The sequence below is a fragment of the Anolis sagrei genome, chromosome 7, assembly GCF_037176765.1.
Source record: "Anolis sagrei isolate rAnoSag1 chromosome 7, rAnoSag1.mat, whole genome shotgun sequence".
In the NCBI taxonomy this organism is placed as follows: domain Eukaryota; kingdom Metazoa; phylum Chordata; class Lepidosauria; order Squamata; family Dactyloidae; genus Anolis; species Anolis sagrei.
In genome coordinates this window covers 10,902,943-10,975,031 of record NC_090027.1, presented here as the reverse complement: position 1 = coordinate 10,975,031, position 72,089 = coordinate 10,902,943, and the positions used below count along the sequence as shown (strand labels likewise).

Below are 72,089 nucleotides of genomic sequence, written 5' to 3'. Positions count from 1 at the left end.
CATCCTTTGAAGAAGACACTATTGTCGCATTCACAGATCTTAGAACTCAGGCCAATTTTTAAATGGTCATTAATTCAGTCCTTTTCTGATCTTATGCTACAATACACCCTCCATTTCGATGCTTGTCCCATGTTCCTTCGTGCTGCCTCAGTCTATAGCTTCTATCTCGAAATTGCTCCATTTCTGTTCATTTTAAAGCGCATTATCAGCTGTGCAAATACCTGTGAAACAGATGAAGAAGGAGAGAGGAGAAGGAGATGAAGACAGACAGAAAATCTGGTAAACAGCTTTCCCCTAAAGACAGTCAAGATGAGAAAATACGTGAAAGATTTGACAAGTCCGGAGGGTATTGCGGAGAGAGATTGGGGATTTTGTTGTGATGTGATGGGGATGTAGTTGGAAACATCTCACAGGCATCAAAAATTGATTTGTGTGTGCACGTCTGTATATAAAATATCTTGTCAAGTGCAGTGGTTGGAACATCAAAAGCTGGCTTATGCTGCCAATACGGTTCCCATATCTCATGACCTGGGTTTGAACCTCAAGCCCTAGTACAGCGTTTCTCAACCTGGGGTTCGGTTATAAGGAGGTGTCAGAGTGGTTGCCAAAATCATCAGAAAACACAGCATTTTCTGTTGGTCATGGAGGTTCTGTATGGGAAGTTTGGCCCAATTCTTTCATTTGTGGGGTTCAGAATCCTCTTTGATTGTAGGTAAACTATAAGTCCCAGCAACTACAACTCCCAAATGTCAAGGTCTGTTTCCCCCCAAACTCCACCAGTGTTCACATTTGGGCATATTGAGTATTCGTGCCAAGTTTGGTCCAGATCTATCGTTGTTTGAGTCCACAGTCCTTCCTGGATATAGGTGAACTGCAACTCCAAAACATAAGGTCAATGCTCACCAAACCCTTCCAGTATTTTCTGTTGATCATGGGAGTTCTGTGTAACAAGACAAGTTCAATTCCTTCATTGGTGGAGTTCAGAATCCTCTTTGATTGTAGGTAAACTATAAGTCCCAGCAACGACAACTCCCAAATGTCAAGATCTGTTTTCCCCCAAACTCCACCAGTGTTCACATTTGGGCATATTGAGTATTCATGCCAAGTTTTGTCCAGATCTATCATTGTTCGAGTCCACAGTGCTCTCTGGATGTAGGTGAACTACAACTCCAAAACTCAAGGTCAATGCCTACCAAACCCTTCCAGTATTTTCTTTTGGTCATGGGAGTTCTGTGTGCAAAGTTTGGTTCAATTCCATCATCTGTGGAATTTAGAATGCCCTTTGATTGTAGGTGAACTATAAACCCCAGCAACTACAACTCTTAAATGACAAACCAATCCCTCCCCCCTAACCCCACCAGCATTCAAATGTGGGTGTATTCAGTATTTGTGCCAAATTTGTTCCAGTAAATGAAAATACATCCTGCATATCAGATATTTTCATTACAATTCATAACAATAGCAAATTTTCAGTTATGAAGTAGCAATGAAAATAATTTTATGGTTGGGGGTCACCACAACACGAGGAACTGTATTAAGGGGTCGTGGCATTAGGAAGGTTAAGAACCACTGGTCTCGAGTATGCTGAGAAATCTCTCTGATACCCCCTTCCCCCACCAACCGTATACAGGTTGGGCATCTCTTTCCCCCCCAAACTCCACCAGTGTTCACATTTGGGTATATGGAATATTCATGCCAAGTTTGGTCCAGATCCATCATTGTTTGAGTCCAAAGTGCTCTCTGGATGTAGGTGAACTACAACTCCCAAACACAAGGTCAATGCCCACCAACCCTTCAAGTATTTTCTGTTGGTCATGGGAGTTCTGGGTGCCAAATTTGGTTCAATTCCATCACTGGTGGAGTTCAAAATGCTATTTGATTGCGAGATGAACTATAAATCCCAGCAACTACAACTCCCAAATGACAAAATCAACAACCAGTATGCAAATTTGGGCGAAAATAAAGAATTCATATCAGATATTTACATTATGATTCATAATAATAGCAAATTACAGTTGTGAAGTAGCAGAAAAATAATGTTATGGTTGGGGGTGACCACAACATGCAGAACTGTATTAAGGGGTCTCAGCATTATAAGGTTGAGAACCACAATCAAGGAGCATTCTGAACTCCACCAACGATGGAATTGAACCAGTCTTGGCAGTCAGAACTCCCATGACAATTGTGTTAAGGGGTCGCAGCATTTTCTGTTGGTCATGGGAGTCCTGGATGCCAAGACTGGTTCAATTCCATCATTGGTGGAGTTCAGAATGCTCTTTGATTGTAGGTGAACTATAAATCCCAGCAACTACAACTCCCAAATGACAAAATACACACACACACACACACACTCTCTTTAGGGACTTTATAATAATAAATAAAACATTTATGTTGCAAAACTGCACTAAAAATTACAGATAATAATTTTGGTATCACCCCTATGTCACCCAGTGCGGTTGGCATCCTCTGCACCTCATAGAGATGCCACTAAGCCATCATTATTCAGTGCCCTATATAACCCAGCCCTATATAACCCAGAATATCCCACAATATTTGTTTTGAACTGGGTTATCTGAGTCCACACTGCCACTTATTCCAGTTGAATGCAGATAATGTGGGATTTTATCCAGCTGTGTGGAAGAAGCCTCCGTTGTCAAACAAATTATCTCCAAAGGTGACAGATAATCCTTCATTTGAAATTATGCACACATAGATTTCAATGATATAAATTCTAGGCTAGATGTATAAAATGGAACATAGAATGTACTTTCCCAGGACATTGATGAAGGCGCATACAAAAATCCTCCATCACTCATGTGAGTTATTGCTATATGACATTTCTTCTGATGGAAATGTAATATATTAAAGGGGAAATATAAACAGACATTTTCCAAACAGAATTACATTTTGGGAGGTTTAGGTTGAAACACGAGAACTCAGAAATATAGTCCACTGACTCGAATGGGATGTTGTTCCTCATAACTATCCTTACAATGCAATCCTAGACATATTTACTCCAAGGTAAGTAGTTCTGTTTCAGTAGAATTCCCTCCCAAGTAAATATGCATAGGGTAATAGTCATAGGTTCACTACGTTTTCCTGAATACAATAAATTCTATGTATTGTCGAAGGCTTTCATGGCTGGAATCACTGGGTTGTTGAAGGTTTTTTCGGGCTATATGGCCATGTTCTAGAGCAGTGGTTCCCAACCTTCCTAATGCCATGACCCCTTAATACAGTTCCTCATGTGGTGGTGACCCCCAACCATAACATTGTTTTTGTTGCTACTTCATAACAGTCATTTTCCTACTGTTATAAATCATAATGTAAATATCAGATATGCAAGATGTATTTTCATTCACTGGACCAACCTGGGGACAAATACCCAATGCACCCACATGTAAATGCTAGTGGGGTTGGGAAAGGATTGATTTTGTAATTTGGGAGTTGTAGTCACTGGGATGTATAGTTCACCTATAATCAAAGAGCATTCTGAACTCCACCAATGATGGATTTGAACCTAATTTGCCACACAGAACTCCCATGACCAACGGAAAACACTGGAAGGGTTTGGTGGGTATTGACCTTGAGTTTGGGAGTTGTAGTTCACCTATATCCAGAGAGCACTGTGGACTCACGCAATGGTGTATCTGGACCAAACTTGGCATGAATACTCAATATGTGCAAATGTGAACACTGGTGGAGCCTGCAGAAAATAGACCTTGACTTTTGGGAGTTGTGGTTGCTGGGATTTATAGTTCATTACTATCAAAGAACATTCTGAACTCCACCAACGATAGAATTGGCTCAAACTTCCCACATGGAATCCCCATGACCATCAGAAAATATTGTGTTTTTTTTATGGTCTTTGGCGACCCCTCTCACACCCCCTCGCGACCCCCTCAGGGGTCCTGATCCCCAGGTTGAGAAACACTGTTCTGGAGGCATTCTCTCCTGATGTTTCGCCTGCATCTATGGCAAGCATCCTCAGAGGATGCTTGCCAAAGATGCAGGCGAAACATCAGGAGACAATTCCTATAGAACATGGACATATAGCCTGAAAAAACCTACAACAACTCACAATATATTCTGTTATTAAATATATTCTGCATATATCTTTTCAAACTGTGCCCTGAGCAAAATGGGAGGAATAGAAGCAAACTCGTGCTGTCAGTTTCCCTTATTTTGAAAGAAGTGGCAACACCTGCAATTTGCAGATCACGCATTATATTTACTCAACTTTGGAAAGACTTTTTTTTTAACTAGCAAGTTTCTAAAAAACCTACAACACCTAAATATAATCCTTCACCTTCACTCCCCATGTAGATTCCTTATCAGTTAGATGACTGACTGCCAAATAGATGCTGGCTAAGACAGTGAGGACAGAGGGATACAACCAAAGACAGACAAACACTGTCCATGCATACAAATAGACATCATGCATTCTCTTCGTCACTAACCTGGAACAAGCAGAGCAAAGTCAGGATGAAAAAGCAGTCAAAGAACTCCTGGTGCATGAAAGTAGAGAAAGCGCAAGTGTGAGACAGGAAGAGAGACCGAAAGAGTGGGCATTCAGCTGAAATCCAGAGACATTATGTTCCAGATGTGTACGTTTCGAAAAATCGGTTAGGATAGCTGAGCTGTGTCTACTCAATAGCATCCTCTGCTGGTTGAGTTTACTTTCTCTGTTGTCCTAAGAGCAGAGCAGCCTTAACCAGAGTTAGGATGAATCATAGAATCATAGAATCAAAGAGTTGGAAGAGACCTCCTGGGCCATCCAGTCCAACCCCCTGCCAAGAAGCAGGAATACTGCATTCATATCACCCCTGACAAATGGCCATCCAGCCTCTGCTTAAAAGCTTCCAAAGAAGGAGCCTCCACCACACTCCGGGGCAGAGAGTTCCACTGCTGAACGGCTCTCACAGTCAGGAAGTTCTTCCTCATGTTCAGATGGAATCTCCTCTCTTGTAGTTTGAAGCCATTGTTCCGCGTCCTAGTCTCCAGGGAAGCAGAAAACAAGCTTGCTCCCTCCTCCCTGTGGCCTCCTCTCACTTATTTATACAAGGCTATCATATCCCCTCTCAGCCTTCTCTTCTTCAGGCTAAACATGCCCAGCTCCTTAAGCCACTCCTCATAGGGCTTGTTCTCCAGACCTTTTATCATTTTAGTCGCTCTCCTCTGGACACATTCCAGCTTGTCAATATCTTTCTTGAATTGTGGTGCCCAGAATTGGACACAATATTCCAGGTGTGGTCTAGCCAAGGCAGAATAGAGAGGTAGCATTACTTCCCTAGATCTAGACACTATGCTCCTATTGATGCAGGCCAAAATCCCATTGGGATTTAGACCAGTGGTTCTTAACCTTTCTGATGTTGCGACCCCTTAATACAGTTCTATATGTTGTGCTGACCCCCATTCAATTACTTTCGTTGCTACTTCATAACTGCAATTTTGCTACTGTTGGGAATCATAATGTAAATAACTGATATGTAAGATGTATTTTAATTCATTAGACTAAATTTGGCACAAATACCCGATACACCCACATTTGAATACTGGTGGGATGCGGTGGGGGGACTGATTTTGTCATTTGGGAGTTGTAGTTGCTGGGATTTATAGTTCAACTACAATCAAAGAGCATTCTGAACTCCACCATAAATGGAATTGAACCAAATTTGGCACACAAAACTCCCATGACCTACAGAAAATATTGGAAGGGTTTGGTGGACATTGACCTTGAGTTTAAGAGTTGTAGTTCACCTACATCCAGAGAGCACTGTGGACTCAAACAATGATAGACCTGGACCAAACTTGGCACGAACACTCAATATGCCCAAATGTGATCACTGGTGGAGTTTGGGGAAAATAGAGCTTTGCGTTTGTGATTTGTAGTTGCTGGGTTTTATTGCTGGTTTTATTACAGAAAACCCCCACACACAGAGATAGATATCTACATAAAAACTCCAACCATCACCCAAGTAAAAAAAGAAGCATCATTAAAGCCTTAGCAGACCGTGCAAAAAGAATCTGCGAACCCCACCTCCTTCAAGATGAACTGAACCACCAAAACTGGCCAATGGATACTCCACCTCAGACATCAGAAGAGCTGCAAGACCAAGAACAAGCCACGAGAGTCATGTCAAAGACCCATCCAGAGGAAACGTGTTCTTGCCATACATCAAGGGAACCACTGACCACATAGGGAAGCTGATGAGGAAACACAACATACAAACCACCTACAGACCCACCAAGAAAATCCAACAAATGCTACGTTCAGCAAAGGACAAGAGGGATCCTCTCACCTCCGTGGGAGTCTACCATATTCCATGCAGCTGTGGACAAGTCTACATAGAGACCACCAAACGCAGCATTGCCCAAACACGAATCAAGGAACATGAAAGGCAGCGCAGAGTACTTCAACCAGAGAAGTCAGCCATAGCAAAGCACCTGAGGAACCAACCTGGACACAGTATATTATTCGAGAGCACAGAAATGCTGGACCACTCTCACAACCACTATGTCAGACTACACAGAGAAGCCACTGAAATCCATAAGAAGCAGGTGGACAATTTCAACAGAAAGGAGGAAACCATGAAAATGAACAAAATCTGGCTACCAGAATTAAAAAAAAACTCAGAAATTACAACAGCAAAACAACAGAGAGTAAACAATCATGCACGTCAAATCACTCTCAACAAAAGATTCCCCTCAGGCACTTCCAAGCCATTAAATGCTAATCAAGGTGGTCAGTTGAAACATTCACACCTAGCTCCAGCAGACAAAAGTCCTTTGTCCCACCTTGGTCATTCCACAGATATATAAACCCATTTTCCTCCTTCCAACAGACCTCACTACCTCTGAGGATGCTTGCCATAGATGCAGGCGAAACGTCAGGAGAAAATGCCTCTAGAACATGGCCATATAGCCTGGAAAAACCTACAACAACCCTGTCAACCTTTTGTTTGTGAAACTCAGTGGTTGCTGTAACAGGACGTCTAACTCTTTGTTTGTCATGCAAGTCAGATGTTCCCACTTCAACATCTTTAAACTTACTCACCCAACTCGCACAGTACTCACATCAACACAATCCCCATAAACAGCTTGCATTCTCTGATGAATCTCTTTTGGGGTGACACCTTCTGCTGTCAAGAATTCAATGACTGAACATTGCTTAAGTCGCATTGACTGACCGTCTGTGCAGGGTTTCATACTTTGCACTTTAACAACACAACCGTTTGATGCTAAGGCTTCCAGACAAAGTGGAACTGTAGAGGAGAGTCTACTGGACAAACCAGTAACTGCCGCATACCAATACTGCCATCTGTTGAGGAGTTATGAAGGTGGAGGCATTACTTTTCATTCAACCCTTGTATTAGTGGGGGGAGGAAGGAGAGACAGAATAAGCCTCGAAGCAATGTTTGCATCTGCATATATATTCTGGTGTTCTCATGAACACTGATTCTATGTACTTTCTTTGTACCTAACAGCGATATGTTCGCATTTTCTTCTGCATGAAAATACCATTAACCAGTTAATTTATATGCTTTCCCTACTCTGCCATCTCATGTTTCTAAGTCCTTGAGGAATATGCCTAACTTTGAGTAAACGAATATAATCACAGATTTTCATAATTATTCCATTTTTTCTTTCCAGTCTCTTAAGTTCTTCAGGATAGTGTATCAGCAATTAAAACTATAATTTTGTAATGTTGTTCGTTACAGGGAATCATATGGCTGCTTAAAATGAGGACATGAATATTTATGTCCCCAAACCTATGTGCAATGTAATGTGAGAATGACGTAATCACCTGTTTTGTTGCTGTCGGGTGCACACAAACAAATGCAATTTACATAGTGTAAATCTAGAAATAGTATTCTAAGATCTACAGAGACACTCGCTGGAACACCTCAGCAAGCAAGAGTCCAAAAGTGGCAGGCTCAAACCCAGAACCTCAACCAATGGCTGATACCAAATGAGAGACTCCCCCCTGGGCACACAGAGGACTGGGCGACTTGGAAGGCGCTGAACAGACTGCGCTCGGGCACCACGAGATGCAGAGCCAACCTCAAGAAATGGGGCCACAAAGTGGCCCAAATGGAGATTGAGTAGGTTTGTGCAAAGTTGTCATCTGGTATTAAGAGGAATGAAAATTCCCTTGCTGTCATTCAGTGCCCTGTTCACAAGCAATAATCAGAGGTGGGGAACAACACATTAGAAGACTCTGGCCAAGTCGTGTCATTTGTCGTGTCAGGGCAACCAGTCAATTATATTACATTTCTAACTGAACAAAGCAAACAAACAGGCAAAATACAAAATTTGTGAGTTTGGAAGTTGATTAAATGTCCTTTGACCAGTATCTGGCCACTTGGAGTGCTTCAGGTGATGCCGCAAGAAGGTCCTCCATTGTGCATGTGGCAGGGCTCAGGCTGCATTGCAGCAGGTGGTCAGTGGTTTGCTCTTCGCCACACTCACATGTCGTGGACTCCACTTTGTGGCCCCATTTCTTGAGGTTGGTTCTCCATCCCGTGGTGCCAGAGCGCAGTCTGTTTAGCGTCTTCCAAGTCTCTCAGTCTTCTTTGTGCCCAGGGGGGAGTCTCTCATTTGGTATCAGCCATTGGTTGAGGTGCTGGGTTTGAGCCTGCCACTTTTGGACTCTCACTTGCTGAGGTGTTCCAGTGAGTGTCTCTGTAGATCTTAGAAAACTATTTCTAGATTTAAGTCGTTGACGTGCTGGCTGATACCCAAACAGGGGATAAGCTGGAGATGTCTCTGCCTTGGTCCTTTCACTATTGGCTGTTACTTCCCGGCGGATGTCAGGTGGTGCAATACTGGCTAAGCGGAGTAATTTCTTCAGTGGTGTAGGGCGCAGACACCCTGTGATAATGCAGCATGTCTAATTAAGAGCCACAACCACTGATTTAGTGTGGTGAGATGTGTTCCACACTGGGCATGCGTACTCAGCAGCAGAGTAGCATAGCGCAAGGGCAGATGTCTTCACTGTATCTGGTTGTGATCCCCAGGTTGTGCCAGTCAGCTTTCGTATGATATTGTTTCTAGCGCCCACTTTTTCCTTGATGTTCAGGCAGTGCTTCTTGTAGGTAAGAGCACGGTCCAGAGTGGCTCCCAGGTCTTTGGGTGCGCTGCAATGCTCCAGTGGGATTCCTTCCCAGGTGATCCTCGGAGCTCGGGATGCTTCTCTGTTCTTGAGATGAAAGTCACATGTCTGTGTTTTGGATGGGTTGGGGGTCAGCTGGTTTTCCCTGTAATAGGCAGTAAGCGCACCTAGAGCTTCGGAGAGCTTCTGTTCTACCATCTCAAAGCTCCCTGCTTGAGCACGATCATCAGCATAAATGAAACTCTCTGTCCCTTCTGGCAGTGACTGGTCATTTGTGTAGATGTTGAACATGGATGGCCAAGTGACCTTTGTTCTTAGAATCATAGAATCATAAAATCATAGAGTTGGAAGAGACCTCATGGGCCATCCAGTCCAACCCCATTCTGCCAAGAAGCAGGATACTGCATTTAAAGCACCCCCGACAGATGGCCATCCAGCCTCTGTTTAAAAGCTTCCAATGAAGGAGCCTCCACCACACTTCGGGGCAGAGAGTTCCACTGCTGAACAGCTCTAACAGTCAGGAAGTTCTTCCTAATGTTCAGATGGAATCTCCTTTCTTGTAGTTTGAAGCCATTGCTTCATTGCGTCCTATTCTCCAGGGCACCAGGAAAGAAGCTTGCTCCCTCCTCCTTGTGAATTCCTCCCACATATTTATACAAATCTATCATATCTCCTCTCAGCCTTCTCTTCTTCAGGCTAAAGATGCCCAACTCTTTAAGCCGCTCCTCATAGGGCTTGTTTTCCAGACCCTTGATCATTTGAGTTGTCCTCCTCTGGACACATTCTACCTTGTCAATTGTGGTGCCCAGAATTGGACACAATATTCCAGGTGTGGTCTAACCAAGGCAGAATACTTGTGACAAAAGCAATAATGAGAGCAGGGCCTCTCCAGATGATCTTAAGGACCTAGATCAGCATTTCTCAACCTGGGGGTCGGAACCCCTGGGGAAATCATGAGGGGATGTCAGAGGGATCACCAAAGACCATCAGAAAGCACAGTGGGTTGTTGTAGGTTGTAAGTGGGTTGTAAGCACAGTATTTTCTGTTGGGTATGGGGGTTCTGTGTGGGAAGTTTGGCCCACTTCTATTGTTGGTGGGGTTCCGAATTTATTTATTTATTTCATACATTTCTACCCCACCCGTCTCCCCATAAGGGAACTTGGGGTGGCCAGAATTCTCTTTGATTGTAGGTGAACTACAAATCCCAGCAACTACAACTCCCAAATGTCAAGGTCTATTTTCCTCCACCAGTGTTCACATTTGGGCATATTGAGTATTCCTGCCATGTTTGGTCCAGATCCGCCAGTGCTTTTTGGATGTAGGTGAACTACAACTCCCGAACTCTAGGTCAATGCCCACCAAACCCTTCCAGTATATTCTGTTCGTCATTGGAGTTCTGTTTTCCAAGTTTGGTTCGATTTTATTGTTGGTGGAATTCAGAATGCTTTCTGATTGTAGTCGAACAATCAGTCTCAGCAACTATAACTCCCAGATGACAAAATCAATCCCCCCCAACCCCCTCCAGTATTCAAATGTAGGAGTATTGTGTATTGGTGCCAAATTTGATCCAGTAAATGAAAACACACCCTGCATATCAGATATTTACATGACGATTCATAACAGTAGCAAAATTAGTTATGAAGTAGCAACGAAAATTATTTATGGTTGGGGGTCACCACAACATGAGGAACTGTATTAAGGGGTCAAGGCATTAGAAAGGTTGAGAATCACTGTCCTAGATGGTTCATTAGGGGAGATACGTTCAGACATGTAAGTTGGGCCAGAACCATTTAGGGCTTTATAGGCTTTTAATTGTTCCCGGTAGCAAACTGGCAACCAGTGGAGTTGGCGCAACAGAGGAGTTGTACAATCCCTGAGCGCCGCTCCTGTTAGCAATCTGGCTGCCCTCCATTGGACCATTTGAAGCGTCCGAGAGCCATTCAGCAGTGGAACTCTCTGCCCCAGAGAGTGTTGGAGGCTCCTTCTATGGAAGCTTTTAAACAGAGGCTGGATGGCCATCTGTCGGAGGTGCTTTGAATGCAATTTTCCTGCTTCTTGGCAGGGGATTGGACTGGATGGCCCAGGAGGTCTCTTCCAACTCTAGGACAATGGCATTTGGTAAAGTACGAGGTATTTTTTAAGTAAGGTCCGTTTTGTTGTAGACACTAGTCTACAGTCTTCAAAGGCAGCCCCACATAGAGTGCATTGCAGTAGTCTATACGGGATGTAACCAGAGCATGGACTACCGAGGCCAAGTCAGACTTCCTAAGGTACGGGCACAGCTGATGCACAAATTGGTCAAATCCCACCTCCCAAAGCAGACTTCTCTGGAGATGCAAAGCATTGTAAAGCTGGCAACATTTGTCATCATCTGTCAAATTGAATCCCAAATGGACTAATTTGTCTGGATACTCGAGTACAAGATAGATTTGATTTGACCATGGTGACGTTGGGTTCCAGTCTAAGTAAACAATACTGAGCTAGAGAAATCAATAGTTGACAACAAATTGGGAAAATTACTTTTACCAAGAACCTACATTACCACAGGTGCAGCAACCTCCATGGAGAGTAGTCTCTTTCATCTGATGGGCTTCCAGAGGAGAAGAGAAGGCAATGGGTCCTGGGACTGGTCCTATTCAACATCTTTACTAATGACTTAGATGAAGGGTCAGAAGGCATGATCATCAAGTTTGCAGATGACACCAAATTGGGAGAGCCAATACTCCAGAGGACAGGAGAAGGATACAAAACAATCTTAAGAGATTAGAGAGATGATTGGCCAAAACTAACAAAATGAAGTTCAACAGGGACAAAGGCAAGATACTCCACTTAGGCAGAAAAAAATGAAATGCAAAGATTCAGAATGGGGGACAATGCCTGGCTCAACAGCGGCACGTGTGGAAAAGAGCTTGGAGTCCTCGTGGACAAGTTAAACATGAGCCAACAATGTGATGTGGCAGCAAAAAAAGCCAATGGGATTTTGGCCTGCATCAATAGGAGCCTAGTGTCTAGATCTAGGGAAGTCATGCTACCCCTCTATTCTGCTCTGGTTAGACCACACCTGGAATATTGTGTCCAATTCTGGGCACCACAATTGAAGGGAGATGTTGACAAGCTGGAATGTGTCCAGAGGAAGGTGATCAAAATGATCAAGGGTCTGGAGAACAAGGCCTATGAGGAGCGGCTTAAAGAGCTAGGCATGTTTAGCTTGCAGAAAAGAAGGCTGAGGGGAGACATGATAGCTATGTATAAATATATGAGTGGAAGTCATAGGGAGAAGGGAGCAAACTTGTTTTCTGCTGCTTTGGAGACTAGGATGCAATGGAGCAATGGCTTCAAACTGCAGGAAAGGAGATTCCACCTGAACATTAGGAATAACTTCCTGACTGTGAGAGCTGTTCAGCAGTGGAACTCTCTGCCCTGGAGTGTGGTAGAGGCTCCTTCTTTTGAAGCTTTTAAACAGAGGCTTGATGGCCATCTGTCGGGGGTGCTTTAATAATAATAATAATAATAATAATAATAATAATAATAATAATAATAACTTTATTTATAACCCGCTATCATCTCCCCAAAGGACTTGGTGCGGCTTACATGAGGCTGAGTCCATAGAACAACAATAATAAAAGCAATAAAAGCAATAACAAACATCAACATTTATAATATAAGTAGCTGTCCCCTGCCACGCGTTGCTGTGGCCCAGTTGATCTGGAAAATAAAGTAATGAGGAAGTGTTGGTTTCTAATATATGTAATGTCTTTCTGCTTGTGAGTAAACAGTATTTCTTGCTGTTTCTTTGCCAGTGTTGATGTGGAGAGTGTCTGGTTTGCCCACCCATGAACATGCAACATATCACTGTCCTTCTTTAAGGGTCCCCTCTCTGTGTGTGAATCATATCTGTCTATCTCTCTATCTCTATGGCTGGATGGCTCTTTGTCAGGAGGACTTTGATTACGTTTTCTTGCCCTGGTGAAGGGAGTTGAATTGGATGGCCTTAAGTATTTTCTGTTGGTCATGGGGGTTCAGTGTGGGAAGTTTGCCCCGATTCTGTCGTTCGTGGGGTTCAGAATGCTCTTTGATTGTAGGTGAACTGTGAATCCCAGTGACTACAAATCCCTAATGTCAAGGTCTATTTCCCCCAAACTCCACATGTGTTCATATTTGGGCATATTGAGTGCTTGTGCCAACTTTGGTCCAAATCCATCATTGTTTGAGTCCACAGTGCTCTCTGAATGTAGGTGAACTACAACTCCCAAACTCAAGGTCAATGCCCATCAAACCCTTCCAGTATTTTCTGTTGGTCATGGGAGTTCTGTGTACCAAGTTTGGTTCAATTCCATCATTGGTGGAGTTCAGAATGCTCTTTGACTGTAGGTGAACTATAAATCCCCAGCAACTACAACTCCCAAATGTCAAGGCCTATTTTCCCCAAACTCCAGCAGTATACCTGTTGGCACGAATGCTCAATATGCCCAAATGTGAATAATAATAATAATGCTCTTTGAATGTGAATATGAACATATGAATACATAACAATATAAAAATTACAGTAAACATAATCACAGTGACAATTTATCTTATTTCCACGGCATACAAATTTATATCCGGAGTTTTGGAGTTGGGTGCCACCTCTATGCAGATGACACACAACTCTACTACTCTTTTCCAACCAATTCCAAGGAGGCCTCTCGGGTGCTGGACGAGTGCCTGGCTGCTGTGTCTATCTGGATGAGGAGGAACAAGCTGAAGATCAATCCCGACAAGACAGAGGTCCTTCTGGTCGATCGTAAACCTGACCGGGGTATAGGGTGGCAACCTGTGTTGAACGGGGTTATACTCCCCCTGAAGCCACAGGTCCGTAGTTTGGGAGTCCTCCTGGATTCATCACTCACGCTTGAGGCTCACGCGTCGGCGGTGTCGGGGAGGGTTTTCGCACAATTAAGACTCGTGCGCCAACTGCGACTGTACCTCGTGAAGGCTGATCTGGCCGGAGTGGTCCATGCCTTGGTCACCTCTAGGGTGGATTACTGTAATGCACTCTACGTGGGGCTGCCCTTGAAAACGGCTCGGAAATTCCAACTGGTTCAACGAGCAGCAGCCAGGATGTGTCTGGCGCTCCCTACAGAGAGAGGTCAACCCTCCTGTTCAAGGAGCTCCACTGGCTGCCGTTTATCTACTGAGCCCAATTTAAGGTGCAGGTGCTTACCTACAAAGCCCTGAACGGTTTGGGACCAGCCTACCTGCGTGATCGCATCTCCGTCTACGAACCCACATGCTCTCTTTGGTCATCTGGAGAGGCCCTGCTCGTGATCCCGCCTGCGTCGCAAGCGCGTCTGGTGGGGACACGAGACAGGGCCTTTTCCGTGGTGGCCCCCCGACTCTGGAACACCCTCCCCAAGGATCTTAGACAGGCCCCTACATTGGCAGTCTTCAGAAAGAACTTGAAGACCTGTCTGTTCCGATGCGCCTTCCCAGAATAGGAAATCTCCAATACCAAGTCCCACAAGCACTTTATTAAAGCCAAGATCGCCGCACACTGCACACTGCACTTGTCCACAAGCCTCATTTCCACCTGTCACATCAGCACTTTTAACCCTTGTACCCTTACTCTGGCCCGGCCCAGTTTTATTGTATCTTAGTGGATTGTTTATTGCTTGTTGTTTATATTGCTTTAATCGTTTTTAATTTGCCTAGGTTTGTATCGTTATGTTGTGTGTTGAGGCCTTGGCCTTTGTAAGCCACATCGAGTCCTGCGGGAGATGCTAGCGGGGTATAAATAACGTTTAATAATAAAATAATAATAATAATAATAATAATAATAATAATTTTTTGGTGAACATTACTGAAATAGCCGTCCTGGTCTTGCCCATCAATAACATAGTTTTGATGTGACCACTTCTTCTTTTTTTCTTTCTCTCTTTTTAAATAAATCATGTTTGAAAACCGAACTTTGGAAAGATTCTACACACACAATCTGATATGAAGGATTGAACCATTACATAAAAAGAGAGTGGAAAATGTCCTCACTCTCTAATTTACTGGGCTTACTGGTTTGGTGGTTTCCATGGTGCTGCGCATCTGATGTTAATTAGATGTGGTTGCTATGGCTATGAGATAGCCGTCTGTGCCAAAGTGGTCTTTCTGCTTGGACTCAACACACATCAAAAGCCAGAGTGAAAATGACCAGGGATGAAGGGCATTATCAAAATCTGGGAGAATATAATTGCGTGATTGTTTGGGAGCTCTGCTGAAGGAACTATAGGCAGTTCCCAAGTTATAAACAAGATAGGTTCTATAGGTTTGTTCTTAAGTTGAATTTATATGTAAGTCAGGATAGGTACATTTGAAGTGTAATTCCAGCCTATCTACCTACCTACCTACCTACCTACCTTTGTTCATTCGTTCCGTCGTCTCCGACTCTTCGTGACCTCAAGACCAGCCCACGCCAGAGCTCCCTGTCAGCCGTCACCACCCTCAGCTCCTTCAAGGTCAGTCCAGTCACTGACCTTGGATGCCATCCATCCATCTTGCCCTTGGTCGGCCCCTCTTCCTTTTACCTTCCGCTTTCCCCAGCATCATTCCCTTCTCTAGGCTTTGCTGTCTCCTCATGATGTGGCCAAAGGACTTCAGCTTTCCCTCTAGTCTCCTTCCCTCCAATGAGCAGTCGGGCTTTATTTCCTGGAGGATGGACTGGTTGGATCTCCTCGCAGTCCAAGGCACTCTCAGCACTTTCCTCCAACACCACAGCTCAAAAGCATCTCTCTTCCTCCGCTCAGCCTTCCCTAAGGTCCAGCTCTCACATCCGTAGGTGACTACAGGGAATACCATGGCTTTGACTAGGCAATGGATCTTGGTTGCCAGTCTGATGTCTCTACTCTTTACTATTTTATCGAGACTGGACATTGCTCTCCTCCCAAGAAGGAAGCGTCTTCTGATTTCCTGGCCACAGTCTGCATCTGCAGTCATCTTTGCACCTAGAAATACAAAGTCTGTCACGGCCTCCACGTTTTCTCCCTCTATTTCCCAGTTGTCAATCATTCTTGTTGTCATAATCTTGGGTTTTTTGACGTTTAGCTGCAACCCGGCTTTTGCGCTTTCTTCTTTCACCTTGATTAGAAGGCTCCTCAGCTCCTCCTCGCTTTCGGCCATCAGAGTGGCCTACCTACCTATCTATTATTTACTAGCCATCCCCTGCCACACGTTGCTTTGGCCCAGTCGGTATATAATAATAATAATAATAATAATAATAATAATAATAATAATAATAATAAATATGTGTTTTGTGTGTGTATATATGTGTGTATTTATATATTTGTGTATATGTGTATTTATGTGGTTATGTGCATGCGTTGTATTTTTTATTTTATTTTTTGCTTTTTAAGTCTTTTCCACTATAGGTTCTTGTGGGTTTTTTTGGGCTATATGGCCATGTTCTAGAGGCATTTTCTCCTGACGTTTCGCCTGCATCTATGGCAAGCATCCTCAGAGGTAGTGAGGTCTGTTGGAACTCGGAAAACAGGTTTATATATCTGTGGAATGAGGGAGGGAAGGTTTGGCCACAGTCACTCATAAAAACACTGAAAAACATAGTGGAAAAGTATTGTCGAAAGTTTTCATGGCTGGAATCACTGAAACCATGAACACAAGATCTGCAAGATAATCCAGACAAGCAAAGGCAAGCTTCTTGGTTAAACGAAAAGTTGCTCTGACAAAGGTTTGGTCCCAAACACAGTGCTTAATACCCTTTGCAAAACATGAAGGTGTTTCTTTGGCCCTTGACCTCCTTCTTGTTATTTATTCTCACACTCCTTCGAACTCTGAATTCCAAATGGTCAGCCCGATCTAAGGTTCCTGTTTCGTCAAGGTCAGTCTGTTCGTTAGTGTCAGTCTGTTTCCCTTCCTGCTCATTATCAGGCTGAGAACTGTCCTCCTTCTCTGAATCAATCTGCACCTGCGCCTGGCTATTTTCAGTATCAACAATCTCATTACTTGCTGTGGGAAACTGTATTTCCACACCCTGTTCTTCACAGGTCTGCAGTTTTGGTGTCCTCCTTGACTCATCACTGACGCTTGAAGCTCAGGCGTCGGCGGTGGCCGGGAGGGCCTTTGCACAATTAAGACTCATGTGCCAACTGCGACCGTACCTCGTGAAGGCAGATCTGGCCAGGGTGGTCCATGCTTTAGTCACCTCCAGATTAGACTACTGTAATGCACTCTACGTGGGGCTGCCCTTGAAAACGGCCCGGAAATTCCAATTGGTCCAACGGGCGGTGGCCAGATTGTTAACTAGTGCTCCTTACAGGGAGAGGTCAACCCTCCTGTTTAAGTAGCTTCATTGGCTGCCGTTCATTTTCCGGTCCCAATACAAGGTGCAGGTGCTTACCTACAAAGCCCTAAATGGTTTGGGACCCACCTATCTGCGCGACTGCATTTTGGTAGATGAACCCACACGATCTCTTCGATCTTCTGGAGAGGCCCTGCTCGCAATCCCACCTGCATCGCAGGCGCGATTTGTGGGGACAAGGGACAGGGCTTTCTCTGTGGTGGCCCCTCAACTCTGGAACTCACTCCCCAAAGATATCAGGCATGCCCCAACGTTGTCAGTCTTTAGGAGGAGCTTGAAAACATGGTTGTTTTAGTGTGCCTTCCCAGAATAGGAAACTCCAAGCACCTTGTCCCAAATGCACTTTACCAGAGATCTAGGACTGTCTGCACGCCCTACCTATCTCCAAAACATCCATCCATTTCACCTGGTCATGCCCTGTTTTTTTAAATTTTAACCATCACATCTGGCCCTGACATTGGTTTTAATTGTGTTGTGTTGTTATTGTTATGTTTATTTTTTGAGTTATATTTACTGCTGTATTGTTGTTGTCTTGTTTATTGTTGTATTGGGCCTCGGCCTGTTGTAAGCCGCACCGAGTCCTTCGGGATATGGTAGCGGGTTATAAATAAAGGTTTATTATTATTATTTATTATAACAGGGACATTTTGAACCAGATTGTGAACCTGAGTCCCATCATCCTCATCAGAGACATTCTGTGGTTCCAGCTGAGTCACAACACAGTTATCAATCCAGGAGAACTCCCAAGCTATGAACCTGTGATTTCAGGGGGTGTATAACCCTGTCTAGCACAGGCTGTAACCCAATTGTTCAGCCTTTTGACTGACCAGGAGTACCTTTGTCTTGCCTGGATTCAATTTCAATGTGTTTGCCCTCGTCTGGATCATCACAGTTGCTAAGCACTGGTTCAGGACCTGGACAGCGTCCTTAGAAGATGAGGAAAAGTGTAATTTTGGTCCCTAAGTAGCCAAATTCATCAGCAAAGAGCAATGTTTCCAAAATCTGGAAAACGATAGTGGCATAGAAAAGTAACTCTTACTGTAATATGAGATAGTTCAACTTCCAGAAGTCCTGAAGGCTGACCTCTCTTCTGTTTTGGTGGAATGCTGCAGCTGGGTACGAACCAGCCTCATGCTTTAATGATTTCAGGCCAGACTGCTGCTGGGGATGATAATAACTGTCAATTTGCACTTTATTACTAATTTCCTTGTTGCTTTCATCCATCAGCATGAGGTAACAGAACCAATTTATACCCTTTAATGGATTTTATCTAAGCAAGAGGCTGGAGTGGGAAACGAGGTGACAGGAGGACTGTATGGTTGGGAAAATGTTTCTGTGTCCCATACTTTAGTAACTAGTCCATTTTTCAGGACATTCTGACAACTTGGGTAACCTTGGCAATATTCCTCTCCACACTCCATTGCCATGGGTGGAAAATGTGTGGTTGAATACTAGGTCAGTGAATGGCAATCCTGGGTTGGCTTGCTTGTTCACCTGCCGTGTTTCATAGAGGATGCCTGCCACAGATGCAGGCAAAATGTCAGGAGAGAATGCTTCTAGAACATGGTCATACATTGGTTTTATAGATTTATATAGCTTGTATTGATTCTATGTTTTTATATATATTTATGATGTAATTTAATTGCTTTTAACTGAGATATGTAGTGCCTTCGGGCTAAAATGGGTGGGATAAAAATGACATAAATAAATAATAAATAAATACAGCCCAAAAAACTACAACAACCCAGTTTCATAGAGATTTGTCTGAACGAGGCAGAGGAGAATAATCTCTACTAGCTATACCCACCAGAGTTCTCAATATAGCAACAGGCAAATTTGGTGTGGGAAGATGGATTTGAAAAGCCTCCAAACTAGATGTCTGTTGCAACTCAGAGTAAGCTTCACCTTGTTTCCAAACACCACCACACAAGAGCTGTAGTCTTATAGTTTATTAAGGAAAAAGTCCAAGTCAAAATAAAGAATAAGCATTGCAAAGTTCCAAAGAGTTTGGTTAAAAGAAGAATATAGTTCCAAAGATCTTCAGGTAAAAACAAGAGGCACAATCCTTTAAGTTCAAAACAGAGTCCATGGTATAAACAGTGAAAGAATTGCCCCAAGAATCACAATGCAAGAAATCCCAAGCGTGCTGCTTTCCAGCTAAGATTATCCCATGGAGCTTCCAGGCTAACAAGCTACGTTGAACTGACACTTTCACTCTGTTTGCAAGAAGCCTAAATACCTTTCTAACATGAAAAAATTATGCTCTCACCAACATGAAAGCATTGCGATGACCTTTCCCCGAGCTGGCTTCTCGTCTGCCAGCCAGGCAAGAACTCTGCCTGATCTGCAAATCAAGACAGGCTTGCCAGGTCAGATCACTATCAAGGCTGTCTGCACTTTCAGTATCAGCGTGGGAAGGCTTCTCCACCTGTTCGCTATCTACTTCGTTATTGACATTCTCCTTTCTGTGTTGACTCTGCACTGTCTGTGGGAGCCTCAGAAAAAGACCTAGAAAAAGGCCCAGAGATCTGAGGCACAGAAAAAGAGCCAGGAATCTGAATCCCATCATCCTCATCATCAGAGAACACCTCAGCCACAACAATGTCTTCCTCCAAAGTTTGTAGTGTTTGACTCTGTGTACCTACAGGGTATTTCCTGGACAGAAAGGAAATTCTGTTGATGTGTGACCCATCCTGTTGCTCAGCCCTTACACTTTGTGTGATAAAGACTCACAGTCTCCAAACATAAGCCCAACGGGCTGGAATTTAGCAAAGCAACTTCAGTAAATCTTGTAAATCTTGCCAATCAAAAGTTTGACAGTTTGAAGTCTGGGTTAGGGTAAGCACCTGACTGTTTAGCCCAGCTTCTGCCCACCTAGTAGATCGAAAACAGAAATGTGAGTAGATGAATAGACATCGCTTTAGCGGGGAGGTATTTAAAAGGCACCCATAACGATATGCCAGAAATGCTGGCGATTCAATCAAAGAAGGAAGTCTGCAAAGAGGGTTCTTTGGCATAGAGGATGGAGCAACAGCCCCCCCAACCCACCCCACTCACTCACCCATGACCGGAATCGAGCATAACCTCCAAGATGCTGAAGATGGGAAAGCCGCTATACCTCTATCTACGTAATGTGTCTGTCCTGTCAATGTATAACGGCATTGAATGTTTGCATATATGTGTTCTGTCATCCTGAGTCCCCTTCGGTGAGAGAAGGGTGGAATATAAATACTGTAAATAATTTTTTCACGTCAGGAGCGACTTGAGAAACTGCAAGTTGCTTCTGGTGTAGAGAATTGTCTGTCTGCAAGGATGGCAAACTCAGGGGATGCCCGGATGGTTTGATGTTTTTACCATGCTTGTAGAAGGCTTCTCTCATGTCGCCGCATGGGGAGCTGGGGCTGACAGAGGGAGCTCAATCCACCCTTCCCAGTTTCGAACCACTGACCTGCCGGTCAGCAGTCCTGCCAGTACAAGGGTTTAATCCATTGCACTACCAGGGGCTCCTTGTAAATAAATTGAAATAATATAGAAAGTCAAGGATAGCTTTTGTGACACACATAGCTCTAATCTCCATGAGAATGCCACATGGTCTACAATAGGAGCTAGATTCAAAGCATGCTTCTGAAAAAAACACAGCTTCAGTTCGGCTTATTCATACATCCCACTGTGAACATAATGGATATTATATAATTAATTTGCAGTGTATTAAATGGCATCCAAAGAGGCCTTTTCTTCTTATAATTACTCCATCTGTTAATGGACTATGATGGATCCTCATAAATGTACTATGAACATGCCATACAAAGGTTCTTTGCCCTTGCATTATTTTCCCAAGCATTTCCCCCCTGTCACTATTGTATTAATGTAATAATTACCCTAGAGCTTACACAGCAGCTGAGGGTCCTCTGGTCCTTCAGGTATTTTAAGTCCCATTAATATAATCTCTTCCGCTATACTGGGTATAGAAGGAAAGAAGGGAGGAAGGGAGGAAGGAAGGAAGGAAGGAAGGAAGGAAGGAAGGAAGGAAGGAGGGAAGGGGAAAGGTGTATTAGGGAAAGCAATGGAAGAATAAAAGAAAGAAGGAAGGAAGGAGGGGAGGGAAGAGAGGAAGAAGGTATATGGGGGAAAGGGAGGAACAAAAAAAAAAGAAAGAGCCACAAAGAAAACGTATACCCAGTCAATGCTGGGTATAGGAAGGAAGGAAGGAAGGAAGGAAGGAAGGAAGGAAGGAAGGAAGGAAGGAAGGAAGGAAGGAAGGAAGGGGAAAGGGGTATTAGGGAAGGCAATGGAAGGAAGGAAGGAAGGAAGGAAGGAAGGAAGGAAGGAAGGAAGGAAGGGGAAAGGGGTATTAGGGAAGGCAATGGAAGGAAGGAAGGAAGGAAGGAAGGAAGGAAGGAAGGAAGGAAGGAAGGGGAAAGGGGTATTAGGGAAGGCAATGGAAGGAAGGAAGGAAGGAAGGAAGGAAGGAAGGAAGGAAGGAAGGAAGGAAGGGGAAAGGGGTATTAGGGAAGGCAATGGAAGGAAGGAAGGAAGGAAGGAAGGAAGGAAGGAAGGAAGCCACAAAGAAAATGAGTCCCCTTTGGTGTGAGAATATACCCAGCATACCCGGACAATGCTGGGTATATATGCAGGCAGGCAGGCAGGAAGGCAGGCAGGCAGGCAGGCAGGCAGGCAGGCAGGCAGGCAGGCAGGCAGGCAGGCAGGCAGGCAGGAAGGAAGGAAGGAAGGAAGGAAGGAAGGAAGGGAGAAAGGTTTATTAGGGAAAGCAATGGAAGGAAGGAAGGAAGGAAGGAAGGAAGGAAGGAAGGAAGAGGGAGAAGGTATATGAGGGAAACGGAGGGATTAAAGAAAGAGCCACAAAAAAATGTATACCCAGACAATGCTGGGTATATATGCTAGTAAGGAAAGAAGGAAGGGAGGGAGGGAGAGAAGGGAAAGGTATATTAGGGAAAGCAATGGAAGAAAGAAAGAAAGAAAGAAAGAAAGAAAGAAAGAAAGGGAAGGGAAGGGAAGGTATATGGGGGAAAGGGAGGAACGAAATTAAAAAAAAGGAAGAAAGAGCCACAAACAAAATGCATGCCCGGACAATGTTGGGTATATATGCTAGGATGGATGGATAGAAGGAAGGAAGGGCCACAAAGAAAATGCATACCTGGATAATGTTGGGTATATATGCTAGAAAGGAAGGAAGGAAGGAAGGAAGGAAGGAAGGAAGGAAGGAAGGGGAAAGGTGTATTAGGGAAACCAATGGAAGAAAGAAAGAAAGAAAGAAAAAAAGAAAGAAAGAAAGAAAGAAAGACAGAAAGAAAAGAAAGAAAGAAAGAGGGAGAAGGTATATGAGGGAAAGGGAGGAATGAACGAAAGAAAGGAAGAAAGGGCCACAAAGAAAATGCATACCTGGACAATGTTGGGTATATATCCTAGAATGGATGGATGGATGGAAGGAAGGAAGGAAGGAAGGGGAAAGGTGTATTAGGGAAACCAATGGAAGAAAGAAAGAAAGAAAGAAAGAAAGAAAGAGGGAGAAGGTATATGAGGGAAAGGGAGGAATGAACGAAAGAAAGGAAGGAAGGGCCACAAAGAAAATGCATACCTGGACAATGTTGTGTATATATGCTAGGAAGGATGGATGGATGGATGGATGGATGGAAGGAAGGAAGGAAGGAAGGAAGGAAGGAAGGGGAAAGGTGTATTAGGGAAACCAATGAAAGAAAGAAAGAAAGAAAGAAAGGAAGGAAGGAAGGAAGGAAGGAAGGAAGAGCCACAAAGAAAATGCATACCTGGACAATGTTGGGTATATATTCTAGGAAGGAAGGAAGGAAGGAAGGAAGGAAGGAAGGAAGGGAAAATGTGTATTAGGGAAAGCAATGGAAGAAAGAAAGAAAGAAAGAAAGAAAGAAAGAAAGAAAGAAAGAAAGAAAGGGGAAGGAAAGGGAAGGGAGAAGGTATATGAGGGAAAGGGAGGAATGAATGAAAGAAAGAAAGAAGGAAAGGGAGGGAGGGAGGGAGGGAGGGAGGAAGGAAGGAAGGAAGGAAGGAAGGAGGGAGGGAGGGAGGGAGGGAAGAGCCACAAAGAAAAGGCATACCCAGACAATGTTGGGTATATATTCTAGGAAGGAAGGGAGGAAGAGAGGGAGGGAGGGAGGGAGGGAAAGGAAAGGGAAAGGTGTATTAGGAAAAGCAATGCAAGAAAGAAAGAAAGAGGGGGGGGGGGGAGGGAAAAGAAAGGAAAAGGTGTATTAGGAAAAGCAATGCAAGAAAGAAAGAAAGAGAGGGGGGGAGGGGAGGGAAGGGAAGAGAGGGAGAAGGTATATGGGGAAAGGGAGGAACAAAAGAAAGAAAGAGCCACAAAAAATGTATACTCAGACAATGCTGGGTATAGAAGGAAGGAAGGAAGGAAGGAAGGAAGGAAGGAAGGAAGGAAGGAAGGAAGGAAGGAAGGAAGGAAGGGGAAAGGTGTATTAGTGAAAGCAATGGAAGAAAGAAAGAAAGAAAGAAAGAGGAAGGGAAGAGAGGGAGAAGGTATGTGAGGGAAAAGGAGAAACGAAAGAAAGAAAGAGCCACAAAAATGTATACTCAGACAATGCTGGGTATATATGGAAGTAAGGAAGTAAGGAAGGGGAAGGGAAGGAAAGGGAAAGGGAAAGGAGAGGGAAAAGGTATATGAGGGAAAGGGAGGAACAAAAGAAAGAAAGAAAGAAAGAAAAAAGAGCGAAAGAGTGAGCCACAAAGATAGTGCATACCCGGACAATGCTGGGCATATATGCAAGTAAATAAATAAAATAGAAAAAATAGGCATCATATCTAATTTACTGACATTGCCTCTCTTGGGAATGACATCAAATCTGTGAATTAGACCCCAAGTTTGTTATTTTCCTAGTGTATGTATATAGAGGAAAATGATATATGCAAATAAGTCATTGTATCTAATTTCCTGTTGTTTTGATAGCATCTGGTTTTGGAGGCTACAGGGAAGAAGAAAAGTGTGTGGCATGATAAAAATATTAAGCAGGAGAAACAAATAGAGAAGCAATGGAATGGCATAGGTTAAGGGTTTGCTTCAACAACAACAACAGATTCTGCTTGACAATATTACCATATTTGTTGCATTGCTTCCATCCTTGAGGCATTGTCAGCTGATTGCTTCTCTGAAATTAGTTGGAACTGGGGCTGAAATGATGGTTATGCAGAGGGAACAATATAATATTATCTGTCTGGCATCTTTTTTCATGATATTCAGGTGATATATCTGAGAGTTAGATGTGTATATGTACTTTTAAAAGTTTTTTGAAAGGAGGTACCTATTTAGTGCCTCCTTCTTCAGGACCTTAATCCCATGTGTTCAGCTTCTTTTAAAATGACCCATTTATTTCTCCTCCTCCTTCTGTTTGTCCTCAGTTTGGTTCAATTGCTGCAAGCTGAGTTCAAATTGCAAAACTAGTTTGCATGCAATTAAGAGAAGCGGAGAGGTGGAAACTTACCCTTCGCAGTAGGGTCAGGCAAAAGCAAACTACTGCAGTCCCTCCTAGCTTGGATGTTCTTCCTCATTAGAATGTTTTGCCATCTTGGACACACTCTGATGTCGCCTAATGTATTGCAATTTTCCCAGTGACACAGCGGGTTAAAGTATTGAACTGCTGAACTTGCTGACCGAAAGGTTGGCAGTTCAAATCCAGGGAGTGGGGTGAGCTCCCACTGTTTGTCCCAGCTTCTGCCAACCTAATAGAATCATAGAATCATAGAATCAAAGAGTTGGAAGAGACCTCATGGGCCATCCAGTCCAACTGCCTGCCAAGAAGCAGGAATATTGCATTCAAATCACCCCTGACAGATGGTCATCCAGCCTCTGTTTAAAAGCCTCCAAAGAAGGAGCCTCCACCACACATAGAATCATAGAATCATAGAATCAAAGAGTTGGAAGAAACCTCATGGGCCATCCAGTCCAACTCCATTCTGCCAAGAAGCAGGAATATTGCATTCAAATCACCCCTGACAGATGGCCATCCAGCCTCTGTTTAAAAGCCTCCAAAGAAGGAGCCTCCACCACACTCCGGGGCAGAGAGTTCCACTGCTGAATGGCTCTCACAGTCAGGAAGTTCTTCCTCATGTTCAGATGGAATCTCCTTTCTTGTAGTTTGAAGTCATTGTTTCGCATCCTAGTCTCCAAGGAAGCAGAAAACAAGCTTGCTCCCTCCTCCCTATGACTTCCTCTCACATATTTATACATGGCTATCATATCTCCTCTCAGCCTTCCCTTCTCCAGGCTAAACATGCCCAGCTCCTTAAGCCGCTCCTCATAGGGCTTGTTCTCCAGATCCTTTATCATTTTAGTCTCCGTCCTCTGGACACATTCCAGCTTGTCAATATCTCTCTTGAATTGTGGTGACCAGAACTGGACACAATATTCCAGGTGTGGTCTAACCAGAGCAGAATAGAGCATGGGGAGCATGACTTCCCTGGACCTAGACACTATGCTCCTATTGATGCAGGCCAAAATCCCATTGGCTTTTTTTGCCGCCACATCACAATAGCAATTTAACATTTGGGAGTTGTAGTTGCTGGGATTTATAGTTCATATACAATCAAAGAGCATTCTGAACCCCACCAACGATGGAATTGAACCAAACTTGGCACACAGTTCTCCCATGACCAATCGAAAATACTGGGAGGGTTTGGTGGGCCGTGTCCTTTTGTGTTGGAGTTGTAGTTCACCTCCATCCAGAGATCACTGTGGACTCAAACAATGATGGATCTGGACCAAACTCTACACGAATACTCAATATGCCCAAATGTGAATACTGGTGGAGTTTGGGGGGAAATAGCATTTTGACATTTGGGAGTTGTAGTTGCTGGGATTTATAGTTCACATACAATCAAAGAGCATTCTGAACGTCACCAATGATGGAATTGAACCAAACTTGGCACACAGTTCTCCCATAAACAATAGAAAACACTGGGATGGTTTGGTGGGCCATGTCCTTTGGTGTTGGAGTTGTAGTTCACCTACATCCAGAGATCACTGTGGACTCAACAATGATGGATCTGGACCAAACTCAATATGCCGAAATGTCAACACTGGTGGAGTTTGGGGAAAATAGAATCTTGACATTTGGGAGTTGTAGTTGCTGGGATTTATAGTTTATATACAATCAAAGAGCATTCTGAACCCCACCAACGATGGAATTGAACCAAACTTGGCACACAGTTCTCCCATGACCAATAAAAATACTGGGAGGGTTTGGTGGGCCGTGTCCTTTGATGTTGGAGTTGTAGTTCACCTCCATCCAGAGATCACTGTGGACTCAAACAAGGATGGATCTGGACCAAACTCTACACAAATACTCAATATGCCAAAATGTCAACACTGGTGGAGTTTGGGGAAAATAGAATCTTGACATTTGGGAGTTTAGTTGCTGGGATTTATAGTTCATATACAATCAAAGAGCATTCTGAAACCTACCAACAATGGTATTGATCCAAACTTGGCACACAGTTCTCCCATGATCAATAGAAAATACTGGGAGGGTTTGGCGGGTTGTGTCCTTTGGTGTTGGAGTTGTAGTTCACCTACATCCAGAGATCACTGTGGACTCAAGCAGTGATGGATCTGGACCAAACTACATGAATACTCAATATGCCCATATGTGAATACTGGTGGAGTTTGGGGGAAAATAGCATTTTGACATTTGGGAGTTGTAGTTGCTGGGATTTATAGTTCATATACAATCAAAGAGCATTCTGAACCCCACCAACGATGGAATTAAGCTACACTTCCCACACAGAACCCCTATGTGGGCCACAGCAACGCGTGGCAGGGGACAGCTAGCAAATAAATAAACAAATAAACAAACAAACAGACAATTTACTGGTAAAAACAGAGACAGTCGGATGAATCTGTGATCAGCAAGAGATTTGCTCTGTCTCCTTTTCCATTTTGTGGAGTTCCTACCCTTGAATGCATTTCTGGAATCGCAGAACAATTTCAAATGAAAAACCAGCAGAGAGCCGAATAACAGCGAATAAATTGAACCCCTCTTGCTAGAGTTCAAAAATTAATCAGGTAGCCGGAACAAATGATTAAGTCCTTGAGCAAAGGAAGTCCGGAAAAAGAGATGTTCATGCTGTTTATGGACAGAAGCCATACTGATTCATTCCCAAAAGCATGACGGGGCCTGCACAGGCCTGCTGGAAACCCAGCAAAAGGAATATCTGATTTAATGTAGTGTTGTTGTTTTTTTAAGGAGAGAGAGAATATGGGTCTGTCCAACAAATCCAGCTGAGCAGGGAAATTTTCTGACGCTGAAATACAAAAATGTATATTTCATGGGGAGATTCATTTGAACACGACATGATCCCCAAAAAAGCTTTTTGGTGTATTGTCGAAGGCTTTCATGGCCGGAATCACTGGGTTGTTGTAGATGGAACTGAACCAAACTTGGCACTCCAATGACCAAGAGAAAATATTGGAAGGGTTTGGTGGGCATTGACCTTGAGTTTTGGAGTTATAGTTCACCTACATCCAGAGAGGCTGTGGACTCAAACAGTGATGGATCTGGACCAAATTTGGCATGAATACTCAATAAGTCCAAACTGGTGGAACACTGGTGGAGTTTGGGGAAAATACACATTGACATTTGGGAGTTCTGGTTGCTGAGATTTATAGATCACCTACAATCAAAGAGCATTCTGAACTCCACCAACGACGGAATTGAACCAAACGTAGCACACAGAACTCCCATGACCAACAGAAAATACTGAAAGGGTTTGGTGGGGATTTACCTTGAGTTTTGGAGTTGTAGTTCACCTACATCCAGAGAGCACTGTGGACTCAAATCAAGATGGATCTGGACCAAATTTGGCACAAATACTCAATAAGCCCAAACTGGTGCAACACTGGAGGAGGTTGGGGAAAATAGACATTGATATTTGGGAGTTCTGGTTGCTGGGATTTATAGTTCACTTACAATCAAAGAGCATTCTGTACTCCACAAACAATGGAGTTGTAGTTCACCTACATCCAGAGAGCACTGTGGACTCAAACAATGATAGATCTGGACCAAACTTTGCATGAATCTTCAATATGCCCAAATGTGAACACTGGTGGAATTTGGGGAAAATAGATCTTGACATTTGGGAGTTGTAGTGGCTGGGATTTATAGTTCACCTACAATTAAAGAGCATTCTAAACTCAATCAACGATGGAATTGAACCAAACTTGGCACCCAGAACTCCCATGACCAACAGAAAATACTGGAAGGGTTTGGTGGGCATTGACTGTGAGTTTTGGAGTTGTAGTTCACCTACATCCAGAGAGCACCGTGTACTCAAACAATGATAGATCTGGACCAAACTTGGTACGAATACTCCATATGCCCAAATGTGAACACTGGTGGAATTTGGGGAAAATAGAATCTTGACATTTGGGAGCTGTAGTTGCTGGGATTTATAGTTCACCTACAATTAAAGAGCATTCTAAACTCAACCAATGATGGAATTGAACCAAATTTGGCACACAGAACCCCCATGACCAACAGAAAATACTGTGTTTCCAGATGGTCTTTGGCGATCTCTCTGACTCCCCTTTGCGATCCCCCAGGGGTCCCAACTCCCAGGTTGAGAAACAGTTGTTTAATCCAGTGGTTCTCAACCTGGGGTCCCCAGATGTTTTTGGCCTTCAACTCCTAGATGGTAAACTGGCTGGGATTTCTGGGAGTTGTAGGCCAAAAACATCTGGGGACCCCAGGTTGAGAACCACTGGTTTAACCCATTGTGTGACTGGGTGCTCCTATTTCCAGAGGAAGAGGAAGGCTGATTGCGATTTCCTGTTATGTTCATTGTGCACACACACATTTACGTTTGATATCATTTACTGGCAAATTCAATTGTCCATACACTCAATTCTTCTCTTCCTTCCTCTTCTGCAACACAGAAGCCAGAACTCGCAATGTTGGAATCACTATAATCGACCATTGGATCATCCCGGGAAAGGTAGTTGAAAAATACCTTTTCAAATTGATGCTGTGCAAATACATTGACTTTAATGTTAACTATCGAAAACGGCATCTGGTTGGCACTTCATTGATGGAATTTCTGGCTGGATCATCTAAATCTGTGCTGGGTCTGTGGTCTTCATCGGTGGTGGACACCACTGCTTCATGGATACTCTGTGCAACGTAGTTCAGATTCCTCGAGTTAATGCTGCAGATGTTGATCTGCCCATTTGGAAGGAGGTAGATGTGCTTCCGCTTGGCCAGAAAATCCACTTGGGAGGCTGGCGGTGGGAAGCAAGAACATTGAAAAGCACTTTAGCACCGTTTCCACAATACACAATATCCAGCAAGTGTGTGCAAAACTTTGTTTGTAACTCATTATTTTTATTCTATTTTGTACTAGCCGTCCCCTGCCACGCATTGCTGTGGCCCAGTGTGTGTATAAGTGTTTTGTGTGTGCATATATGTAATTATGTTTGTGTATATATTTGTCTATACATGTGTGTTTGCTTGTTTGTGTGTGTGTATGTGTGTGTATCTATATATATATATAAATGCTCTGTGCATAATGAGTACCTTAAAAACAAAAAAAACCAATGAACGAAATCACACCAAATTTGGCAACAAAATGTCTCACAACACAAAGAGTGACCATCAGTCAAAAAATTATGATTTTGTCATTTGGGAGTTGTAGTTGCTGGGATTTATAGTTCACCTACAATCAAAAAGCATTCTGAACTCCACCAATGATGGAATTGAACCAAACTTGACACACAAGCAGGGGCAGCTCAACCCATTACGCAAAGTAAGCATTTGCAGTATAGTTGATTTTGCCCACGGGCACTCTTGGGGGAAAATAGACCTTGACATATGCGAGTTGTAGTTACTGGGATGTATAGTTCACCTACAATCAAAGAGCATTCTGAACTCCACCAATGATGGAATGAATTGAACCAAACTTGCCACACAGGCAGGGGCGGTTCAACCCATTACGCAAAGTAAGCATTTGCAGTATAGTTGATTTTGCCCAGGGGCGCTCTTGGGGGAATATAGACCTTGACATATGCGAGTTGTAGTTACTGGGATGTATAGTTTACCTACAATCAAAGAGCATTCTGAACTCCACCAATGATGGAATTGAACCAAATATGGCACACAGAACTCCCACGCCGAACAGAAAATATATGTCAGTGATTGGTTGGGGGGCGGAGGGGGGGGACGACGCCAAAATACTGTTTGCTTACAGTTGAAAATTTCCTAGGGCCGCCTCTGCACACAGGACTCCCTTGACCAACAGAAAAGACTAGAAGGGTTTGATGGGCATTGGCCTTGAGTTTTGGAGTTGTAGTTCACTTTCATCTAGAGAGCACTGTGGACTCAAACTATGATGGATCTGGACCAAACTCTACACGAATACTCAATATGCCCAAATATAAACACAGATGGAGTTTGGGGGAAATAGACCATGGCATTTGGGAGTTGTAGTTACTGGTATTTATAGTTCCCCTACAATCAAGGAGCATTCTGAACCCCACCAATGACAGAATTGGGGCAAACCTTCCACACAGAACCCCCATGACCAACAGAAAATACTGTGTTTTTGGTGGTCTTTGGTGACCCTTCTAACGCCCCCTGGTGACCCCCCCCCTCCGGGTCTTGTGTATATGTGTGTGCTTGTCTCTATGCATATTTGCGTGTGTGTATGGATATGTATATGTGTGTGCATGTGCGTATGTATATTAGTGTGTAGGTATATGTATATGTCTGTATATGTGTATATTTTTGTGTGTTTGTGCATATATATATACATGTATGTGTGTATGAATGTGTGCATGTGTATATGAGTGTATGTGTATATGTATATATGGCGTATTTTGGGGTTTTTTAAGTCTGTTCCATTGGGGTTTTGTGTGTGTATGGGTGTGTTAACAGGTGCTGGACACTTGTTGGAATGTTAGGTGTCTTATGTCCAAATTTCGTGTCAATTCGTTCAATGGTTTTTGAGTTACGTTAATCCCACAAACCAACATTACATTTTATTTATATATAGATACAAAGCAATGTTAAGAAATGGGAGAGGTGGCCACGCAAAAAAACTTAAGATTCAAAACACTGACCAATTAGTTGCTGTGAGTTTTCTGAACTATATGGCCAGAAGCAGTCTCTCCTGACGTTTTGCCCACATCTATGGCAGGCGTCCTCAGAGGTTGTGAGGTCTGTTGGAAACTACGCAAGTGGGGTTTATATATATGTTGAAGGTCCAGGGTGGGAGAAAGAACTCTTGTCTGTTGGAGGCAATTGATCACCTTCATTCACATTGAATAGCCTTGTAGCTTCAAAGCTTGGCTGCTTTCTGCCTGGAGGAATCCTTTTTTGGGAGGTGATTATCTAGCCCTGATTATTTCTTGCCTGACTGTTTATTGTTGGAAATTGAAATTGTCAGAAGCATTCTCTCCTGATGTTTCACCCACATCTATGGCAGGCATCCTCAGAGGTTGTGAGGTCTGTTGGAAACAAGGCAAGTGTGGTTTATATATCTGTTGAAGGTCCGGGGTAGGAGAAAAAACTCTTGTCTGTTGGAGGCAATTGATCACCTTGATCCGCATTGAATAGCCTTGCAGCTTCACGGCTTGGCTGCTTCGTGCCTGAGGGAATCATAGAATCATAGAGTTGGAAGAGACCTCATGGGCCATCCAGTCCAACCCTCTGCCAAGAAGCAGGAATATTGCATTCAAATCACCCCTGACAGATGGCCATCCAGCCTCTGTTTAAAAGCTTCCAAAGAAGGAGCCTCCACCACACTCCGGGGCAGAGAGTTCCACTGCTGAACAGCTCTCACAGTCAGGAAGTTCTTCCTCATGTTCAGATGGAATCTTTTTTCTTGTAGTTTGGAGCCATTGTTCCGCATCCTAGTCTCCTATGTTGGATCCTTTGTTGGAAGGTGATTAGCTGGCCCAGATTATTTCTTGCCTGATTGCGTATTGTTGGAAACTGGAATTGTCAGAAGCATTCTCTCCTGATGTTTCACCCACATCTATAGCATGCATCCACTGACGTTGTGAGGTCTGAGGTTGCCTGCCATAGATGTGGGCGAAACGTCAGGAGAGAATACTTCTGGAACATGGCCATACAGCCCGGAAAACTCACAGCAACCCAGCGATTCCGGTCATGAAAGCCTTTGACAACACTTTAGAAATGAACAAGAGGGGAAAGAGATCTTTGGGACCTTCGGAGCTGATTTGGATGCAAATCTATCCAGTGCTTACGGAAAGAACATACTCATTGGATACCTACGGAGAAGACCAATAAAGCTATTTACTCCTGACTGGGCAGTAAGATGCTCCCAGGAACCAGGCGTTCCCAAGATACGCAGTTTCTCTTTCAATTTCTCTCTGATCAGCATGATCCTCTTTACTAATGTCTTGAGACTTTGTTGCCTGGGAAAGAAGAAATAAGGAAAATGGGGTATCATATTCTTCTCGCATTTCTCATTCACTTAATTCTATTTTTTTGGACTCAATTCAAGTTTAGGTTCTCCATTCCAGAGGCTAAGAGAGTATAGGAAAGTGTAGAGAATTACCGTATATACTCGAGTATAAGCCGAGGTTTCCAGCCCCCCTTGGCTTAGACTCGAGTCAAGGTTATTTTTTATTATACTCTGTTATTATTATTATTACATTTATTATTTTACTCTATTTATTATTATTATTATTATTATTACATTTGCATTATTTTACTATATTATTATTTTATTAAATGTATTATTTTACTTTATTTATTATTATTACATTTATTATTTTCTCTACTGATTATTGTTACTATTACATTTATTATTTTACCCTTTTTATTATATTTCGTAAATTATTTTACTCCATTATTACTGTTATTATTGCATTTTTCTTTATTTTACTCTATTATTATTTTATTTATTTATTTAAAAAATAATAGAGTAAAATAATGGAAATCCAATAATAACAGTAATAATGGAGTAACATGATAAATGTAATAATAATTAGATAGTGTTGTCGTGTTAAACAAAAACAGAAAAGGGATTAAGATATGCAATGAATAGGAAATGGTAATTGAAAGAATGAGAAATAATCCTCCATTATTATCTGAGGAACACCTTTTCTCTTTCCTCATTCCAAATAGGTTGCAATTTTCCAAACTGCTCTGTAATACTTCGCCATTGTGTACTGATTTATTTATTTGTCGTGTCAGAGCAACCAGTCCATTATATTACATTTCTAACAGAACAGAGCAAACAAATAGAAAAATACAAAACTTGTGAGTTTGGTAGTTGATTAAATGTCCTTTGACCAGTATCTGGCCACTTGGAGTGCTTCCGGTGTTGCTGCAAGAACACCGGAATAGAGTTCAGGTGGCATTGCAGCAGGTGGTCAGTGGTTTGCTCTTCTCCACACTCGCATGTTGAGGATTCCACTTTGTGGCCCCATTTCTTGAGGTTGGCTCTGCATCTCGTGGTGCCAGAGCGCAGTCTGTTCAGTGCCTTCCAAGTCGCCCAGTCTTCTGTGTGCCCAGGAGGGAGTCTCTCATTTGGTATCAGCCATTGGTTGAGGTGCTGGGTTTGAGCCTGCCACTTTTGGACTCTTGCTTGCTGAGGTGTTCCAGCGAGTGTCTCTGTAGATCTTAGAAAACTATTTCTAGATTTAAGTCGTTGACGTGCTGGCTGATACCCAAACAGGGGATGAGCTGGAGATGTCTCTGCCTTGGTCCTTTCACTATTGGCTGCTACTTCCCGGCGGATGTCAGGTGGTGCAATACCAGCTAGGCAGTGTAATTTCTCCAGTGGTGTTGGGCGCAGGCACCCCGTGATAATGTGGCATGTCTCATTAAGAGCCACATCCACTGTTTTAGTGTGGTGAGATGTGTTCCACACTGGGCATGCATACTCAGCAGCAGAGTAGCACAGCGCAAGGGCAGATGTCTTCACTGTATCTGGTTGTGATCCCCAGGTTGTGCCAGTCAGCTTTCGTATGATATTGTTTCTGGCACCCACTTTTTGCTTGATGTTCAGGCAATGCTTCTTGTAGGTAAGAGCACGGTCCAGAGTGACTCCCAGGTATTTGGGTGTGCTGCAATGCTCCAGTGGGATTCCTTCCCAGGTGATCTTCAGAGCTCGGGATGCTTCTCTGTTCTTGAGATGGAAGGCACATGTCTGTGTTTTAGATGGGTTAGGAATCAGCTGGTTTTCCCTGTAGTAGGCACCTAGAGCTTCGGAGAGCTTCTGTTCTACCGTCTCAAAGCTCCCTGCTTGGGCAGTAATGGCACGATCATCAGCATAGATGAAACTCTCTGTCCCTTCTGGCAGTGGCTGGTCATTTGTGCAGATGTTGAACATGGATGGAACAAGCACGCTCCTCTGAGGCAGACTGTTCTTCTGTTTCCGCCATCTGCTTCTCTGGCCCTGGAACTCAACAAAAAAGCTCCTGTGTACTGTGTACTGATGTGCTCTGAAGATGCTAGGATGCCGAGAGCCACTCTCTTGGCAAATACGATCTTGGGCGCTGGCTTTGCTCGCATTCCTCCTTACCATTCGTATCGCAGGGCAGGGTTCCTCAGCACGGTGGCAATGACTCGTCCTCCCAAACTGGACGGGCAGAACCAGACCATGCTGATCTGCTCGGCCATCTGGGAGTGAATTCGGATCAGTGTCTCATTATCTTTTGTGACCACAATGAGGTTCCCGACACGCTCATCTGCAGGAAGAAATACAAGGAGCGTCGTATATCATTTGCATCTGAATCAATAATGTTATTATACTGCCAACTCTCTCCCTCAAAACACCTTCCTAAGGCAGATCTGGTCTTTCTCTCTAATGAATTCCAAAGGCAAGGCCCAGGAACTTGAGACCTGTATATTTACTAAGGCAGTGGTTCTCAACTTTCCTAATGCTGCAACCCCTTAATGCAGTTCCTCATGTGGTGGTGACCCCCAACCACATTATTTTCGTTGCTACTTCATAACTCTGATTTTGCTACTGTTATGAATTTTAATATAATTATCGGCTATGCAAGATGAATTTTCATTCACTGAACCAAATTTGGCAAGAGACCTAATGGGCCATCCAGTCCAACCCCCTGCCAAGAAGCATGAATATTGCATTCAAATCACCCCTGACAGATGGCCATCCAGCCTCTGTTTAAAAGCTTCCAAATTGGGCCAAACTTCCCCTATGACCAACAGGAAATACTGTGTTTTCCAATGATCATTAGTGACCCCTCCGACACCTTTTCACGATCTTCCCCCCAAGGGTCCCGACCCCCAGGTTGAGAAACGCTGTACTAAGGAGCACAAGGTATTCTTTGCAAGAGTGGAGCAGACCGTTCTCAAAGAGGAACACACAATTAAAGTATCAAAACTTACCATATATCCCAAATATTTTGGAGAAGGATTGAGCACATAGAAGCTCAAAGTTATTATCCACAAAGTGCCGTAGTACCCAGGCATCTCTGTCCAGGTTTCCTGAAGCCAGTCCTTGAGCTTCGATATCAAAAAAGGGGAAGAGATGCTTTGCCTAAGGAAAGGAAGTAGTCATGGAGGGAAAAGATGATGATATATTGATGTGAAGTTGTTAATGTAATTGTATAGAATCATAGAATCATAGAATCAAAGAGTTGGAAGAGACCTCATGGGCCATCCAGTCCAACCCCATTCTGCCAAGAAGCAGGAATATTGCATTCAAATCACCCCTGACAGATGGCCATCCAGCCCCTGTTTAAAAGCTTCCAAAGAAGGAGCCTCCACCACACTCCGGGGCAGAGAGTTCCACTGCTGAATGGTTCTCACAGTCAGGAAGTTCTTCCACATGTTCAGATGGAATCTCCTCTCTTGTAGTTTGAAGCCATTGTTCCGCGTCCTAGTCTCCAAGGAAGCAGAAAACAAGCTTGCTCCCTCCTCCTCCCTGTGGCTTCCTCTCACATATTTATACATGGCTATCATATCTCCTCTCAGCCTTCTCTTCTTCAGGCTAAACATGCCCAGCTCCTGAAGCCGCTCCTCATAGGGCTTGTTCTCCAGACCCTTGATCATTTGAGTCGCCCTCCTCTGGACACATTCCAGCTTGTCAATATCTCTCTTGAATTGCGGTGCCCAGAATTGGACACAAGATCTTTTTCACACGTACTGTTCTCGAGCCAGGCACCCCCCATTCTATATCTTTGCATTTCGTTTTTCCTGCCAAAGTGGAGTATCTTGTAGCAGACTAATTGGGTCTGTGTGATAAAGCACAGGGCGAAATAAATATACAACTGGGTTATCTCTTTTCCTAGACTTACTGTCATGACTGCTGCAACTTTTTCCCACTCTTTGGGTGTTAGGCCCATTTCTGCAGGTTCGTGGAGTGAAACAATAGCGCCGTCTGGTGCATTCTGCAAGCAAACCAACACAGCTATCATCATTTCATACCAGTGGTTCCCAACCTTTTTTTTTTTTTTAACCAGGGACCACTTTGACCAGGAACCACTTTCCAACATTACCGGGATTGTGGCACAGCTGGCAGAGTGTCAGCTGCATTAAGCTCACTCTGACCAAAAGGTCATGAGTTCGAAGTCAGCCCGGGTTGGAGTGGGTTTCCAACCAATTGTGTATACTGTTGTCAACCTTTGCAACCCGAAAGACAGTTGCATCTGTCAAGTAGGAAAATTAGGTACCACCTTAAAGTGTGGGGAGGCTAAATTAACTGATTTATGAGGCCATAAAAAAAAACTCCAGCAAAGGACTCCAGCAAAAAAGCATGCGGGGAATGCGGAAGTACTTCATCAGTGTCGCAGATGGACGATGAAAGCGACAGCTCCCCTGGCGGCCAGAAAAAGTTAAATAGCCTCTGTGTATGTCTGTATATGTTGTATGTCAAAATTGGCATTGAATGTTTGCCATATAAGTGTACACTGTAATCCGCCCTCAGTCCCCTGCAAGGTGAGAAGGGCGGAATATAAATGCTGTAAATAAACAAACAAACAAATAAATAAACATTAGTACCATAAGTGTTATGAATCTGTTTTTGTTCAGCTTTAGATTTGATTATTTGGGGGTGCTGATTCAAGAAATGGCATTTGATAGACCACATCAGCTCTAGTTTCTGATACAGAACATATGCCATCCATTAGTCACCATTTGCTTGCCCACAGAAAACCATCTATATAAATAAAAATGTAATGTTCGTTTGTGGGATTAACATAACTCAAAAACCACTGCACAAATCTGGTCACAAGACACCTACTAACCCAAGGACTGACCATCACTCAAAAAATTGATTTTGTCATTTAGGAGTTGTAGTTGCCGGGATCTATAGTTAACCTACAATCAAAGAGCATTCTGAACTCCACCAATGATGGAGCTGAACTAAACGTGGTACACAGGACTCCCATGACCAACAGAAAATACTGAAAGGGTTTGGTGGGCATTGACCTTGAGTTTGGGAGTTGTAGTACACCTACATCCAGAGAGCACTGTGTACTCAAACAATGATGGATCTAGACGAAATTTGGCATGGATATTCCATATGCCCAACTAGTAACACAGCCTTGACATTTGGGAGTTGTAGTTGCTGGGATTTATAGTTCACTTACAATCAAAGAGCATTCTGAACCCCACAAACGATAGAATTCCCACACAGAACCTCTATAACCAATAGAAAATACTTAAGGCCATCCAGTTCAACCCCCTTCACCAGGGCAAGAAAACTTAATCAAATACTGTTTACCCACAATCATAAAGAAATTACATATATTAGAAACCAACACTTTCTCATTACTTTATTTTCCAGATCATCAGACTGGGCCACAGCAACGCGTGGCAGGGGGTGGCTAGTATTTAATAATCTAGAACTGATGTGGTAGTAGCAATCTTTCGTAGGTAGCCTCTCCCCTCTCCACATCCCTGTTGCCTCGGCACTATAAAAGGGTTTCGTGAGACCAGTCACTCTCATTGCTGTGTGGTTTCAAGGCAACCGTGTAGTGAAACTGCAATAAAAAAATTCAATGTGCAGATTTGATAAATGTGGATTTAATATGATATATGGAATGAATGGAAGGATGTATAGATGGAGTTAATAATTTTGGAAGCACCAGTAAAATATTAAGGCCTCCAATGAGTAACTACCTTCTTGCTGGACTGTAATTAAAAGTTGCTAATAAGAACTGAAAAGTAAACTCTGATAAGAACTGGGACAGTGATAACAGAAATGTTTACAATGTCAACATAAGATCAACACTAATCGAGAAGAATCAACATCTGGCCAGGAAACCAAGATGGAGCCAGGATGGAAGACGTCTATCATTAATTTACAACTTTGGGACTACATCAGCAGAATATAGTTGCATAGAATCTGTATAATTTCTAAGAAAACCTTAACATTTGGTAGAATTCCAAGTACAACCAGGTTGGTGACTTTTGGGCTTTCCAGAGTTTTTGGACTACAAGTCCTGTAGTTCCTAGTATTTGTGTATTGCGGTGTCACAGAACAGAACCATGTTTCTTGCATTGTTACTATACCTGGAGTTCTTCTAGTAATCCTTGTGTGTTGACCGTCAGGTTGACAGGATCCCAGTAATGATAGGTACAAATGTTCGTAAAGCCAGCAACATGGAATATACAACCAAGATTGCCTGAAAAAATAGAAGATTGGATGTCAATAGGGCTATTCTTCAGGATTATCCCAGGTTCTAAGACCCAGTAATAGCCCTTAATGAAGTAAATATGTATATATAGAAGGGTTATCCGAAAAGTAAGGTCACAAGGCACATAACTCTTGTGGGGAATTTTCACGGGGGAAGTTGGTATCACTACTGTGTAGTGGGAAGCCAGCAAAATTGAACGAGCAGTGTCGGTCATCAGTAGATCATTGACTCATGTTGTGGTGGTTAGAGATGAGTGTCCTCACTGTGTTTCCATCCAAGTGCGAAGTTTGCTTTGTAATCCTCTAACTAAATTCAAATGGCATGAACGCTGCTGTGATTCATTGTAAAATTGTTTCAGTTTATAGAGAGGACGTAATGTCAAGACAGCATGAGATAAAATGGATATGGAATATATTGTGAGACCATGAAGAAACTTCACAAAGACATCCAAAAACAAAACAAAACAAAACGTTGTGACGGTGGGAATCTGTATCCTTCATGACAATGATGACTTAGATGAAGGGTTAGAAGGCATGATCATTAAGTTTGCAGACGACACCAAATTGGGAGGGATAGCCAATACTCCAGAGGACAGGAACAGGATTCAAAACAATCTTGACAGATTAGAGAGATGGGCCAAAACTAACAAAATGAAGTTCAACAAGGACAAATGCAAGATACTCCACTTTGGCAGGAAAAACGAAATGCAAAGATACAGAATGGGGGATGATGCCTGGCTCGAGAGCAGTATGCGTTATGCTGTCGTGCCTGGGGGCTATTATTCTTAATGAAGGAGGGATGGACGTGGCATCTTTCGTCCAGGGGATTGCTTCTTGCCCTCCTATAGGAAACTGGAACTCCCAAAAACCCAAAACACTGTAAATAACTCAAAATAAGTTTTATTGATCACAAAGAGTTATTTCTTTAAAGCAATAAGCTGGAAACTTCAGCGGGGTGAAGGAAAATATACGTTACAGTCTTAATTAGTCCTGGGTCCAAGGGGTTGGAAGCTGAGAAGCCTCACCAAGTTTCCTCTTTCCTCAATGGCTGTGAATGCCAGAGCAAACCACAACCCCAGTTCAGATGGCCTATGTTTTGAAGACTCAGGATCTTCCTTTGGTGCCAAAAGAACCGGTTTGAAGGTGCTTGGGTCTCCTCAATGTTGTCCAGGATGATCTGGACATAAAGCATGAGTCCCAAGGGTAAAAAACCTCAGAGTTGATGCTAAGAGGTAACTTAAATCAGGGTCTTTTAGAGTCAAGTCTCTTACTCACGTCCATGTGATATGAACTCTGATGGCAGAATGAGAAAGAAAGGGAAGCACTCCCCTCCTGCAGGAAGAGGTGGAGCCAAACAGTACTGATTGACAACTATAAGTAACCAATCCATACAATTATACATAAGCAAGGTAAAAGGGGAGGATTAAGCATGATGCAACAGTTTAAATCTTGCAACTAACAGTTCTATACATAGGTGGCGCCACTCGCGCCGTCACATTTTAAGTCTCACAGACCCATTCTTACACCCAGTGACTACAATCTGTTCACTAAATTGAAGGAAAACCTGGGTGGAAAACACTTTTCTGACAATGATGAGCTGAAAATCAAAATGGCAAACTGGTTGGAAAAGGTGGAGGGAGGCTTCTATGACAAAGGCATCAAAAACTTGTCCCACAGATGACAAAATGTATTGAACTGAATGGTGATGATGTGGAAAAATAATGTGATACCTATGCTACAATCCATGCCAGTTTTATTAAAATACTAGCTGTACCCGTCACGCATTGCTGTGGCCAACCTTCCCTCCTTCTTTCCCTTTCTGTCTTTCTGTCTTTCTTTCCCTTCCTTCCCTCCCTTTTTTCTTTCCTTCTCCCCTTCCTTCCTTCTCTTCCTCTTCCCCTCCTTCTCCCCATTTTCTTTCCCTTCCTCTTTCTCCCCTTTCTTCCTTCTCTACCTATTCTTGGACTGATCGATCTATCTACCTACCTATCTATCTATCTATCTATCTAATCTATCTATCTGGAGGATTGCTGGGAGTTCCAGTCCAGGAATAGGAAATTGGAAATATGCCGGGATTGGGCTGCTCTCAAAGAAATCCAAGGAGAAGAAAGCTTGCATTTTGGAAGCAGTGCATTTGGATCATTGTCCTCTCCTAAAGGGCCTGTTCTAGGGGATTTGGAGAGCTGTAGTCTGGAAGAGAGTGTGTATATTTGTATATATGTGTGTTTCGGTATTTATGTGTAGTTTTGTGTTGTAATGTATTTTTTGTTTTTTGGCTTTTTAAGTTTCTTCTGCTATGTTTTTCAGTGTGTTTATGAGTGATGGTCACTTGTTGGCCTGATAGGTGTCTTGTGTCCGAATTTGGTGTCAATTCATCCAGTGGTTTTTGAGTTATGTTAATCCCACAAACGAACATTACATTCTTATTTATATAGATTCATTCTTTGCATTTTTTTTTAAAAAAATCTTGTAACCTTATTTTCTGGATAACCCTCATATTAAGAATCTACCACAGTTGCTCATATGTTATTCAAACACACACAAGCCCAGACGGAGCAGAAATATATTTTGCTAAATAATCATTTGAAACTGTTGGTATTTAAGTACAAAAAAGGCTACTAGCAATTTTCACAGCTTATGTAGTAGTGGTATTTAAAGGGAGAGTTATAGTAATAATCCATTGTTAAATGTTCCCTATTTTCTTGTTTTCAAAATATGAGAACCCTCACTAAAACAATTTTTTTGCTGCAGTTTGGAGGAGGATGCACCATGGACGATGGGACTTGCGATACTTGCACTCCCTTCTTGAGACCATTACAACTGCCAACAATGATGGATCAGGACCACAATTCACACAGAGAGCCTGCATGACCCACTCTACATCCTGGTGCGGTTTGGAAGAATTTGGAGATGGATGATGGAACTTGCAGTAACTTCACTCACTTCCTGAGACCACTGAGACCCTCACCAATGACTGATCAAGACCAAACTTGGCACACAGAGCCCCCATGAGCCACTCTACATCCTGGTGCACTTTCGAGGAGGACAGACCATGGATGATGCTACTTCAAGTACCTCCACTCCCTTCCCAAGACTGCTGCAACCCTCATCTAATGACCAATCAAGACCAAACTTGGCACACACAGCCTCCATGACCTCCTACATCCTGGTGTTGTTTGGAGGAGGACGGACGATGGATGATGGGACTTGCAGTACTTTCACTCACTTCCTGAAACCACAGCGACACTCATCCAAATACCAATAAAGACCAAACTTGGTGCAGGAGCAACTTGAGGGACTGCAAGTTCTAAAACAATTGCAAAGTCTAAACTAAAATATAATAAGCTAAAGGTCACATATTTATAAGAGTTGCATCAAATTCTTCAGAAGGATTAAAAAAATGAATCTCAAATCCTTGTGACAAACTTTCCAAGGAATGAATGAAAATTAAGGAAAGTATCAGAGAAACCAATCTGGAGCTTGGATCTGCAACTCTTTCTTGGATTGCCAAATACAATGGGAAAACTTACCTACCTATCTGTGGTACAGAGATATAAACTGTTGCTGGAGCAAAATCATTGGGTTTGTACCAGCGGTTCAAAAATTCAGCTCCGATCCACAGTGCTCCTGTCCCACCGACTGTTTGAACAGCACCTGCCTATTGAGAAAAAAAAAGAGGGGGGGGGGATTCAGGCTTTCATACTATCTATCTACCATGTATCTAATCTCAGGCATTCAAATTTGCCAATTAAAATTTCCAGTAATAATGAAGAACAACGGAATAATTCCCCAGAAGAGAGAGAGAGAAATCATTCAGAGGTGAAGCATGGACAGGATCCCAATGGCATTCATTTGCCACCCTCAGTCTTTAAAAAAAGGGCAAAAAATTAAGAGGTGCTCGGCTGCAGGTACTAGTAGGTGCGCTTGCTTTCAGGCACGCTCCAGACCTGCCTGCACACCACACTCAGCTGCAGGTGTGCTCCGGGTCTGCCTGCATGCCCCATGACACAGGCACTCTTAGAGGGGGTGTGTGTGATGTTGAAATGGCAGGGAGAAGGTTTCAGGAAAAGAGACAAAGAGAGGTCCGGAGGTCTCAAAAGCACGGATTTTATTTCCAGCTGGGACCCTGGAGTGGACTATGTCCAAAAGCAGCCAGAGCTTCGATAGAGGCGTTGACTTTATTAATGACTTAGATGAAGGGCTAGAAGGCATGATCATCAAGTTTGCAGATGACACCAAATTGGGAGGGATAGCCAATAGTCCAGAGGACAGGAGCAGAATTCAAAACGATCTTGACAGATTAGAGAGATGGGCCAAAACTAACAAAATGAAGTTCAACAGTGACAAATGCAAGATACTCCACTTTGGCAGAAAAAAATGAAATGCAAAGATACAGAATGGGGGACAATGCCTGGCTCGAGAGCAGTACGTGTGAAAAAGATCTTGGAGTCCTCGTGGACAACAAGTTAAACATGAGCCAACAATGTGATGTGGCGGCAAAAAAAGCCAATGGGATTTTGGCCTGCATCAATAGGAGCATAGTGTCTAGATCTAAGGAAGTAATGCTACCCCTCTATTCTGCTTTGGTTAGACCACATCTGGAATACTGTGTCCAATTCTGGGCACCACAATTCAAGAGAGATATTGACAAGCTGGAATGTGTCCAGAGGAGGGCGACTAAAATGATCAAGGGTCTGGAGAACAAGCCCTATGAGGAGCGGCTTAGGGAACTGGGCATGTTTAGCCTGAAGAAGAGAAGGCTGAGAGGAGATATGATAGCCATGTATAAATATGTGAGAGGAAGCCACAGGGAGGAGGGAGCAAGCTTGTTTTCTGCTTCCTTGGAGACTAGGACGCGGAACAATGGCTTCAAACTACAAGAGAGGAGATTCCATCTGAACATTAGGGAGAACTTCCTGACTGTGAGAGCCATTCAGCAGTGGAACTCTCTGCCCCGGAGTGTGGTGGAGGCTCCTTCTTTGGAAGCTTTTAAGCAGAGGCTGGATGGCCATTTGTCAGGGGTGATTTGAATGCAATATTCCTGCTTCTTGGCAGGGGGTTGGACTGGATGGCCCATGAGGTCTCTTCCAACTCTTTGATTCTATGATTCTATGATTCTATGATTCTATGACTGTGCCTTTATACCTCTACAACTTCAGGCAAACAAAGAACATGCCTCTACATACATTTACATCATTCACTACGTTACCTTAGCATCACAGAAATATCAAGTTCTATTTTCCAACATGCAAAAGGCATGTCTCTGTGTATTTCTAGGAGCAGCTTACATCCATCAGGGGCCTGCTTTTGACCTGTCAGGAGGGAGAGGGGGGCCCCTTACTAAGAGCCTGGTTGTACCAGTCTGTTGCTTATCTCTCTCTCTTGGAATGTATAGATAACATGCCCCTCTCTTCAGCCCCCTTCTTTCTGTGGCTGGACAGCAGCTTGCTTGTCCTGTTAGCTTGGGTTTCTTATACAGAGAGAACTTGATTTTTCTATACATTTCAGTGCTTGTAAAGTACATACAATTTATACATAAATCAATATCTATATTTCCAATATCTCCTCGTCAGTGTCGCGTGCAGGCAGGTCTGGAGCGTGCCTGCAGCCCAGCTCCGGGCCTGCCTGCATGCCCTGCCGCACACGCACTCTCTTTCCAAGGTGTTGGAGCTAAGCCTGTGATTGTGTTTCAGAATCAGGGTGCTTTGGATGTGGGGAGTGATGTCAATGAGTTACAAGATGAGTTTCAAGATGGCAGTGGTTTGGTCAGTGATATTTATGCAGAGAATGACCAGGAGATCCCTGTTCAAAGTGTAGTTTCCCATGAGAATGTGCCTGAGAGGTGTGGGGATGATGGTGTGCTTTCTGAATTGTTGCCAGAGAGTTCCCATTATAGGGAACATGAAAACAGCTCGGCACCTGGCCCAGCTGCAGAAATTATTGAGCAAATAGATAGACAGGAGATCAGTTAAAACAGGAGAGCCAAAAAGTTGCTTCGGCGTTCTGCCAGCCTCCGAGAGAAGAAGATAAGAAATTCTCAGCTAAAGCGAAACCAGTTTCTGAATGCTAGAGACATAGCTAACAAGGAGATAAAAGTCCCAAGTACAGGATATGTAGTCAGATGAAGCATCGTTCGGAATCAAGTCAAGATCTCTTCTTTATTTCCTGGAAGCTTTGCTTGGAAAATTCATGTTTTAAGTGTCTTTGTTTCGTGGTTTTGATTCTTGGATTCTATGCTTTTATATTCATGCCTTGGATTCACGTTTCCTAATTTATTGCATTTTATTTGGGAACTTTTGCCTTTGTTTTTATGGACTTTGCCAGACTTTTACCCTGGACTACTTTGCTCCTGCTTATCTTCCTACCTAATTGGATTTACCTATTTCTTTAAAGTGTTTTTTTTACTTTATTGCTTTTTAATTATCTTCAATAAAAGGATTGTTTTCCATCCAAAGGTGTGGTGTTTAAAGTCAGAGGGCTTTTCCTGTCCTGGAGCGCAACACAAGGCAAGAAGGCAAGTTTGGCTGCAAACAAAAGCAGGTTTTCGTATTGAGCAGATTTTTGTGCGGAAAGTGGGCATGAAAGACACAAATGAAATTGTAGTAGTTATAGAGTATAGGAATAATTTAGTGATAAAGGTATTTTTACTTAATGTGTTTATGTTAAATTGAATAAATGCAATAAAAAAGGGGAAAAAGGATTTGCTTGTCAGTTTGCATCCAAATTTTTGAAGATGATTCCAAAGAGGTCCAACTCAGCTGTGCCTTTTTGTGTGTGTAGGCTTTAAGTACATTTTATACTTCCATTGTAATGGCTTTTTGTGTGAGATGAGCTTTTTGTGTTCTTTTTAAAAAAATGTTAAATATAGAACCACTGGTGCTGTAAATATGTTGAAATGATACACAGCCATGTTTTAATAATATGTGTAAGTTTTTTTGAAATTGCTAGAAATGAAAATAAAATTGATAACCTGGAAAAAAAAGAAACTGTAGGAATGGTTGGAATGGATTCCATACACAACTCTACTTGGTAAGCTGGAGCTATCCTGAACATATCCTTCAACTGTCCTGAGTTTTCCACCTTGAAATCAGTTTACAGTAACTGAACTAAGCAGATGACAAAGTGGGGAAGTGGAAGTGGAAGGAGAAGGGAAAAAAACAGGCATTTTAAAAGCAGCAGAAAAAAGCGGGACAGCAGAGCATTGATCGAGACAGTTGGATGGTAGGGCTGGGTAACAACGGAAAAATTTGTTTCTAAACTCGTTTCGTTTTTAGGGGTCCATTGCGTTTCGTTTTATAAAAGAATTCCGAATTTTTCTTTAAAATCTTTTCGTTATTTACGAAATTTCGTAAATTTCTAATTGATTCGTTAATGGCGGACGCAATTGCGCAATACGCTAAAAAAACCTCCAAATGGGACAGGGGGAACTTCTGAAGCTTCCCTCTCCCTCTGTTGTTGACTGTTGGTGTGATAATTTATTTTTTATCACTGATAAAACAAACAACAACTATAAAACTTGCACCAGACATATGGAAATAATAACGAAACGATTTTGAAACGATTTCGAACCAATTATGAAACAATTACGAAATAAATTGAAAAATTCATTTCGATTTTTAGTTGCTCCTGCATGGCTCAATATCGGATCATAAGCTAATTTAAATACGAATCAATAACGAATTACGAAATTAACGAATGAAACCGCCCAGCCCTATTGGATGGTATGTGTGGAGCATATAGAGAACTTACACTTGATCTAGTCATTTAATATGGTAGAATGATATAATAATAGAGTTGGAAGAGACCACATGGGCCATCCAGTTCACTGCTCTGCCTTGCAAGAAAAGCACAATCAAAGCACCCCTGACAGATGGCCATCCAGCCTCTGCTTAAAAGCCTCCAAGGAAAGGCTCTGAGGCACCGTAAGGGAGTTCTTTGCAATGTTCAGTTGGGATCTAGGCTTCAGTAACCACAGAAAAATTTGGTTCTAAACTCGTTTTGTTTTTAGGGGGCCCTTGCGTTTCGTTTTTTTTAATAATTCTGAAATTTTCCTTTTAAAAATTTCGAAATATACGAAATTTTGTAAAATTATGAATCGATTCATTAATGGCGGACGCGATTGCGCAATATGCTAAAAAAACCTCCAAATGGAACAGGGGGAACTTCTGAAGCTTCCCTCTCCCTCTGTTGTTGACTGTTGGTGTGATAAAACAAACAACAACTATAAAACTTGCACCAGACATGCGAAAATAATTATGAAATAATTACGAAATAATTACGAAATAAATTGAAAAAATTGTTTCGAATCTAATTTACTCCTCACACTATTCCTGCATGGCTCAATATTGGATCATAAGCTAATTTAAATACGAATTAATAACGAATTACGAAATTAACGAACGAAACCGCCCAAGCCTATTGGGATCTCCTTTCCTGTAACTTTACATTATAATTGCATTATATCTTCACAGCAGCCCTGAGAAGTTGGTGCAGCTGGGAGTAACTGGCCCACAATTACTCAGTGAATTTGATGAATCTGCAGAGACTACAACCTGGTTATCCTAATGTCCAAATCTAACATTTTACCTGAATATCTCATTGACTTTCTGTAAGATGGCATTAGAAAGATTGCCCTTACCCTGTTTTCCAAGAGAGCATGATTGTCTTTGCCGATCAGTAGCTCCATGGCTGCCGTAGTAAATGCCGTCATGCCCAGGTGAGGGAGGTATTCATGGTCCAAGGTTGGATCCTGAGGAATTTTAAGCAGAACTCGTTGCACCACCAGTGGAATCCAGGCTTCATCTGGGCAATCTGTCTGGCAGCCTAGGAAGTGGACCAGAGGTGGCTTGAGAAGGTGTCAAGAACCCAAAACACTCTAGTCTAGAGCTGTGCCGTCCGCCCAGGCGCTATAAAAAATAAGACTGCGACATGCTTCTCTCTATAGCTGAGCGAACTGCAGTTGTCTATCTTGAAAACTTAAGATAATAAGCAACTGAGACTAGTACTGGTTTTAAACATTAAAAAAGAATGTTTATTTACACAAAGTCCTTTAAGACTTGGCACAGTTCATACAGTTGCAAACAAACCGTCAATAGATGAAGCTACAACAAGATTATTTCTTTCCTATAGTTACAGAGGCAACCCTTTCTCCAGATGGCAGATAAGATTCTGGAATCTTAACACCCTAACTTTAAGCTGTTGTGGTTTAGAAAAAAAAAACCCAGGTTTTTTCCCTATCTATAACTTAAGGTCAGTCCTGGAGACAAAGTAGTCACGACTCTCTCTCTATAACTATAACTCAATCTTCTCAACTAAGCTTATCTGTCTAAAATAGTGGATGATCTGCGCCAGGAGCTCGACAGGAGGAGTGTGTCCCTGTTGGTGCTGCTGGACCTCTCAGCGGCCTTCGATACCGTCGACCACAGTATCCTTCTGGGACGCCTCACGGGGATGGGTCTTGGAGGTACTGTTTTGCAGTGGCTCCGATCATTCCTAGAGGGTCGATCTCAGAAGGTGTTGTTGGGGGACACCTGTTCAACCCCACAACCATTGTCTTGTGGGGTTCCTCAGGGCTCAATATTGTCTCCCATGTTGTTTAACATCTACATGAAGCCGCTGGGGGAGATCATCCGGAGTTTCGGGGTACGATGTCCAACTCTGTCACTCCTTTCCACCTGCTACTAAGGAGGCTGTCCAGGTCCTGAACCGGTGCTTGGCCGCTGTGATGGTCTGGATGAGGGCGAACAAATTGAAATTGAATCCAGACAAGACAGAGGTACTCCTGGTCAGTCGCAAGACCGAACAGGGCATAGGGTTACAGCCTGTGTTGGATGGGGTCGCACTCCCCTTGAAGACGCAGGTTCGCAGCTTGGGTGTGACCCTGGACTCATCGCTGAGCCTGGAACCCCAGATTTCGGCGGTGACCAGGGGAGCATTTGCACAGCTAAAGCTTGTGCGCCAGCTGCGCCCGTACCTTGGGAAGTCTGACTTGGCCACGGTAGTCCACGCTCTGGTTACATCCCGTTTAGACTACTGCAACGCTCTCTACGTGGGGTTGCCTTTGAAGACAGCTCGGAAGCTCCAACTAGTCCAACGCTCGGCAGCCATGATTTTAACAGGAGCGGAGCGCAGGGAGCATACAACTCTCCTGTTGCGCCAACTCCACTGGCTACCGATCTGCTACCGGGCTGAATTCAAAGTGCTGGCGTTGGCCTTTAAAGCCCTAAACGGTTCCGGCCCAAGCTACCTATCCGACCGCATCTCGGCCTATGAACCCACCAGGACTTTGAGATCTTCCAGGGAGACCCTGCTCTCGATCCCGCCTGCTTCTCAAGCTCGGCTGGTGGGGACGAGAGATAGGGCCTTCTCGGTAGTGGCTCCTCGGCTGTGGAACGCCCTTCCTACGGACATTAGACTAGCACCATCTCTAATGGTATTCCGCAAAAAAGTGAAAACCTGGCTGTTTGAGCAGGCGTTCCAATAATTAGTGCAATGATTGGTTAATGAACACTGGAATGGAACAATGGATGACGAATCTGGAACATGTTTTTGATGACGAGACGACAGTGAATGGGTATTGTAGTAACTGTTTATTAATTGTGTAATGTGTTAGGTTGTTAACTGTTTCTATACTGTAGCACTGAATTTTTGCTGTTCGTATTTGTTGTGAACCGCTGTGAGTCGCCTTCGGGCTGAGAACAGCGGTATATAAATAAGGTAAATAAATAAATAAATAAATAAATATCTCAATACAGCTCAATACACAATATACTATCTAACCTAACTCAGTATAGCTTAATAATGTATAATGTATAATATACTATCTATAGCTTACTCAGTTTATAGTTTTTGCAATGGTTCTCCCAGAACTAACTGCTTAGCCATCAGCATGTCTGAAATCTTTCCTCAAACTGAAAAGGCAGGGGAGAATCTAAAATGGAGATCTTTCCCTGGGAGAAAAGGCGGTCCCTAAACTCAAAGAACTGCTCTCTAAGCCAATGGTTGCAAAGAGGCCTGCAGACTCTGATACTATTAACTTTAGAACTCTTGCAAGGCTGCAGCAGCCCTGGAAAAAAACGCAAGAGGAAGCAACCTCAAGCAACTATAAAGTAAGGCAAATCAGGCTCCTGGGAGACGGAACAAGAGCCTTGTCATTCTTTCCTTAGTTTCCCCAGGCTTCAGGATCTCACTTTCCATCCTCTCATGTTGAGCATGCTGCTGCCTTGTTACATGAAATACCCCAATTTTGGGTGCATCTGCACATGCAGTTCAAGTTCACTTTAACTGCCATGGCTCAATGCTGTAGAATCATGGGAGTTGTAGCTTTATATGTTGGAGGACAGGAAAATACATTTAAAGATGGACTCAAAGCCAACTTTAAAAACTGTGACATAGAAACGGAGAATTGGGAAGCCCTGGCCCTTGAGTGCTCCAGCTGGAGGTCAGCTGTTACCAGCAGTGCTGCAGAATTTGAAGAGGCACGAATGGAGGGCGAAAGAGAAAAATGTGCCAAGACGAAGGTGCGTCAAGCCAACTCTGACCGGGACCACCTTCCACCTGGAAACCAGTGCCCTCACTGCGGGAGAACATGCAGGTCAAGAATAGGGCTCCACAGTCACCTACGTACCCACCGCCAGTACACCGAACTTGGAAGACAATCTTACTTGGTGAACAAAGGATTGCCTAAGTAAGTAAAGTTGATATGGTTTTTGCCTACTCTGCCAAAGAGTGCGGGTGCTCACTAAACTACACCTCCCAATGCATTATGGCAGCTACAATGTGGTTAAACTGTATTAATTCTACAGTGTAGATCAGGGGTTCCGAAACGTTTTCAGTCGTGGTGCCCTTTTTGAAATAAAAGTTTCTCGTGGAGCCCAAAGAAATGTTATTATAATATATATTATATTATATATGTTTATATATTATATTAAGAAATGTGTATATATAATGCCTATACATATTATAATTAAATGCTTATATATTATTATAATTGAGAGAAGAGCCCCTCAGTTTCTTTCTCAGAGCCCTAAGGGCTCCACGGAGCACAGTTTGAGAACCACTGGTGTAGATGAATCCTTAGTCTGTTCGTTTCCTGAAGAAGGTAAGGTATAGGTATAGGTTTCCCCAGACATTAAGTCTAATCGTGTCCGACTCATCTCCATTTCTATGCCAAAGAGACGGCGTTGTCCGTAGACACCTCCAAGGTCATGTGGCTAGCATGACTGCATGGAGTGCCATTACCTTCCCATTGAAGCGGTACCTATTGATCTACTCACATATGCATGTTTGTAAGCTGCTAGGTTGGCAGAAACTGGGATTACCTTGCTCTGTGGATTCGAACCACCGACCTTTCGGTCACCAAGTTTTGCAGTTCCCTTTGTGGCACCGCAGCCCAAAAAAGCAATGGAAAAATCCCAATTTTTCAAAACGGATAGTTTTAAAGGTAGTTACAGATAAGAGTATGATCCCTAAGTGTTTGCAATCCAATTTTGGAAACAGGACTAGCCCTACCTTTGGGCAAAGTGAGGGTGCATCTACACCAGTGTTTCTCAACCTGGGGGTTGGGCCCCCTGAGGGGGTCATGAGGGGGTGTCAAAGGGGTCGCCAAAGACTATCAGAAAACATAGTATTTCCTGGTGGTCATTGGGATTCTGTGTGGGAAGTTTGACCCAATTCTATTGTTGATCGAGTTCAGAATGCTCTTTGATTGTAGGTGAACTATAAATCCCAGCAACTACAATTCCCAAATGTCAAGGTCTATTTTCCCCAGACTCTACCAGTGTTTACATTTGGGCATACTGAGTGTTCGTGCCAAGTTCGGTCCAGATCCATCATTGCATGAATCCACAGCGCTCCTCTGGATATAGGTGAACTACAACTCCCAAACTCAAGGCCAATGCCCACAAAACCCTTCCAGTGTTTTCTGTTGGTCATGGGAGTTCTTTGTGCCAAGTTCGGTTTCAATCTATTGCTGGTGGAGTTCAGAATGCTTTTTGATTATAGGTGAACTATAAATCCCAGCAACTACAACTCCCAAATTACAAAATCAATCCTCCCCCCCCCCCCAACCCCACTAGCATTCACATTTGGGCATATTGGGTATTTGTGATCAATTTAGTCCAGTGAATGAAAATATATCCTGCATATCGGATATTTACATTACGATTTATAGGTAAAGGTAAAGGTAGTTCCCTGACATTAAATCCAGTCATGTCTGACTCTGGGGCGTGGTGCTCATCTCCATTTCTAAGCCGAAGAGCCAGCGTTGTCCGTAGACACCTCCAAGGTCATGTGGCCAGCATGACTGCATGGAGCGCCATTACCTTCCCGCCGGAGCGGTACCTATTGATCTACTCACATTTATACCAGTGCTAAAATGACAGGTATCAAGTAGCAACGAAAACAATATTATGGTTGGGGGTCACCACAACATATGGAACTGCATTAAGGGGTCACGGCATTAGCAAGGTTGAGAACCACTGATCTACACCATAAATGAGGTACCTATTGATCTGCTCACATATTTGAAGTCACAGGTCCGTAGCTTGGGAGTCCTCCTGGACTCATCGCTCTCGCTTGAGGCTCAGGCGTCGGCGGTGGCCGGGAGGGCCTTTGCACAACTGAGACTTGTGCGCCAGCTACGACCGTACCTCGCTAAGGCTGATCTGGCCGGGGTGGTCCACGCCTTAGTCACCTCCAGACTGGATTACTGCAATGCGCTCTACGTGGGGCTGCCCTTGAAAACGGCTCGGAAACTCCAATTGGTCCAACGGGCAGCAGCCAGGATGTTAACTGGGGCCCACTACAGAGAGAGGTCAACCCTCCTGTTTAAGGAGCTCCACTGGCTGCCGTTTATTTTCCGAGCCCAATTTAAGGTGCAGGTGCTTACCTACAAAGCCCTGAACGGTTTGGGACCACCCTACCTGCGTGACCGTATCGTTGTCTACGAACCCACACGTTCACTCCGGTCATCTGGAGAGACCCTGCTCGTGATCCCGCCCGCGTCACAAGCGCGCTTGGTGGGGACACGAGACATGGCCTTCTCTGTGGTGGCCCCCCGCCTCTGGAATGCCCTCCCGAAAGACCTCAGACAAGCCCCTACATTGGCAGTCTTCAGGAAGAATTTGAAAACCTGGCTGTTCCAATGTGCCTTTTCAGACTAGGAACCCCAGTACCAAATCCCAGAAGCACTTTAGTTAGAACCAAGATCACCGCACACCGCACACCGCACACCGCACTTATATTATAATAATGTTTTAATAATGTCTTGTTGTACTGCTTTGTTATTGTTTTTGCTTAACTGTTTTATTTGTTAAGTACTGTATTGTTGTATTGTTGTATTGTGTGGGCTTCGGCCCGTTGTAAGCCGCATCGAATCCCTTGGGAGATGCTAGCGGGGTACAAATAAAGTTATAATAATAATAATAATAATAATAATAATAATAATAATATTTGCAATGTCTTGTCGAAGGCTTTCATGGCTGGAATCACTAGGTTCTTGTGGGTTTTTTCGGGCTATAGAGCCATGTTCTAGAGGCATTTCTCCTGACGTTTCGCCTGCATCTATGGCAAGCATCCTCAGAGGTTGTGAGGTTTTCCACCCAGAGGAAAAGTGTTCCTGCCATACATCAAGGGAACCACTGACCGCATAGGGAAGCTGATGAGGAAACACAACATACAAACAATCTACAAACCCACCAAGAAAATCCAACAAATGCTACGTTCAGCAAAGGACAAGAGGGATCCTCTCACCTCTGCAGGAGTCTACCGTATACCATGCAGCTGTGGACATGTCTACATAGGGACCACCAAACACAGCATTGCCCAAACACGCATCAAGGAACATGAAAGGCACTACAGACTACTTCAACCAGAGAAGTCAGCCATAGCAGAGCACCAGATGAACCAGCCTGGACACAGCATATTATTTGAGAACACAGAAATCCTGGACCACACCAACAACCACCATGTCAGACTACACAGAGAAGCCATTGAAATCCACAAACATGTGGACAATTTCAACAGAAAGGAAGAGACCATGAAAATGAACAAAATCTGGCTACCAGTATTAAAAAACTCTAAAATTATAACAGCTAAACAACAGAGAGGAAACAACCAGGCACAGATTAACACCTCCCAGCAACAGATTTCCCCAGGCTCAGGCAGGCCTTCAAATGCTAATGAAGGTGATCAGCTAAACATTCACACCTAACTGCAGCAGGGAAGAGCTCCTTGCCCCACCCCAGCCATTCCACAGATATATAAACCCATTTTTCCTACTTCCAACAGACCTCACAACCTCTGAGGATGCTTGCCATAGATGCAGGCGAAATGTCAGGAGAAATGCCTCTAGAACATGGCTCTATAGCCCGAAAAAAACCCACAAAAACCCACAAGAACCATAATATTTGCAAATTGGCAGGAGCTGGGATTACGATGGGAGCACACCTTGCTCTGTGGATTTGAACCGCCAACCTTTTGGTCAGCAAGTTCAGCAGCACCACCAGTGGGCCCAATCTGGGGAAGGTCCTTGTCTTTTATATTCTGTGACAGCACACACTGTTGGCACTAAATTGTTTAAGTTATTTTCAGTCTATGAGCATACAAGCTTCCATATTCCCAACCAGTACCAGCTCATAGGAAACCAGATTTACCTGTATGGCCAAGGCACACTTTTTTAGGTGAAGGATCTTCTCTGTAGACATCTAAAGGGAGGTCTGTTTCCGTTAATGGAACGTCAAGGAAAACGGAAAGAGTCCCCATGGCCCAAGCTGACTAAGGAAATGTTTGCAAGGAACTTCTGCTCCAAAGGGGAAGATCTAATCCTCATGTAGAACACCCCAAGAATCAACCTCCAGGATTCTTAAAACAACAATCTCCTGGGTTACTATATGTATTTGTATTCCAACATTCTACTGATGGAAAGGAGGTCATCAGATGGACATTTGTGACCATGATTGTCTATTGTGAGGTGTATTTTCTTCTCCTCCAATCACATACTGAGACATAACAGTTTCTTTTCATTGGGAATAGATCATATATTTTTTTTCTCTTCCCGCAAGTAATGAAGAAGATTATCAGAAGATACATAAAGTAGTTTTTCTTGTAGGTCCTAATTGCTAGAAGTGACTGACCCAGAATGTGGTTGTGACTATTGGCTTACAAAGCAGATTAGGCACATTAATGGGAAAATTAGGAGTATGGCTTGAGAAATATTAGGATTGTTAAGGAACTGCATTCTCTCGTAGTATTTGTGGCATTTAATCAAAGCTTCCAAGGAGTTTGCAGCACTTTCTTTTTGTGGGTTCAGAATCATAGAATCAAAGAGCTGGAAGAGACCTCATGGGCCATCCAGTCCAACCCCATTCTGCCAAGAAGCAGAAGCTCCAATTAGTCCAACGTTCGGCAGCCATGATACTAACAGGAGCGGGGCGCAGGGAGCATACAACTCCCTTGCTGCACCAGCTCCACTGGCTGCCGATTTGCTACCGGGCTCAATTCAAAGTGCTGGCGTTGGCCTTTAAAGCCCTAAACGGTTCTGGCCCAACTTATCTATCCGAACGTATCTCAGCCTATCAGCCCACCAGGACCCTAAGATCTTCTGGGGAGTCCCTGCTCTCTATCCCGCCGGCTTCACAAGTGCGGCTGGTGGGAACGAGAGACAGGGCCTTTTCTGTGGTAGCCCCTCGGCTTTGGAACACCCTCCCCATAGAGGTACGATCAGCCCCTTCGCTGATGGTGTTTCGGAAAAGATTGAAGACATGGATGTTTAATCAAGCATTCGGTTAATCCGTTGCAACGAATGTTGATGACTAAAGGATGGGTAATCATGGACGACGAAATTTGGGATTGCGATTTCAGTTACGAGATGCATGGGATTGTTATTGGTGGCCCAATAACTTGTATTGTATATGTGTTTTATGCTTTTAATTGAATATTGTTTTTAACTGTTGTAAACCGCAATGAGTCGCCGATTTAGGCTGAGATATTAGCGGTATACAAGCGCATAAATAAATAAATAAATAAATAAATAAATAAATAAATAAAATTGCATTCAAATCACCCCTGACAGATGGCCATCCAGCCTCTGTTTAAAAGCTTCCAAAGAAGGAGCCTCCACCACACTCCGGGGCAGAGAGTTCCACTGCTGAACGGCTCTCACAGTCAGGAAGTTCTTCCTCATGTTCAGATGGAATCTCCTCTCTTGTAGTTTGAAGCCATTGTTCCGCGTCCTAGTCTCCAAGGAAGCAGAAAACAAGCTTGCTCCCTCCTCCCTGTGGCTTCCTCTCACATATTTATACATGGCTATCATATCTCCTCTCAGCCTTCTCTTCTTCAGACTAAACATGCCCAGTTCCTTAAGCCGCTCCTCATAGGGCTTGTTCTCCAGACCCCTTATCATTTTAGTTGCCCTCCTGTGGACACATTCCAGCTCCTCAATAACCCTCTTCAATTGTGGTGCCCAGAATTGGACACAATATTCCAGGTGTGGTCTAACCAAAGCGGAATAGAGGGGTAGCATGACTTCCCTAGATCTAGACACTATGCTCCTATTGATGCAGGCCAAAATCCCATTGGCTTTTTTTGCCGCCACATCACATTGTTGGCTCATGTTTAACTTATTGTCCACGAGGACTCCAAGATCTTTTTCACACGTACTGCTCTCAAGTCAGGCGTTCCACATTCTCTTTGCATGGCTATGGATATGAAATAGGGTGTAATCAGTATCAGTAATATTAATTGCTGGAATAATATGAATCACCAGGTCCTCAAGTTTTAACATTTGGAGTTCTAGTCGTGTTCAAAGGCCTGTTTAAAGAGCCATGTTTCCAGGTTTGTCTGCAAACATTGGCAAGTGGGGGCTAACCTAATTTATGTAACTCTGCATTGTTACTTTTATATCATCATTTGTGTACTTTTATATCACACACACACACACACATATATATATGGGGGGGGGGGGTGGCACAGCGGGTTAAAGAACTGAGTTGCTGAACTTGTTGAACAAAAAGGTTGGCAGTTTGAATCCAGGGAGTGGGGTGAGCTCCTACTGTTAGCCCCAGCTTCTGCCAACCTAGCAGTTTGGAAACATGCAAATCTGATTAGATCAATAGGTACTGCTTCTGCGGGAAGGTAACGGCGCTCCATGCAGTCATGCCAGCCACGTGACCTTGGAGGTGTCTATGGACAACGCCGGCTCTTTGTCTTACAAAAATGGAGATGAGCACCAACCCCCCAGAGTCAGACACAACTAGACTTAATGTCAAGGGAAAACCTTTGCCTTTACTATATGTACTTTATTGCATTTTGTGTCTTTGTTGCACTACTAGTGATTTTGTCAGCTGCCCCGAGTCCCTTGAGATGGTGGCAGGATATAAATAAAGTTTTGTTATTATTAATGTGGAGTTTGGCTTTTTTTTTTTTTTGCAGCTGACACACACTAGGAATATTTTTATGGAACTCTTCATCATTTCAAAATCCCTATGCTCATTTATACCTAACCCAAACCCAGAGGTGGCCCTAGGTAATTTTCAATGGTAAGCAAACAGTATTTTGCCACCCCCTCCCGCAACCAATCACTGATATACAGGGTTAGTCAAAATGAATAGGCCAATAAGAAAATTAATTTTAGACGAATGTATGTTTATTGTAACCAAACTACAGCTACGTATCGACAGATAAATTATCAAAGTTTTGTCTCACCTTCAGAGATGTTCGATATGGGCGCCCCGTGTGACACGGCAGATGTCCAAGCGATAGTCCAGTTCATTCCACATCCGTTGCAGCACATCCGACGTAATGGCATCGAATGCAGCACATATGCGCTGTTTTAAGTCGTCCAAGGTCAGCGGTAATGGAGGTCGGAACACAGTGTCTTTCACATACCCCCAGAGAGAAAAGTCGCATGGTGTGAGGTCGGGGGACCTGGGGGGCCACAGGAGGAATGGAAGATCAGTCACTCCAGCACGGCCAATCCAACGTCTGGGAAGGTGTTCGTTGAGGTACTCGCGTACACTGTTGTGCCAATGCGGAGGGGCACCGTCCTGTTGGAATACGAAATCGGGCACTTTCTCTTTTAACTGTGGCATCAACCATTCAGACAACATGTCAGCGTACACTATGCCTGTTACGGTTTTCTCCGCGAAAAAGAATGGGCCAAACACGTGACGGTTGGTTATTGCACAGAAAACGTTTACCTTCGGCGAATCCCTTACATGTTCCAATACGGCATGAGGATTTTCAGATCCCCAAAAGCGGAGATTATGCCTATTGACCTTCCCGCACAGGTGAAACGTTGCCTCGTCACTGAAGACCAGTCTGTTGGCAAAGCCTTCCTCCTCTAGTCTTCACTGCATTGATTCGCAAAAATCGTGTCGTTTCGAATAGTCACCTTTTTTCAAAGCCTGCACCATTTGCAATTTATACGGCTTGAACTGCAAACGTTTGCATAACACGCGCCACACAGTTTTTTGCGGAACGTTCAATTCCATGGAAACACGATTTGTCGACTTCTGGGGACTTCGTTGAAAGGATGCACGAATGGATTCCACTGTGTCTTCGGAGACACGCGGTCGTCCTGTGGTTTTACACCCTTGCATAAGCAGCCCGTCTCCTCAAATTGCTTTACCCACCTCGCAATGGAATGTCGATGAGGTGGTTCCTTGCCATACTTGGCTCGAAATTCTCGCTGGACCGTAATTACTGACATTGTTTTAGCAAATGTCATCACACAAAACGCCTTCTCTTTGCCTGATTCCGCCATTTTGAAAACAGCGACTCCTAGCGACGCCTAGCGGCATTAACGTACATGTGTGTTGCTCAAAAAAAACTTTATCTGTCGCTACGTAGCTGTGGTTTGGTTACAGTAAACATACATTCGGGTACAATTAATTTTCTTATTGGCCTATTCATTTTGACTAACCCTGTATATTTTCTGTTAATCGTGGGAGTTCTGTGTGCCATATTTGGTTCAATTCCATCATTGGTGGAGTTCAGAATGCTCTTTGATTGTAGGTGAACTATACATCCCAGTAACTACAACTCACATATGTCAAGGTCTATTTTTTCCCCCAAGGGCGCCTCAAGAGCGCCCCTGGGCAAAATCAACTATACTGCAAATGCTTACTTTGCGTAATGGATTGAGCCGCCCCTGCCCAAACCTCATCTACATTTATATGGAGCTGTGATATTTTCATGTGGCTGTTGTGGTTCTGAAGTTTATCCTTCTACATTTGCATACCCAATCCATACCTGAGCCTTGACAAGAATCCCAGGTATATGCATTTTGAAAAAAACCCAAAAACCATTTGTGTAATCTCCATTTTGCCAGGAACCCAGAAACATAGTACAGACTAAAAGGAAGCAGCATTTTGCCTGTAATAAATATTTAATCAAGTTTGCACCATATAATTCACCAGAAGCAGATGTAACCATCCGAAGCTGTTCCTTTGGCAGACCTTTTCAACATGAGATTCGCCATGACTAGAAAATGGAACATCATCTTGACTTCGGAGCACCTTCCTAAGGGAATAAAACCTAAGGATGAGTTCCAGAGCTAAAACCAGCAGCGAGCACAAGCTCAACATTCCCATTCACCACTGCCTGAAAGTGTCTGTTTTAAAAAGCTGGATTTCATATCAAAAAATCACAAGTCGAACACTCCCCAAAGCGTCTAGGACTGTGTGATGTATTATTATTATTATTATTATTATTATTATTATTAACACAAGGTTTATTCGGGCTATATGGTCATGTTCTAGAGGCATTCTCTCCTGACATTTCGCCTGCATCTATGGCAAACATCCTCAGACAAGAGTTCTTTGTCCCACCCTGATCATTCCACAGATATATAAACCCATTTTCCTACTTCCAACAGACCTCACTACCTCTGAGGATGCTTGCCATAGATGCAGGCGAAACATCAGGAGAGAATGCCTCTAGAACATGGCCATATAGCCCGAATAAACCTACAACAACCCAGTGATTCCAGCCATGAAAGCTTTCAACAATACATTTATTATTAATTATTATTATTATTGTCGAAGGCTTTCATGGCTGGAATCACTAGGTTCTTGTGGGTTTTTTCGGGCTATAGAGCCATGTTCTAGAGGCATTTCTCCTGACGTTTCGCCTGCATCTATGGCAAGCATCCTCAGAGGTGTGAGGTCTGTTGGAATTAGGACAATGGGTTTATATATATCTGTGGAATGGCTGGGGTGGGGCAAGGAGCTCTTCCCTGCTGCAGTTAGGTGTGAATGTTTCAGCTGATCACCTTCATTAGCATTTGAAGGCCTGCCTGCGCCTGGGAAAATCTGTTGCTGGGAGGTGTTAATCTGTGCCTGGTTTTTTCCTCCCAGCAACAGATTTTCCCAGGCGCAGGCAGGCCTACAAATGCTAATGAAGGTGATCAGCTGAACATTCACACCTAACTGCAGCAGGGAAAAGCTCCTTGCCCCACCCCAGCCATTCCACAGATATATATAAACCCATTGTCCTAATTCCAACAGACCTCTACCTCTGAGGATGCTTGCCATAGATGCAGGCTAAACGTCAGGAGAAATGCCTCTAGAACATGGCTCTATAGCCCGAAAAAACCCACAAGAACCTATTATTATTATTATTATCATCATTATCATTATCATCGTCACAACAAGATGAGTCTACAGCAAAAAAGATCATACTGCTGGCTGTTGTATTGGATCACACATCGGACACTTCCCAAGTGACTAGGACTGTGTGATGCATCGGCGAATAATGCGTGCAGATCCCAGTAAGGTGGCCTTCTGCAGCTGGCAGATGGTAATCCTGTCAGCGCCAATTGTGTTTAAGTGCAGGCCAAGGTCTTGAGGCACTGCACCCAGTGTGCCAATCATCACTGGGACCACCTTTACTGGCTTGTGCCAGAGTCTTTGCAGGATCTTTAAATCCTTGTATTATTATTATTATTATTATTATTATTATTATTATTATTTTACTGACACAAAAACACAGTATGTCATGCTCGATTTTGCATCACAAAATCACAAGTCAAACACTTATTATTATTGTTCACATTGTTTATACAAAACTGGGACTCAAGGAGGCTTACTAAGTAAAAATAATAAACCAGCAAAATCAAATTAAAACAAGTTGGCTTACATACAATACGTCAACACTTTGTTAACTGTAAGTCATGCAATTTAAACTGTGGAACTAAAAACCATAAAAAGTTGCTTTGAATTCCATTTATATCCCATCTTTCCCCAAATATGTCACCAAAACCAGCTTGCAGTATCAGTTATAGCTAAAACAATACGAGGTTCAAAGGTTTGAAAGCATCCATCAGTCAATCCTTTCCCATCAAAAGTTTGATAAAGCTATTCAAACACATGACTGATGCCTTGGTAAGTTCCTATTTGGACTACTACAACGCGCTCTAAGTGGGGCTGCCTTTGAAGGTAGTTCAGAAGCTGCTACTAGTTCAGAGATTGGTGGCCAGGCTACTAACTAAAGTGCTCCATCGTGAGAGAATGACTCCCATGTTATGGCAGCTCCACTGGCTGCCGATCTGCTTCTGGGCTAAATACGAAGTGCTAGTTATCTATCTATCTATCTATCTATCTATCTATCTATCTATCTATCTATCTAATAAAAGTGAATGTTTGTATGTGGAGGGAGGGTGGTGTATGTGGCAGCTTTCTGATTGGCTGCCACTTTCACAGGCTACGGGTGACGGACCTGGACTAAACTTGGTACACCTAACCCCCATGACTCCCTTTATGTCCTGTTGCGGTTTGGGGGAGGATGGACCATGGATGATGGGATTTGTATTACTTTCAAATGCTTGGGCACCCACAGACTACTACGCCCCCCAACAATGAAAGATCAGAACCAAACTTGGCACACAGAACCCCCATGACCCACTCTGCATCCTGGTGCGGTTTGGGAGGGGACGGACCATGGATGATGGGACTTGCAGTGCTGTCATTTACTTCTGGAGTCCACTGAGACCCACACCAATGCCAGATCAAGAACAAACTTGGCACACAGAGCCCCCATGACCAACTTTACATCCTGGTACAGTTTGGAGGAAGATGGATCATGGACAATGGAACTTCCAGTACATTCATTAATTTCCTGAGACCACTGCAACTCAAACCAATGACAGATCAGGACCAAGCTTGAAACCCCTGATGACCCACTCTACATCCTGGTACGGTATGGAGGAGGATAGACCATAGATGATGGGGCTTCCATATTGGAGGTGTAGTTTACTCACACCCACTAAACACAGCTGACATTGGATCTAGACTAGTGTTTTTCAATCTGGAGGTCGGGATCCTTGAGGGGGTCACGAGGGGGTGTCAGAGGGGTCGCCAAAGACCATAAGAAAACACAGTATTTTCTGATGGTCATGGGGATTCCATGTGGGAAGTTTGAGCCAATTCTATCGTTGGTTGAGTTCAGAATATTCCTTGATTGTAATGAACTATAAATCCCAGCAACTACAACTCCCAAATGTCAAGATCTATTTTCCCCAGACTCCACCAGTGTTCACATTTGGGCATATTGAGTATTCATGCCAAGTTTGGACCAGATCCATCATGGCATGAGTCCACAGTGCTCTCTGGATATAGGTGAACTACAACTCCCAAACTCAAGGTCAATGCCTATCAAACCCTTCCAGTGTTTTTCATTGGTCATGGGAGCCAAGTTTGGTTCAAATCAATCGCTGGTGGAGTTTAGAATGCTCTTTGATTATAAGTAAACTATAAATCCCAGCAACTACAACTCCCAACCCCAACCCCACTAGCATTCACATTTGGGTGCATTGGGTATTTGTGCCCAGTGAATGAAAATGCACCCTGCATATCAGATATTTACATTATGATATATAACATTAGTAAAATGACTGTTATGAAGTAGCAACGAAAACAATATTATGGTTGGGGGTCACCACAACATGAGGGAATGTATTAAGGGGTCACAGCATTAGGAAGGTTGAGAACCACTGATCTAGACTAAACTTAGAGCACAGAAAAACAATGGCTTTCCCAAATAACCCAGGCACCACTGGGTTCTCAAGCTAGTTTCCTATAAAGCCCTAAACCAGGGTTTCTCAACCTGAGGGTCGGGACCCCTGTGGGGGTTGCGAGGGTGTATCAGAGGGGTCGCCAAAGACCATTAGAAAACACAGTATTTTTTGTTGGTCATGAGGGTTCTGTGTGGGAAGTTTGGCGCAATTCTATTGTTGGTGGGGTTCAGAATGCTCTTTGATTGTAGGTGAACTATAAATCCCAGCAACTGCAACTCCGAAATGTCAAGGTCTATTTTCCCCCTAACTCCACCAGTGTTCACATTTGGGCATATTGAGTATCCGTGCCAAGTTTGGTCCAGATCCATCATTGTTTGAATCCACAGTGCTCTCTGGATTTAGGTGAACTACAACTCCAAAACTCAAGGTCAATGCCCACCAAACCCTTCCAATATTTTCTATTTCTCATGGGAGTTGTGTATAGAATAATAGAATCAAAGAATCATAGAATCATGGGTCATCCAGTTCAACCCCCTGCTAAGAAGTAGGAATATTGCATTCAAAGCACCCCTGACAGATGGCCATCCAGCTTCTGTTTAAAAGCTTCTAAAGAAGGAGACTCCACCACACTCCAAGTTTGGTTCCATTTCATCATTGGCGGAGTTCAGAATGCTCTTTGATTGTGGGTGGACTATCAATTCCAGCAACTACAACTCCCAAAATCAATTCATCTGAACCCCACCAGTATTCAAATTTGGTCGTATTGGATATTTGTGCCAAATTTGGTCCAGTGAATGAAAATACATCCTGCATATCAGATATTTACATTACAGTTCACAACAGTAGCAAAATCACAGTTATGAAGTAGCCACAAAAAATAATTTTATGGTTGGGGGTGACCACAACATGAGGAACTGTATTAAGGAAGGTTGAGAAACACTGCCCTAAACGATTTAGCCCCACGCTTTTTGAAAAACCGTATCTCCAGCACAAGCACTTTGGTCCACAAAGGAGGCTCTGCTCTCAGTACCACCCCCATCTCAAGCGCAGTTGGTGGGAACGAGAGGGGAGTCCTTCCCTGTGGCCACTGCCCAACTTTGAAACTCCCTCCCCAAAGAACTAAAAGTGCCCCCCCTCTCTCATCTCCTTTAAATAGCTTTTAAAGATGCAGTTTTGCCAGTTTTGTTATTTCTTGTGAACCGCCCTGAGTCCTTTCAGAGAGAGAGGGCAGTCTATAAAGTATTCTTCTTCTTCTTCTTCATCATCTTCTTCTTCCTTTTCTTCTTCTTCTTCTTATTATTATTAGTATTAGTATTACTTCCGTACAGTGGCCCTTATTTCTCATGCCAGTAAGGTAATGCTCAAGATCCTGCAAGGAAGACTCCAGCAATACATGGAGCGAGAGTTGCCAGATGTTCAAGCTGGGTTTAGAAAAGGCAGAGGAACGAGAGACCAGATTGCCAATATCCGGATGCTGGAGAATGGAGAAAGGCAGGGAGTTTCAGAAAAACATCTACTTCTGCTTCATTGACTATTCTAAAGCCTTTGACTGTGTGGATCATAATAAATTGTGGCAAGTTCTTGGTGGGATGGGCATACCAAGCCACCTTGTCTCTCTCCTGAGGAATCTGTACAAGGACCAAGTAGCAACAGTCAGAACTGACCACGGAGGAACAGACTGGTTCGAGATTGGGAAAGGCGTGCGGCAAGGCTTCATACTCTCACCCAACCTTTTAAACTTGTATGCAGAACACATCATGCGATGTGCGGGGCTGGATGAATGCAAAGCTGGGGTGAAAATTGCTGGAAGAAACATTAACAACCTCAGATATGCAGATGACACCACTCTGATGGCCGAAAGCGAGGAGGAGCTGAGGAGCCTTCTAATCAAGGTGAAAGAAGAAAGCGCAAAAGCCGGGTTGCAGCTAAACGTCAAAAAAACCAAGATTATGGCAACAAGAATGATTGACAACTGGAAAATAGAGGGAGAAACCGTGGAGGCCGTGACAGACTTTGTATTTCTAGGTGCAAAGATGACTGCAGATGCAGACTGTAGCCAGGAAATCAGAAGACGCTTCCTTCTTGGGAGGAGAGCAATGTCCAGTCTCGATAAAATAGTGAAGAGTAGAGACATCAGACTGGCAACAAAGATCCGCCTAGTCAAAGCCATGGTATTCCCTGTAGTCACCTACGGATGTGAGAGCTGGACCTTAGGGAAGGCTGAGCGAAGGAAGATAGATGCTTTTGAGCTGTGGTGTTGGAGGAAAGTGCTGAGAGTGCCTTGGACTGCGAGAAGATCCAACCAGTCCATCCTCCAGGAAATAAAGCCCGACTGCTCACTGGAGGGAAAGATACTAGAGACAAAGTTGAAGTACTTTGGCCACATCATGAGGAGACAGCAAAGCCTAGAGAAGACAATGATGCTGGGGAAAGTGGAAGGCAAAAGGAAGAGGGGCCGACCAAGGGCAAGATGGATGGATGGTATCCTTGAAGTGACTGGACTGACCTTGAGGGAGCTGGGGGTGGTAACGACCGACAGGGAGCTCTGGCGTAGGCTGGTCCATGAGGTCACGAAGAGTCGGAGACGACTGAACGAATGAACAACAACAAATTAGTATTACTATTATATTTATATTTAAAAGCACACTCGTTGCACATTCTTTTGCTCCAACCAGAAAGACTGAAGTCTGAATCAAATAAAAGACAACAAGCCAATCTGGATTTCCTAGAAAATCCAGTACCTTGGGAAGTCTGACTTGGGAAGCCCATACCTTGGGAAGTTTGACTTGCCCATGGTGGTCCACGCTTTGGTTACATCCCGTTTAGATTACTGCAACGCTCTCTACGTGGGGTTGACTCTGAAGACTGCTTCAATTAGTACAACGTGCAGCAGCCAGACTACTAACAGGTGCTGGGTACAGGGAGCACACCACTCCTCTGTTGCGCCAGCTTCACTGGCTGTCAGTTAGCTTCCAAGCACAATTCAAAGTGCTGGTGTTAACCTATAAAGCCCTAAACGACTCCGGTCCGGTTTATCTGTCCAAACGTATTCTCCCCTATGAACCATCAAGATTGCTAAGATTGCTAAGATCGTCTGGAGGGACCCTGCTCACAGTCCCACCGGCCTCACAAGTGCGTCTGGTGGGGACGAGGGACAGGGCCTTTTCGGTGGTGGCCTCTCAACTCTGGAACTGCCTTCCACTGGAGACTAGAACTGCCCCCTCTGTATTGACGTTCAGAAAACAGGTGAAAACTTGGCTATGGAAACAGGCATTCGACGAATGAGTCAAGATCCTGTCATATGGATAGATGATGACGAACAATGATTTTAGGATGACGACTGACCACTGTAATTATGACTGTACTTGCTATTTTAATGTTTTAGTGTACTTTGAATTATGATGTTTTAATGATTGTTTGTAATATTGTTGTTGGAAACCGGCCTGAGTCCCTCGGTGGAAGTGAGAAGACCGGTATACAAAATTGCTAAATAAAAATAAATAAATAGAAAAGGAACTCCAAAATATTCCAAAGAGAATCACAAGCAAAGCAGTATCAGAACAGAGCACATGTTGGTTTGGATGTGCAGATGAAATGCATCTCAACTCTGTTTTTACCCGTCCTGTGTAACAGATTAGTCTACCTTACAAGGTTGGTGCAGGCAGAAACAGGCTTAGCTTGGAAAAGCTAAGGAGAGCAGGGGGCGGAATGATCAGGCAGCTCCATAGCTGGATGTGCAGTCTGATTGGCTGATGAAATTGAAGGGACTTGCTTAGCAACTGGAGATGGGTGAAGCCATAGGGAAAGAAAGATCTCTGAAGACAAAGTTTGTGAAGTTTGGAGTTGGGGTTTTGTAGTTGGAAGGGTTAGATTAGGAGATTTGAAAGGAAGGAAGGAAGAGTTTTGGAAACTGTTATTAGAAAGATACCTCTTTGAGGAAAGGAACTAAAGCCTTTGGGGAGAAGGATTAAGAAATATAGCGGGCCTCTATAGTTTTAGAGTGCTGGTGTGGAAAGAGGATTCAAAAGGTTTAAAACAACCTGTTTGTATTCCTGTGTGTGGTACATCATATTTAAGAAATCCAAGTTATAAGACTGTGCAGGTACAACTGCACCAGGAGCTCCAATTTTGTTTGCTTTGCATTTAATGTTTGTTATAGTCCTAAGTTTCAGGGACTCTGCAGATAGGTGGCTTCTTTTGGCTGCAATCATAGGGCAAGCCACCTGTCAATTATAGTTAGGTTCCCTGGTCCCGCCCCCTTTTTGGGTGTTAGAGGGAATAGAAGCCATTTTGAGTTCAGTCCACACAGAGAAGCCTTTCACACAGGACATAATACCAAGAGCTCCTGTGGAAAGCTTCGTCTTCTACGGCTTGGCCGGGAAGATATACAGCCCACAGCTTGGCTGGGGTTATACAGCCCTACATCTCCTTTGCTGAAGGACTTCAGTCAGCCATCACAGAAAGCGGAGTTCTTTTCCCCTGGAAGTCTACAAAGCTCTGCTTGGTAAGGGTCACTCGCGGAAGCCAGAAGCAGTTGGTACTGGGTGCAGGGGCTCCGCGCCAACAGAGGCAAAGACAGACTACCCAGAAGTTAAGGATTTCCCCATTAGTTACAGTTATGAAGATAGTGCCTGTTCCCTGTGGACAAGATTGAGAGAGAGAACCAATAGACTGCTAAGAAAGCCTTAAAGTACCTGTTTGTTTTCATTAATAAAGAACTTTGTTGAACCTTTAAGCAATCTAAAGACTCTGTTTTAAGGAAATCCAAAGGCCTTTAATTTGAGGCAGCCACGGCGTCCTGTTGGGCACACAGAATGTATGTCCTGTCTACAGTCATATGCACAGGCCCAGCGTGCGACAGCACAAAGATCATTCTCTGTAAAAGTAAAGCCTGACACTTTATTGAAAAAACTATGCATCTATGCTGTTCAAGGACAAAATAAAAAACATGTTGTTTTATTTCACCTGAAGAGTTCTTGAAACATTCTAGTAAGGAGGTGGCCTATGGATCAATAAATGGTGGCAGCAAAAGAAAACTTATTAATTAATTGGTGGCAGCAAAGAAATATATAACATCATAATTGTAATATATATAATATACAAGTGTGTCTTGTGTGTGAGTGTGCTTGTGCCTCTTGGCCTTTGCCGGCCTATCAATTTATTGTATCCTGCTTCTCAGCAGGGGGTTGGGCTAGATGGCCCACAAGGCCTCTTCCAACTCTGTGATTCTACTCTCATAAATCAAGCCTATACAATGTGCTTCCAGAGGTTGGGAAGGCCACTCTTAACACTAAATTGTAACCATGGCTTTCCTACAAATCTGACACCACAAATAGCCTACTATACTATTAAGAAGACTGCAAGAAATACACAAAGGTAGTCCCCTTATGGGAAAAAGATATTGAAGATGATGGAAAAAATATTTAAAGTATCACAAGTAAATTTAGATATAGGTTGTTGTAGGTTTTTCCAGGTTATACGGCCATATTCTAGAGGGATTTTCTTCCGACGTTTCGCCTGCATCTATGGCAAGCATCCTCAGAGGTAGTGACATCTGTTGGAAGTAGGGAAATGGGTTTATATATCTGTGGAATGACCAGGGTGGGACAAAGGAATCTTGTCTGCTGGAGCTAGGTGTGAATGTTTCAACTGGCCACCTTAATTAGAACCTCTCAACACATTATTAATAGCTAAAAAATGGAAAGAAGGAGGGGAGTGCCAATTGGAAGAGTGGTATAGGGAGATTTGGGACATCGCAATAAACGATAAACTGACAGGAAACATTAAGGTTAAAAGAGGATTATCAAAAAAAGATGATTTTGGGAAGATTTGGGGGAAATTGATAGAATATGTATATATAGAAGGTAAGGGGACCAAACCTGTAATAGAAACAACTGATTTTTGGAAATAAGTATTGTAATTGGCTGGTCGGGGGTGAAGGGTTAGCACTGGGTGATTGGATGTAATAAAGCAGGAGAATGAAATATTATAGGTATCAAGACATACATGTTCTGTACAATTGTTAATGGAAAGTGATAAGTATAAGAATGTTTAAATACCAAATATGTTAAAGCTACAATAAATAAAAAAAATATTTGAAAAAAAAAGAACCTCTCAACAAAAGATTCCCCCAGGCACTGCCAAGCCATCCAATGCTAATAAAGGTGGTCAGTTGGAACATTCACACCTTCAGTTGTCTGGTGATGATGTGGAAAAGTGAATAGTGGTAGTTAAAGAGCACGTTCTAAGGATTATTTCTGCATTTGATTTATTAAAATATTCCCATTCAAACCCAAGTAACGAAGGTGGGGGCATTACTTTTCATTCAACCCTGGTATGTATGTTGTGGCCAATCTGTACACTGTCTTGAGTTGCCTTTGGGCTGAGAAAGGAGGGATAAAAATGCTCTCCCAGTCTGTGATGTGACTTAACTTGGATTTGGATCTGGCTGTTGGTTGCTGGAATTAACATAATGTTTACTATAAATACCACTGCTCAGTTAAGTCTTCTCATGCATAGTCCAGGCTATTACTTATGGTACCATTCTAAAAGATCTTATGGCGTGCTTGGTGATGAATGTGTAAACAAGGATATTTTACCTCTTCCATCTCTGCATCGTCCACACCTGGTTCTTCACTGTCCACATCTGGTTCTTCGCTGTCCACACCTGGTTCTGTATCGTCTGTACCTGGTTCTTCACTGTCCGCACCTGGTTCTTCATCGTCCGTACCTGGTTCTGCATTGGCCTCTTCGTCTTCCTCCGTATTTTCCTGACCTGTGTCATCCTCTCCCTCATCCGGCGGAAGTTCGTCTTCTGACGGCTCATAGTCGGAAACTTGGAAAATACAGTTGCAAGGCAGTAGTAAATAAATAACCCACCAGTACCACAATGGCACTCTTTTGAGGGTCATCACACAAAAAAGCTCTCTGGGCAACTGGGCAAAAGGAAGAAGGGAGCCGAGTCCCAGGTCCCAAGGAAGGAAGAGCTTGGGTTTTCGGTTACTGGAGAGCCAATGTCTTTAACTACACAAAGAATTCTGTATCGGTGAAGACCGATTGGCAGAAGGAGAAGAAGAATGGAAGGCAGGCCAGGCTGTGATGTCACAATGACAACCAAGATTGAACTCTTTTTAAAGGATACAATGCTGAAAAATTGTATTTTTGGCTATTTTAAAGCTTTGCCTTGCAGTAAACATTGTTGTGTTTTGCTCAAGACAAAGTTATTCACAGCAACTTAGAAGTCAAACAAAAATAACATTTGGTTATGTATCATGAAGGAAGCAAACCGATTTTGGAAACAAAGTGATAGATTTTGCTCCCTCATTTTATATACCTAAGATGGCTGATAGGCTAATAAATAAAGTGTTGTTGTTGTTGTTAATAATAATAATAATAATAATAATAATAATATTTTATTTTATTTATTATTTACTTTATTTCTATACCGCTTTTCTCAGCCCTTAGGTGACTCAAAGCGGTTTACATAGTACAAATTATCACAAGACAGTATCATAGGCAATTAAAACACATTATACATAACAATCAATATCAATAAACAATCATTATCATAACGCCTCAACACCAAATCAGAAACCATTCTCATAATCCTTGTTCCATGTTCCTATGTTCGATTGCACCGTATCCCTATAATCAATTGCACTGTTTAGCCAAACGCTTGTTCGAAGAGCCAGGTCTTCACCTTCCTACGGAACGCCAACAGTGAAGGGGCCTGTCTGATGTCTACAGGTAGGGCATTCCACAGCTGAGGGGCCACCACTGAGAAGGCCCTGTCCCTTGTCTCTGCCAGGCGCGCCTGTGATGCAGACGGGATCGAGAGCAGGGCCTCCCCAGATGATCTTAATGTCCTAGTCGGTTCATAGGTGGAGATGCGTTCGGAGAGGTAAGTAGGGCCGGTAAGTGGGGCAGCAGGTTAAACCGCTGAGCTGCTGAAAATATTATTATTATTATTATTATTAAGTGCAGTAATTTGAGAAATGACATTCTCCACCAAACATGAATTCTTTACTATTTTGGTGATTTTTTTCTCTATTGCACTTTGCAATAGAGTCCCCATTGGGGCAGCAGGTTAAACCGCTGAGCGGTTGAACTTGCTGACAGAAAGGTTAGAGGTTTGAATTCGGGGAGCAGTGTGAGCTCCCGCTGTTAGCCCCGCTATTAGCCAACCTAGCAGTTCAAAAAAGATCAATAGGTACCACTCCAGCAGGAAGGTAACGGCACTCCATGCAGTCATGCCGGCCACATGACCTTGGAGGTGTCTACGGACAACGCAGGCTCTTCAACTTAGAAATGGAGATGAGCACCAACCCCCAGAGTTGGACACGCCTAGACTTAATGTCAGGGGAAAACCTTTACCTATGAGGGCTGAATGAAAACGAATGCCTCCACCTTTGTAACTCCTCAATTGATGGCAGTACTAGTATATGGCAGGTACTGGCTTGTTCAGTAGACTCTCCTCTACAGTTCCATTTTGGCGGGATGCATTAGTATGGAATGGTTGTGTTGTTAAAGTGTGAAGTATGGAACCCTGCACAGATGGTTGGTCAATGTGACTTAAGCAACATGCAGTTATTGCATTCTTGACAGCAGGAGGTGTCACCCCAAAGGAGATTCATTAGGGAATGCAAGCTGTTTATCATCATCATCATCATTTAATAACTTATTAATCGCCCTCCATCCGAGAATGCTCTAGGCGATTTACAGCTACATTGCAAAAGATAAAATACATACATACAAAAATTAAAAATCAACAGAGATCGAATGCTCTAGTAAAAAGCCAGGTCTTAAGTGCGAGAGTAAAAGGTCCTAAGTCATGCATGGCTCTCATATAGGGTGGCAAGGAATTCCACAAGGCAGGGGCAGAAATAGAAAAAGCCCTGCGTCTGGTCCTTTCCAAGTGCACTTCTCTAGGACCCGGTATATAGAATAAGTCACGTTGGGCTGGTCGTTGCGACCTCTGATGATGGGAG

General features: G+C 43.3%; 2 protein-coding genes across 2 annotated transcripts in view; both read right to left on the bottom strand.

The window, feature by feature from the left end:
- Positions 1-29,506: 29,506 nt before the first annotated feature.
- Positions 29,507-54,851, bottom strand: GOT1L1 (glutamic-oxaloacetic transaminase 1 like 1). Its single transcript, XM_067470682.1, has 9 exons — positions 54,743-54,851; positions 47,728-47,912; positions 42,624-42,747; positions 38,966-39,078; positions 36,748-36,840; positions 35,837-35,987; positions 35,004-35,169; positions 32,744-32,886; positions 29,507-29,730 (listed from the first exon to the last, which is right to left on the bottom strand). The coding sequence occupies exons 1-9, from the start codon at positions 54,849-54,851 to the stop codon at positions 29,507-29,509; spliced, it is 1,308 nt and encodes a 435-aa protein (XP_067326783.1).
- A 13,025-nt stretch (positions 54,852-67,876) lies between these two features.
- LOC132782516 (nucleoplasmin-like) overlaps positions 67,877-72,089 on the bottom strand; it is a 7,646-nt gene continuing 3,433 nt past the window's right edge. Inside the window, exons 5-6 of the mRNA XM_067470857.1 lie at positions 69,702-69,937; positions 67,877-67,978 (exon numbers count right to left, since the gene is read on the bottom strand). Of these exons, the coding sequence (XP_067326958.1) occupies positions 67,877-67,978; positions 69,702-69,937 (338 nt within the window). The remainder of the gene's footprint in view (positions 67,979-69,701; positions 69,938-72,089) is intronic.

Excerpts from the sequence above, each read along its gene's own strand:
- GOT1L1 (XM_067470682.1), bottom strand. The coding sequence starts at position 54,851 with ATGGGGACTCTTTCCGTTTTCCTTGACGTTCCATTAACGGAAACAGAC. Across the intron at positions 47,913-54,742 it reads AGTGTGCCTTGGCCATACAG|GCTGCCAGACAGATTGCCCA; the intron begins GTAAATCTGGTT and ends TCCACTTCCTAG. Across the intron at positions 29,731-32,743 it reads TAGCTTTATTGGTCTTCTCC|CCTCCCAAGTGGATTTTCTG; the intron begins GTAGGTATCCAA and ends TCCCACCGCCAG.